Source organism: Natrix helvetica (assembly GCF_964273705.1).
Source record: "Natrix helvetica genome assembly, chromosome: 3".
Lineage (NCBI taxonomy): Eukaryota > Metazoa > Chordata > Lepidosauria > Squamata > Natricidae > Natrix > Natrix helvetica.
This window is the reverse complement of record NC_138549.1, coordinates 144251956-144310592: the sequence shown is the minus strand read 5'-3', so window position 1 is coordinate 144310592 and position 58637 is coordinate 144251956. Positions and strand designations below refer to the sequence as shown.

The window sequence follows — 58637 nt, the reverse complement described above, 5'->3', positions numbered from 1 at the left end:
TATTAAGACTATTTTTCTACTAGATCATGTAGTCTAAATTATTTAGTTTGCTCCTGAACCCAAACTGTCTTAGATCAACTAGTCAACTGAGCTTCCACTAAAGGTGCCTGTTGGTATAGCTGACAATACTTAGAAGGATAATTGTAGAGAGATTACATGTGAATGTTTCTAGTTCCTTTCTTAAAGATTGGAACTGCAATAGTTCTGGGATCTAGAGAGATTGGTCAAGGGAAATGAATCTAGAGTTGGTTAAAAAAAACTAACCATCAGTTAATTTTCAAAAACTCAGCCAGAGTTAAGTCTTCCTCTATCAACCATGCAGTTTTTCAGTTAAGGAAGGAGTGGATCTCAGTAGGGACCACAATTGGCAGCAGAAGACAATTTGAAAGAAATTGAATCACTTTCATAAAATAGCACATAATGATGTTCAGACTAATCTTCAAGAAGAGTGATGTAACTGGCCCATTAGAATCTCTTAGGAAAAAATGAGCTGTCAAATGCCCAAAAGTTAATGTGTTGTTATCAGAAGCATTGTCTCATGTCATTTTGATGTAGAAAATATAACTCTCAGGATGTATGCTTAAGATAAATGCTTTTTCTCCCTGCAAGTTATTCTCCCCAATACCGAGAAACAACTAATTTTATTATTTCATATTGTCTCCTCCAAATGTGGTTTCCCTCAAACATTAAATGAGACCTCCAAAAATCAAAATGATGCCCATCTCTTAACATCAGTTAACAAACACCATGAACTTTAGATCAATTACTAGGATTATAGTTTTTTAATTGTCATGTAGGTATTATTTGCCCAAATGTGTACAGTAATGTAGCCATATATTTAGTTTTGACACCTTTTGACATCTAATTATGTGATGATGCGCCTGAGTATTTTAGAACTCTCTCTAAAACTAGAGGATTTAATGAGCAATTTGCAAAATTATAAGCACATAGCAACTATTACTAATGGTTGCTAGATTTTACCAAGTTTCATTCAGTATTGAAAATTATAGGGAATAATGCTATAAAGAATTGCAATATCCAATATATGATTATCAATGTACAGACATTTGGGCTTCTATATGTCTATATACATTACTATGTTCCAACAAGGCAAATTCTATATGCTACCCCACTAAGGTTGGAAGTCAAAAGTGTTACAAGTCTATCTCTAAGAGTTCTTTCTGTTATCTGTAGCAAGGATTTCTTCAGTGAGTAAAAAGAAGATACACTGAATGAACATATTCATGTATTTATACTGAGAAAACAAGATAATGCATCCAAAATATACATGCCTTCCAAATTCTAATTTACCATGCAAGTGCAAAATATAACTGCAGAAATTGGAAGAAGTATTGTGGTAATAAATAGTGTAAGTAAATATTGCAAGCCATGCATGCATATTCATGACTTTTCCAGTAATAGTTGCCATTTGCAGAAAGAATTGTGTGCATGCCAGTCTATTAAGCACAGAGCTTCATGCAAATTGTTTTTCTGCACACCACTTAAATGCTAGATGCCCATTCTTTCGGCCTGTAACAAAATATATGCATATTTAAAAGAACTTTATTTTGCAAGAACAGCTGCAAATCAGCAAGGACTTATGGAAAATAATGATGACCCTATGTTGAGAAGGCTGGGAAAACTAAGAAAAAATAAGAAAGACCCCCTGTGAACTAGAGGCAACTCATTAGACAATATTCTAGCATTGATTGATCTTTATTCTTGGCATTTAATCAACCACAAACCAAAGATTCTTCAGGAAGGACTTCAAGTGCTAGCACTATTTTGTATGCAAAAGATACCAGGAAGATCATGACAACTTCACAGGTTAGATTGAGAAGAATGCCTGCCATAGGCATGACTAAGCCCGTCAGTCAGATAGAATGCAGATAAATGAGTCACTACTCTTAACCAGTCATAAAGCCTTTAAATACAGCTGTCAATGAGGTGAAATGAACTCAATGGAACAAATGAATCAATGTGCATAGGATGAAGTGTAAAAGATTAATTCAAAGTGAACACCAGATCAATTACTCTAAAGTAATCAAAAATATTTGGCAAGAATCACCATCATCAAACCGTCTTCAGTTGAATTCAGTGGAGCTTTTGCCCACTGAATATGGGCAATAAGTATGCCAAGCATTGCAGCATAATGTGGAATTTATGCCCTATCTTTCTGTTTATTTCCCCATTCATAGCACTTTTCCACAAATTAAAATATGTATAAAAATTAATACAATTAAACCAAAATTAAAACTGATCACTTAAATAATTAACCATTAAAATTTGGGAAATTTTTATTTTATTTTATGTTTTTATTAGAGTTGTACAGCTATTTTAAAAAGGTACTTTAAACAGGAGATAGATAATGTCTGTGTAGAGAGTAAGGCAGACGACCTCAGTGAAAATAGGCAAGATCAGTTATCCAAAGCTACGTGGAGAAAAACCACAAATCTTAAATCTTAAATCCACTACAAGTAGAAAATATGCAAAAGAGGTTGAGATACACAGACTTCTAATTCACGTAAGAAGGGGAGGAGGGACAGTTTAATATATAGGATGGGCAATATTGTTATAGCAAGTGTCAATAAAACTAGGATCTTGTGGCATTCCTCAGGATACTTCCTTACAAGTTGAAGTGGAGCCATTAATGGGCATTTTTCGGGTACAATCATTTGCCTAATCACGAATCCATCTAACAGTAATATATCATTTAGTCAAAGGTTTCAAACTCAAATAAAAATGGGAGCCATATTACATAAAATGTACCAACTGTAGTTTGCATTCATACACATACAAAAATGCAGCACACATTGAAGTTGAATTGAAACTGAAATGCTTATTTGGAAAATATTGGGTAATATTACTTAATGTACTGAAAATAATGAGTGGTTATTTCTGAATTTCTTCATTCTGACTACTTCATTGATAGTTCTATGCAGAAACCAGAATGTCAATACTGATCCTGAAGTATTGTGAAGTATCCTATCACAAAATTGCTTACAGATGTTCATCAGTGTGCCCTGGCCATAAAGCTGATTTGCCTACTTTGCCTACATAAGTAGTGCCAAACATTGCCATGATGCTAGCAGATGCAGAGATCAATCTCAGAAACCTTTCTATTGAAAGAAATTTGTAAAAATCCAGAATAACAATATTAAAATATTTCTATTTCAGGATAGTGTCACACTAAAGCTCCACTATTTCCACCTGGAATTCTTCTAAAACACTCCAACTCCCATAGCAAATGGCAAAGAGTTTAAATTGTGTTTCAAACACCTTAAGTATTTAAAATGTTGGTCAAACTGTTTACATGGGTTATTAATTATGTCTACACATTTCTTTTAAATAATATGGTTCAGTCATTCCTCACCTTGGGCTGAGAAATTAGCCAAGTTACCAATTGCTACAGGTTTTGCCCATAATGGGAGTTTAGGTTTGAATGACTTGACACTGTCATACATCTGGGTGATCAACAGCTTTCTTGTCTGAGCTTTAAGTTTAGTATATTCAGGTGCTAAGTGACACATCAGAAAAAATCAAAGTAGATATAATAGTCTGATCAGCAAGGAGTAGAATGTTTTTGTTTTTCATTGGCTTCCCTTGGAGCCCAGAATCTTTTAAGCACATTAGCCATCTACTTTCACTATACAGCAACTCTCCATATTGCTACCATGTTGGTTAGGAAAGAACTAAATTGCTTATGATTGAATCCTCTTGAACACAGAAAATTAATATCTTAATAAAATCTATTTATATACTTTTACCTTCATGGGTATGAAGGTACCTGACATACCAAGATTATTTAGTTTTGCTTTGAACCTTCTTTTCCTTCTGTGTCCAAATCTAACTTTAGATTGCAAAAATGAAGTCACCTTCTTGGCTTTGTTGTTGATCAAAAATAAGTCATTGTCAGAACATGTTTCTGGTAGCAACCAACATATCCGATGGGCCAGGCTCTGCATCTCTCTGCATTCACATAGGGTGTTGTTATCCATTCCACTTGAGCATAATGGTCTTAACACTCAGGTACTCCAACCCTCTGCCTATTCCTTCAAATAATATATGAGTCCTTCAAATAGTATAACAGAGGTCTGATCCTTCAGTCATATCATCCTTTAATGTTATTCCTTGCTCGATGGTCTTCTTCCTGCATCTTTTAATTATTTTACTCTTGCATGCTGTCAAGAATGTTTTTCTTGCCAACAAACATTTACTCGCAGTACTCTTGTAACCCAATATGTTTGAAAACACATTTCAGGTGGACCATCCATGGCCATTGACATGACGTATAACCCACTGCAGTTCTGCAGGGTTTTTGTTTTGTTTTTTGCATAGTTCCAATTCCTAATTATATTACCATTTGTTATTGTGCTTTTTATGGATAGTAAATGCAGTAATTCTTCAGTCACGGTTAAGTTTTGGGCAATCCCTCATACAAATATTACACAATAAGCAGGGGATCTTACCCTAGTAGACTAGTCAAGTACAATTGAAAATGTTTTGAGATTTATTATTGCACATTGTCAAGTCAGTAATCCAGTTGGGAAAAAAATATTTTCTCATTGAGACAAAGCATTTCACTTGCATTTAAAGCAATCTTTTGTAAACTGACCTTCAGTTAATGGTCCTTATGATTTTGTAATCATTTCATGATGAAACTTGCTCTTAACAGAATCTTTGCTTGATTTGTTGATATTTGTGAAAAAGTTTTGTTGTGTTGCAAGAACTGCCTTGAGTTGCTAAACTGTTTTATTTGCATTTTGCCCATTAGTGCTGCATATTTCTCTTGGTGCATAACCTTTAGAACTAAAAAACGTTGCAAACAAATGAGACACTGACTTTGATCTTTCATCTCTATAACCCAAATATAATTTCCCCACTCAACTTGACAATGGTTTTCGTCTGCAATCATTCTTTTTCGCAGTTATTTTTGTTAATGTTAGTGATCTGTTTGGATCATACAAAAAACAAAAATAAACCGAACACCAAACCTCAGACCAAAAGCAACCTGTGGGTTGTGTATTTGAGACCCCTAATTTAGTCTATATTTTACCCATTTATGGGTCAACCCATTTATGGAGGAGAATATCAAGAGGCACTCTGTCTTAAGACTTATCTGAGGTCCAGGAATCTATGGCATCCTTTTATTTACTATGATAGTAACTCTATGGAAGAAGATAAGATTAGTACAGTACAATCTGTCTGTGATAAACCTATGCTGGATCTTGCTAATTGTAGCATGCTTCATTAACATACTGCTTGACAATCCTTTCAAAGGCCTTTCCAAGTGTAGATGTCAAACTGATCTGTAGTTTTTTGAAGTCTCATTCTTATCTTTGTTAAAGATAGGGATAAAGTATGTTAGTTTCTGGTCCCTGGAGATACAACAATAGCACTTGGGCTTACATACTGCCCCAGAGCACATATAGTACTTTCTGGAAAGTTTACAATGTCATCATATTGCCTCCAACAATCTGAGTCCCCATATATCAGTATTCCTGGAGTTCTTAAAGATTAGTTTAAGGGTAGTTTTATTATCACTGCTAGTTCCTTTAGTACGTAGCCCATCTGGCCCCAGAAGTTTATTTAAATTAGCTAAGCTTGCTTACTCTTTCTTTTCTATCATAGATTGTAGTTCCTTCATTCTCTCAGTGATATATTGATAACCAGCTAGATTTCCATATTCCTTCTGAGAGAAAAAATGCAAAACAGGATCAGCATCAAACATTGCCAATTACCAATTTCTTTTTGTAACAGGCCTACACTCTCTTTGACAATCCTTTTAGTCATACTGTACTGTATTTCTATTAGATCCAAATGTCACTTTTTTGCTGTTTTGCTTTCTCTATACAAGCTAAATGTTTATACATTCTGAATATGAGCCTTTCTGACAGTTATAGTTTCTGGCACTTGTCATGCATTTTTCTTCAGATAAGAGTTCTCTCCTTCCATTTCCTGTACATGACACCTTTTGTTTTCATCATCTTAGTGAACTCTGCATAAATCCATATTGGCCCCTTTATATTTCTCTAATTTTTCCTTCTTGCAGGGTTGCCTGGTAATTGTGTTTTCAGTATGTAATGTTATACATTTTCTTATCATTTCTGGATATTGAAATTCCTTTCTTCCAAGTGTAAAGCCACTGGTGGTACTTTCTCTCAGAATTCATCAAAAACTACTCTTCTGAATCCAGCATACAGCATAGAGGTCTGATTCTTGCCAATTCTTTCCGGATAACAAAAATATAGATTATTACTAGCTAGCTTACTTTTTAATCAATTCCTCTCTGGTAGTGAACATTAGTTATAAGATAATAGACACTCTTCTTCTTTTGTCTACCTTTTGACAAATGAAATTGTCAACAAGAAAGAGCAAGAATTTTTGGACCTCTGACTTTTGAGTTTTTTAGATGTTAGGTTACTGAAAAAATCTCATTATCTCTATCTCATGTCTATATGCAGATTAGTCATTTAATACAGAAAGGACGATTTCTATATTTTCTTGTTGCCCAAGATATTATAATAAACTCTGACAATGGCATATCTTTCTTTTCATACTTCCTCTAATAATTTCAAAAGAATTTACATGCTTTGATTCTTAAATGTCTGCAAAAGTATGTGTGTGTGTGCGCGTGTGCATGCACACACACCGTATGTATGTATATGTATATTTTCTTTACCTATATGATGGTAAATGTGATTGCAGGAAAATGTGTTCATTCTGCTGGATCACTCAGGTACAATATTATCAGTATCATTACCCATAGCATGCATATGAACCACTGAAAGGAAAAGAGATTGCAACTACCCGCTAGATTTTGTATAGCCATAAACCCTGGTTTACTATAAAATCAGTACTTAATACATAATATAGAATCAAACAGACCACATTGTTGTTTACTGTATTAAATGAATAAAAATATGACAAATACTATTCTGTACAAGTATGCTTAACAGCTATTATTTAATTTCTACATTTTAATCTGTAAATAACTGATTTCAATTTGTGTTAGCACCTCTTAGAATAGCTTTAGTATCTAAATATTTTGTTCATGTAAGTTAATATATAATGGAATAAGGGAGATACACTGATGAAAATCATAGTATTATAGTAAGACTATTTAGACATGTACTTTTGGGTAGGTTTCTAATACAGTAATTATGCTGCCTATTTCAGAATGACCAATGTTATCTGCAGTCTAATAAAACTTGTTAGGCATTTGAGAATAAGTAAAATAATCACACGATGAGCACCAATGGAAAAAAAAACCTGAATGGATGGTATACTAAAAAGCATATGCATCACATTCAATAATGCAATCAATAAAGGCAAAGATGATCAGATCAGTCAAGGTTGTCTTACAGAATTCTCTTCTATAAATTAGGGCTCTGGGGTGTAACTCACTATATAAACTCATGGTTTATGCTTTAATACATCTATTATTTTCTAAGGGTTTTCTAAGTTTCTTTCTGTTTGTGTATGTTTTGCTAAAACAAATAACGTGACTACCCCTTTCTAGAAATGTATACCTAAATGTAGATGAGAACATTAATTTAAAATGTTCAATAGAGAAGAAGAAAGTAATAATAGAGTTGACTAGAATGTTGAACCCAAGACTCTATTATCATTATACCTCTAGACATATGATCCTTTGAACCAACAGGAGTAATCTTTTTATAATTAAGCAAATATTAAGTGAAAATGAATATTGTAGTACAGATATGGAGACTAACTAATCCTATAGCATTTTAAAGATTCACAAGCATAGTGTGACAAACATAAATGCAAGAGCTTTCACGATATACACATGACTTAAGTCTGGCATTGTTCTGTTTCAGTTAGTGATCAATTGAAAAAAATGTGTTATGGTATCTCATCTCTAAGGAACAAGGCAGAGGAGCTTCCAGGAAACCAATATACTATGAATCAAAATTCAATTGTTCTATTATTCTATTTTAACAGATTTTCTGTGGTTAGGTTAAAATGAAGAATCACTAAAATGCATAGGAAGATTACAAATGGGAGATAGTAAGCCCAAGTGTTACTCCAGAGTAGAACTCTCCATTTCCCAAAGAAAGGAAAAGTGCTTTCAGATGATGGGTTCCTAGTACTACGTACCATTCAAAAAATATTCAGCACAATGGTAGTTTTGTCTGGTTCTAAAAAGAGACTCCTTCAAATTGAAGTTGGTGACCAATATCCAACTTCCCCACTACTTTTTTTCTGGGATACTTCTTTAATTTCCCTGTCTAATCGCCATCCTAGGATTTCCTGATCTGGTGCTAACCAGGTGTGATCCTTCTTAGCTTTCTGAGATCAGCCAACTTAAGTGCTCCAATTCCAGAACAGATATATTGGGAAACAATTATGGAAGTCCAAAAAGGACAAACACAATTTGGCTTTCAAAGCATCATCTGGGAGCATTCCAATCCTCAAAAGTACAGTAACACTTGAATGCAAACTCATTGTTAACTAATTAATTAAATTTATTTATTTAGTTTGTCAAACATGTATGAGATAACAGGTATAAGTATAAACATGGACATGAACACAGGAAATTGGTACGAATACATGGGGAGAATAGGACAGGGATGGTAAATAGCATAAGCTGGTGCGCTTATGTATGCCCCCTTACAGACCTCTTAGGAAAGATGTGAGGTCCACGCTAGACAGTTTAAAGTTAAAGTTATGAGGGTTTAAGGATGTAACAACAGAGTTGGGTAGTACATTCCAGGCATAGACCACTCTGTTGCTGAAGTAATATTTTCTCCAATCGAGTTTGAAGTGGTTTACCTTGAGTTTGTATCTATTGTTTGCCCACGTATTATTGCATTTGAAGCTGAAGTAGTCACTGCCAGATAGGATGTTGTAGCAGACAACACTTAGGTCAGACCTTAGCTGGTGTAGTTCTAGGTTGTCCAAGCCCAAAATTTCAAGCCTGGTGGCTTGAATTTCTTTCTTAATGTTGTCCCTAGCATCATACTGCAATTTCCTGGTCTAGTAATGCCACTACAATATACGTAATGGTGGTTTTACCGAATAATAATGGCTGTGTAGAAACTTAAATGTAACTCCTTTCTAAGAATGGGGGGAAGGGGTCATTCATTCCTCGATTGGATAAAAGCCCACTGAATTTCAACAGGAGGGTTACGGGAAGCAAGCGAGGGAGGGAGGAATCGTAAGAGGGACCTCGGAGAACAATATCTGGCCATTTTGAGGAGACACGGACTTTCGCGGGCGGGAGTGAAATCCCTCTTCCATGTCCCAAGCGACGCTGCAGACAGTTGTGGCGTGATCGGCAGGGGGCCATCCTAACGGTCTCCGGCCGCCCAAGGCAAGCTGGCTTGAACGTGTGAACGCGGGAACTGTCTCAGTGCGGGACCAAGAGCGCTCTTTCGCCACGAGAGCGATCACTGCGGACTTCTGATCCGTTTCCACGAGGAAAAGAAAAGCGAGGGAAGGAAGATGAAAAGCTACCGCCACGGAAGCCCGGCCATGAACGCGCCGCCGCCGCCGCCGCCGCCGCTTCCCCAACCGGCGGCGCGCGCCCGGTCACAGGCGACGCGCGCAGACGGGCCTATCACGTGGCCTCTCCGAAGAGAAGGAGGAGGAGCCTGGGCCGGGCTTTGAGGGTCGGTGTCCTGGAGGTCCGGGTCCGCGCCGACCGCCTCCCCGCCCCGATCTCCACCGCTCTCCTCCTGGCCTTTCTCTCCTGGGCGCCCGGTGGCGGGGAGGGCTGTCCGCACAGGCGCTCTGCAGGCGCGTTGGACGGGAGCAGCAGCAGCGCCACCAGGTGAGCGCGCGGCTCTGGGCTCCGGGTGGTTGTGTTGTGCGAGGCGGGGCCGAACGGGTGGGCTGCGGAGGGGGGGGGGGAGCGAGCGCGAGCGGGGGCGCCTTGAGCTGCAGCCCCGCCGGGCGAGCGGCGAGCAGGCCGGCTGTGGGAGGGGTTGGTCTGACAGCCGTTGCAAGGGACGGGGCAAACGGGAACGCGGGCCTGGTCAGGGGCTCCCCGAGACCGGGGGAGAAGGCAGTCGGACGGATGGGCCTGCCAGGCTGCCTGGGGAGAAGGGCGAGGAGGCAGGGAGGAAGGGGAGCTGGATATCCTTCCTGGGGAGACCCCGCATCTGGAGTTGGGGGCGGACGGGCGACGGAGTCCGCCTGGGCCGGGTTAGAGAGAAGAGGGGAAGCTGCTCTATAGAAAGGAGAGGAAGGTTTAGGCCAGGCTGGGAGATCCTCGCATTGGGCCTGGCTGCCTCCCTCCCCCCCCTTTTGTTAGACACCCTGGATTGCAAGAGAAGGGAGGTCTTGGGATGAAACGGTGGCTCCAAAATAAAGTACAATGGCTGTCCTTTTCCCCTCCCAACGCCCAGTAGCTTAGGCAATCTAGATTTGATTGCTTGACTGCGCTGTGCAAAGGACTGTTGTTGCCTCATTTGATTTCCCTTGAGGGACGTGGTGGTAGTATCAAAATGAGCACGTGAGCTGTGTGGCTTGCACCGGGAGTCCAAAAGGGTGGACTTCCATTTCAGGGAAGCTAATCTACCTTGCTATGTTCCACCTTTGGCTGTTAAATCACACAGCAATAATTGGCCATCTATTTTGAAATCTGACGGTCTCTCCACACGATATCCAATTGAAACATGGAAAATGGCTTTATTACTGTTTTTCAAAATCTTGAGGGAACAGTAACCAAATAATTTATCTGTAATGCTTGACTTTTCCCCCATTAAGTAATTCACACAAATTCACTTGATATCAAATGCATAAAGGATTGCATTCTCAGGCAATAATTGGAGCGTTCATGCATATGGTCTTTGCATCAATTGCCTATTGTTTTGTCCGTTGATATTAGAAAATGACCCTTGATCTGACATCTAGATGGCTTAGGTGATTTTGCTGGTGTCATACTAGATATACCAGTGTAGTTTAGTTATTTCAAGATCTTTAGTTATTTCAATAATAAAGTCACCTGATCTTCTATTGTAGTGATTTATACTGATTTGGTGTTTGAATAACATTGTATCCCTCAACTTAATTCAGTTTCTGATTATGATATTTATACTGTGTTGTCATGCTTTCTGGAGAGATTTTGTTTGTTTGCTATGGAAATTTTGATGATGTTCTATTTGATTACCGTACTAGCCATGTCTAATCCTTCTTACATTTTTTAAAATCAAAATTGGTTAGATGACACAGCCTTTATTTTAAAACATGTTTTGAAATCCAATAGGACAAGCAATATAGGAATATGTGTGAAGTTTGATACAGCTTAAAATGTTTATATTGAAATAAGTTTACATAACCACATTTTTGTATCAATTTCAGGACATACACTGTCCTGAGATGACCCCTTAATCTATGATAGGGAAACTAAGACCCTAAGATCTCCAGTGCTTTTTTATTGTTTGTTTATTCCATATAGTTTAATAATGCATTTTAATGTCTTGTTTTCTTTTTTAAAAAACCAAATTCTTAACCACAATAGGTATTTTAAAGATATGGTTAAAGTGTAAAGCGATCTATATTCTTTTTAATTGCAAGTCATAACATTACTGTTTTATATTATGAGCTTTCAAATCTTAAATTTTCTCATTTCTTAATATCCAGCCAAATTCTGAAAATGATCTATTCCAAATTAGGATTTGGGAGGAATTGTATAAATATACTTCTGTCTTTACTAATGTAGTTTTAATTTTGATTTGCTTGCAGTAATTGCCTAGTTTCACATAAAAGAGATTGTTTTGAACTGGAGTGGGAGGCTATATTAAATCTAAATAATATATTAAATAATAAGGCCAAGTGTAATTGCTACTGAAGAGGAAGGTGCAAATACAATCCATTAAATAATTTGAGCTGATAGAGTGATTTAAAAAGCATTCAAAAGAAATGTTTCCCAAAGCTTCTTAGTATAAATGAAACACTTTTCTACAAAACATTGAAACATGTCTCTTTGAAGACTGTATCTGGCTGAGACCACATGCATGCAAAGAGATCCTAGCAGAACTATTGTTTGTTCATGAACACAACTTGGAACAGCTTTTGAAATAATACTGCAAGCCTTGCAAAGGATGGGATATTTGAACGCTAAGAAGAGAACGCTTTGTTCACCTTGTTCAAATGTTTTGCACAATCGTATGTTTGAGTATCTAAGCTCACTGAAAAAGAAATAGTATCAATAAATTTGTTGCCCTCTACAGAGTTTTTGTATAAATCACCATATATAATCTAAATATTGACTAATTTCCCTCAGAATTCCATCTTAGAGAACTTTTGTTTCACCTAATTATGCTTAGAATGTTTTGAATAATAGTTTATATATTTTTAAAGGTAGTAGTTCAGTCAATGCATGCTTTTTTCATCTCAAAAATTAGAGGTATGATCTAAAAGTTTCATGCTTATAGAAATTTCACTTGATGGAAGGCTCTTTACTTAGCGGCTCCTTCTTTGAGTAAAAGGGCAAGAAAAGCAGATTTAATAAACCATGACTCCTATATCATTCCATAATTTCTTCCGAAATATCTAGTACAAGAGAATAAAATTACCTTCTCCATCCTTTTTACATAAACAAGAGTCCACAGTTCTTCCTTCCTTTTTTTCGCCTGCCCTCCCTCCTTTATGTATTATCTTCATTTCCCCCCCTTACTCCAGAATTCCTTGAGTTGGCTGCCCTCCATATCAAGAATTTTTTGTTCATTTCTGTTCATACATCCAAAGGCTGCCTAGTTTTGCACAATTACCCATAATCAGAACATAATACAATATAGAAGAAGGCCCACCAATAGAATAGAATAATTAGTCTCTGTGTTAGTCTAAGCCTGCTAGTCTATGGTGGCAAAAAATCTAAAGTCTGGTAGCACCTGTCTTCTGAGACAGATTGCAAATGCCTATCAAATAACAATTGTAAAGTATTAAAAACCCATTGTGTTTGTTCAGGCTTATGAATGTGAGTTGAACAATTTCTTACTCAAAGTTGGTATTAAAGTCCTGCTTTTCCAAAATAGTCCAGTTTAAGTCTGTGACGTATCTTGACAGGTTGAAGTGTTCTGATATTAATTTGAATTTGTTTTGAGTCTTGAGGTCAAACTTGATATTCATTAATCATTTTGCACGAAGTTTATCCCACTTGTTTTTTTATAGAACCCAAGAAGGGCATTGTTGGCAGATTAGGGGTGCCTTTACACCCTCTTCCTACAATCTTGTGAGTACTTGTTGGACCCTTTGATAGTGCTGTTTTGTAGATGTGGAGGCAAAGTAGTCATATGTTTTTGTTGCATGGTTTGATTCCCATGCTGCTGTCCTTTTCTGTTCTTTCTTGTTCCTTGTGGAGAATATACTTCAAGTTGGGTGGTTGTTTGTAGCCAGATATGAACCTGAAAACTACAGTGCCATTTCTGTTATGGGCTGTAGCTTATTAATATCTTGAGCGATTTGAGCTCTATGTGGCAACCAGTGGCGCTCTGTTTCTGTGATTTGGTTTTTAATGTGTCCTTCCTGGGAATTGATCTGGCACTATTGCTTTGTCTATTGATCTCACTGAGTGGTAGTTATCTCCTGAATGTCTGGTTTAACTTTATGCATTTGATGAAATGAACTGCAGCTCATAGAAGCTTATGCCTTTTAAGAAAATGTGTTAGCTGGAAAAGGTAACATCAAACTCCTGATTTTTTCCCAAATTGAGAAGGCTAGATTAGAATAGCCTTCTCAATTTGGAAAAAAATCAGGAGTTTGACTGTACCTTTACCAACTAACATATTTTCTTCAATTTTTTTCCAACCAAAATTTTTTATCTTTAAAAAAAAAACAAGCAAAACAATGCTTAAGCTATTCACTAAGGGTTCCATTCACTTTCACAAATGTTTTATTTTCATTGTACATGTCTCATCACATTGAACAACTAGTTGTGATCCTATGTAGAGTTGAAGATCCAAGCAATGATAACTCATGCCCTTATTTCAGTTTAAGTCACTACAATGCACTTTATATGGGTATGTCTTTGAAGACTAAGGTACGTGGAAATTATAGTTAACACAGTGTGCAGCTATTCATGCTTGGCAGATAAAAGTCACTTAACACCCATATTGCAGTCTTTGTCTTCTTCTCAACAGGTTTCTGGGTACAATTCAGAATGCTATTTTTGACATTTAAAAGCCCTCATGAGTTAGTTTCCATGGTCTGTTCCTCCAGGGACCAACAGACCATTGCATTTATTCATTGGTAAGGCCACACTTGGAATACTGCATTCAGTTCTGGTCGCCACGATGTAAAAAAGATGTGGAGACTCTAGAAAGAGTGCAGAGAAGAGCAACAAAGATGATTAGGGGACTGGAGACTAAAACATATGAAGAACGGTTGCAGGAACTGGGTATGTTTAGCTTAAGAGAAAGAAGGACTAGGGGAGACATGATAGCATTATTCCAATATCTCAGAGGTTGCCACAAAGAAGAGGGAGTCAAACTATTCTCCAAAGCACCTGAGGGTAGAACAAGAAGCAATGGGTGGAAACTAATCAAGGAGAGAAGCAACTTAGAACTGAGGAGAAATTTCCTGACAGTGAGAACAATTAATCAGTGGAACAGCTTGCCTCCAGAAGTTGTGAATGCCCCAACACTGGAAGTCTTTAAGAAGATGTTGGATAGCTATTTGTCTGAAATGGTATAGGGTTTCCTGCCTAGGCAGGGGGTTGGACTGGAAGACCTCCAAGGTCCCTTCCAACTCTACTATTGTATTATTGTATTATTGTATTATTGTATTATTCCAATTGAGTACATTTGTTGCTCCCCATATAAAAGAGAAATGAATTGTGAAGTGTTTTTCTCTGGGGGTTACCACTTTAAGGAATAATTTTCCCCAAGAGGTCCCGTTGTCATCGATCCTTTCAGCATAACCATTGAGACAGAACTTTTTCTTGGGGTTTTAAAAAAATGATGTCATATTGATATGATTCACTATTTGGCACTTATAATAATTATTTCTTTACTTTCACTTTTTATTTTGTGCTTTATTGTTTTTTGGCACCTTTTGTTGTCTATGTAATACAATGAGTTGCTTCAACACTGGCAGTATACAAATTGAATAAATAATTTTCAGTGGTTCAATAAAAATAAATAAATAAAATTCTCGTCTGGACACCTTCTGCCTTAACATAAAGCCACATTCTAAATTTTTGCTCATATAGACCTCTTGTGTCTTTTCAATCAGGTTTTTACCAACTTCCTCATGGACATTTTAATAAACCAAACCCCACTTAATTTTTCATTCATTCTTGCTACCTGCCCTTCGCATAAAGAGATTTTAAGGGCATTCTTCTAATCAAGCAGAGATGTGACCTTCACACAGATTAAACAAGTCACATAGCAAATATATAAATATGTCACATGTATATGTGTGACCCTTTCTTTGGTGCTACCATTTTTAGCAATTATTTTAGTTTCTTTAATATCTTATGATTCCTACATAACTCTCTAAGATACATTCCCTCACTTCAGTTTCATCTTCATTTCATCGCATTTATTTATTTATAAATAATACCAATACATCAGAGATAATTATTTAGCTCTCTTCACTAACAAACTAATTCTATCAAAATAATTGCATTTTCTCTGCCTCTTTTAATATTTACGGTTTCTTTTTCTCTGGGGTCGGCATTTGCAACTATCTTTTTCAAGAACTGATCTTGGGAGAAAATGGATGTGGAAGAAAATAAAAGAAGTAAACAGAGTGAAAGTAAAACAATTGCAGGAAGAGAAAGTACAATTGGAAACTATGTTACAGTGCCATGATTTAGATGAATTTTTATACACATGTATTCCTGTGTTTTAAAAAGTATAAACATATCTCCAGTTTTCCAGATATAGTTTGCCCCTGGGCATAGTTTGTTTTTCCCCTTTTTTCATAATCTTTGCTGTTGAGGTTTCGGAGGATTTATCTTTTTTTCCCTCCATTTATGGCTCAATATTTGTGCAGCATCTTCAGAGTTTTAGGTTTTATTTTTTTAATTGTATTATTTTAGGGCATATGATATAGTTTTATCTGTTTCCCATTTCAACATGTGCGAATGCTGATTGAAGAAACCAGTTAACCTGTATCCTGTGAGACAGGAATTTTAATGCGGAGTACAGAACAAGAATTTGCTAGATCAAGATATAGAATTTAAAATAAGCATAAGAGTGAATGAATTAATAATTAATCATTCATTCTGCTCCTTCATAGGTTAGAGCAAGATATTAGAATAACTAAGCATGCCAAGTGCCATTTTGAAAGGCGGTTTCAGACAGAAGTCCTTAAAATCAGGACCTTTTGGAAGCAGCCCACATTTTCTTGTATCTCAGAAGGGTGCAATTTTGCAGACTACAGCTACTTTCAAATTTTCATTCCTATAATATCTGGGACTTGATGTTTAACAAATCATAAAACTAGGAAATATTAAAAACAATAGAGCAATAAAAGAAGAAACAAAAATAGCAATACTAGGGAAGAGAGGCAGTCCCTCAGGTAGCTGAGCTGTATGCCATGTAGGGTTTCATAGATAATGATCAGCACCTTGAATTGTACCCAGAAGTAAAACCGAACCAGTGGAACTTATGAAGCAGCCTACTGAAGCAGACCCAGCCACCGGATTCTGGACCAGTTGAAACGTTGAGGGGATTTTCATGATAGTTAGCTAATTGTTACCGGGTTTCCCTGAAAATACGACATGTCCTGAAACTAAGGGCATGCCACATTTTTCGGGTGGGCAAAAATATAACCCCCTCCAAAAATAAGCCCCCTGGACAATCCTCCACTCCGGCCAAGAAGAGCACCACTCGCCGAGCTAACGGTATCCTGAAGGCGCCAAGCCACGGGAATGAGGTGGGGGGCAAAGGTGCTTACGTTGCTTGGCGCCTTCGGGATATCGCTAGGTTGGTCAGCAGCACTGTGCCCAGCTCCAAAGGGGGGTTGCTGGGTGGCTGCTCTCTTGCGAGCGGCCTCCCGAAGAGCCGGGCACAGCCTCAGGGTCGAACGGCTGTCTTGCACTGTCGCAGCAGCAACACAACAGCCATGAGGTGACCACGCTCATGAGCAGCTTCCCGCCAACCCCCCTTTCTAGCTGGGCACAGTGCCATTCACTGACCTAGGGGTATTGCCAAGCCGCGGGAGTGCCTGTTCACCGCCCTCTGGCTCCCGTGACTCAGTGCCTTCAGAATGCCCCTAGGTCAGTGAATGGGGCTCTGCATGGCTGGAGAGGGGGGTTGCGCGAGAGGGCTTTTCCGCTCCCTGCTCGTGTGACTCCCAGGCTCACAATGCCCTTGCCTAACTCTCCCTTCAAAGCCAGGGCATCTCTGCTGCTGCTGCCACCTGCCACATGGCTTTTTCTGTGGCTTCCAAAGCATGGAGGCAGGATGCCGAGTCTTCCGGCAGTTTCCGCTCTGGGAGTACGCTCTATGGTTGTGGGCTGGCTGCCGGCAGAGTGTACTCCCAGAGCGTACAACCATAGACCGTACTCCCAGAGCTGCAACTGCCGGAAGACTTGGCATCCTACCTCTGTGTTTTGGAAGCCACAGAAAAAAATATGTGGTGGACGGCAACAGCAGCGGAAATGCCCTGGCTCTGAAGGGAGAGTTAGGCAAGGGCATTGCGAGCCTGGGAATCGCGTGAGCGGGGAGTGGAAAAGCCACTCGCGCAACCCCCTTCTCCAGCCATGCAGAGCTCCATTCATTGATCTAGGGGCATTCCAAAGAAGCTGAGCCACGGGAGCCGGAGGGCAGTGAACAGGCCCTCCCGCAGCTTGGCGATACCCCTAGGTCAGTGAATGGTGCTGTGCCCGGCTGGAAAGGGGGTTTGCCGGGTGGCTGCTCGTGAGCATGGTCACCTCATGGCTGCTGTGTTGCTGCTGCGACAGCACACTACAGCCGTTCAAACCTGAGGCTGTGCCCGGCACATCGGGAGCCTGCTTGCAAGAGAGCAGCCTCCCAGCAACCCAAAACAATAAGCCCTCCCCTGATAATAAGGCCCAAGCTATATTTTGTGGATCAAAAGAAAATAAGACCCTGTTTTATTTTCGGGGAAACACGATAGTGATGCACAATTTTGTTTATTTGTGGATTTGGCATTAAAAAAAACCCTGAAATATTTATTTACCATATTTTTCGGAGTATAAGACACATCTTTTTCCCTCAAAAAAGAGGCTGAAAATCTGGGTACATCTTATATACTAAAGGAAGCATTTTTTTGCCTCCCGAAACCCCACCCTTTCACCAAAATGGCCGTGCATAGCTTTTAGGAGGCTTTCAAAAAGCTCCTGTGGACTCAATTGTTCCACCCCCCAACCCCCAGGAGCACTCTATAAGCTTTGTAAAGGCTATCCATGCCCTTTTTTGACAACAAAAAGGGCCTGTTTTCATGAAAAACGGGCCATTCTTTGCTCCTTTTTGGCCATCCCCCCAGGAGCACTTTACAAGCCTCCTAAAGGCTGTTCATGCCCCTTCATTGAAAAAAAAATGGGCCCATTTTCGTGAAAAACAGGCCGTTTTTGGGAGGTTTGCAAAGTGCAAAAACTTTTTTTTAAAAATTTGCCTCTTCAAAAACCTTGGTGTGTCTTATATTCCAATGTGTCTTATACTCCAAAAAATACGGTACTTTATTTAGCATTATAGCCTGAAATAGAGAAATTGCAGGGAGTCATGTTTGTGTATCTGAAGGATTGACATTAGCAGGTAGTGTAAACTTATTCAGTATTGTTCTGTAAAAGAATAAAAAACAGTAAGCTTAAACTTACAAGGAAGCAGATTTCAACTAAACAGGAAGAATGTCCTATCCATTAAAAATGTTCAATAATGAAACAGATTGCCTGAGGTAGTGATAGATATTTCTTCCAGTCGAAGCATTTAGGTGGAGGTTGGATGTCTATCTGTGTTTCTGTGTGGAGGCCCTAATATTAGCTTTTTGATTTCCACAGTCTCTTTATATTACAGGTAGTCCTCATTTTGTGATTGCAATTGGGATTGGCAACTCAGTCATTATGCAAAGCAGTTGCTAAGTGAAAATCATATGAACATAATTGTGCTAATGATTTTAGTTCAACTTTCCTTGGTTTTAAAGTGTCAGAAGGACACAACTCCAAACAGCCACATGAGCCTAAATGGTGAGGAAGGTTTCTGGAACTCAACTCAAAAGGAAGCTGGGGTAAAAAGGCAAATCTTATCACCCTTATTCGCACTCCCCTGCCATTTGGAATGCTCACCCAATACTGAGATACACTATATTGCCAAGAGTATTTGCTCACCCATCCAAATAATCAGAATCAGTTGTGAGCGAATACTTTTGGCAATATAGTGTAATTAGCAAGAAGGGAATATTTGTATTTACAGACTTTGGAGAGGAAGGGATTTCAAGAGAATAAGCAGGAACACAAGGGGGAATACTCAACAAAAGTAATGCACTAGTGCTTGCTGTGTGCCTAGCACCTGTGAACCACTTAGAAAGGCAGGACAGCAGAGGACAGGGCGGTAAGGGAGATGGAGTACAGGTGGCTAAAAGGACCAAGATGAGTGGAGATGGATGGAGTGAGTTAAAGCGCAACCTGTGGTTGTAAATCTGGGTGGGCTTTTTTGAGTTGGTGGTGTTTGGTTTCCATCTCCAATTTAAAACTGTTTCCGGTATTTTTATTTCTGCTCTTGGAACTTGTGGCACCCAGAGGGTATAATGCTCGCTTAGATGACAAAATGTTATAACTCATAAAAAGTTACACTCCAAGAGAAAATTTTGTTTGAAAGCATAATACTTGGGGAAGAGAGATTGTAACACATATTGATCAATATTATTTTACAAATATGTATATGAAGTTTGAAAATCAATCCAAATAAAAAAGAGTAGGTGAACCACTAGGTAATTCATTTATTTCTGAGTCTTTTTATTCAGTTCTCTTTTCTAGTGACTATTATAATGGTATAGTATCTATGTTGGAGGTCTTTGTTCCAATAATATTAAAATCTATTACATGTTCAGCAAATCAGCATTGCTAATAGCATAGAATCATTTTTGCTTTGTTATCAAGTATGTACTAAGACGTACAGCTTGTGGATGCATTAGTAATAGCAGTAATTTCTAGGCTTCTGAATGCTGTTTATCATTCATTCATTGAGGGGAAGGGGATTATCTCATTATTCTCTTCTTAAAATATGTGGTACTTTGTATTATGTCAGGACGTTGGTTTGATGCCTTATAAAAAGGTAAGGGAATTTGAAATTACAGAAAGATTTAAATATTTTCTCCTTTTCTATTGTTTTATCTAATTAGGGTTTGCTTTCTTTAAAGAGCTTTAGGCATTTATTTGTTAGTATTATTTGTCAGAAATAATAGAAAGGAAATGGCTTGGAACATGAATTTATATTTCACAAGTTTTCTACAATTCTCTAGTTAGTCAACAATACTAATAGTCCTTGACTTACAACCATTGAATCAGTGACCATTCCAAGTTACGATGGTGCTGAACTAATGGTGATCGCAACCAGTCCTAGAATTCTAATCATCCCAGCACCCCTCTGTTGTCTCTGTGCTTGGCACCATTTGTAACCTTCCTTGCCAATTTCCCCAAATCTCAACGGGGAACTTGGCAGGGAAGATCACAACTCACTAGTGTAAGTCACTCCTACCCGCACCCTCCCCCGGCCTTTCTGCACTCACACTGTGCACCCTTGCACACCTTCCTCATACCTTCATTCCATGCCTCTCATGCACCTTTCCTTGCACATGCTGTCCCTCCCTTGTACTCTTGCAAACCTCTGATTCCCTGTCCCACCCTGCAGCAGCCATTTACCTTCCTGCAGGCCTGGGACTTGCAATTTGCCTCTCCTAACAATCGTGGGATTCCATATGACAACACTTTACCACCGCATTGCTTCACAATGGAAATTCTAAATTGCTGTTATAAGTCAAGGACTACCTGTAACTATAATATAACAACAGCCTAGAAATCATTTGGCTTACTATTTTTTTAAAAAATGGGTTTATGGAAAATTAATTGTTTCCTCTTTTTGGTAATAAAGGTCTGTTCTTATACAAGAAGAATAACAGGATCTCATCCAGAATCTAATCCAACTCTAAACTATGCTGAGTGGTTTTGTGGATAATGTGATGGCTACTCAATTTAAGATGATTGTGGATTTATGACTAACAGGTATCTAACCTCATGTAAAGAAAATTTGTTTATTTTATTTAAACAATATATATGGCTTTCCATATCCCAAGGATATGGAGGTCTGCAAGAGTTTTTAAAAAGCAACAATTTAACAAATATTAAAATTTAATAATATTAAACAATTAGCAAACCATTGGTATTTTTACAATGTGAGATTTTATTGTCTTATATACCAATATTCTTCATTAATGAAGTTATTGTAATGAAGCTGACATGTTAATATATAATATTTGGACTGCTTAACTTTGTACATTGCATTCATTAATTTCATTGGGACTTAAGCTCCTAGTGTTTTGGAAATTACAATTTAGGAGTGAGATTTGTGTATACCTAACTCACCTAGAATAAGTACCATAAATGTGAGTGAAACTTGCTCCTGAGCACTTTAGATAAGATTACATTTTAAGTTAGTCATTATTAATGTCAAGGTGGGAGACCTGAACTGTCATTGGCCTATAAATGTGATGAAATGTAGGATTTTTCTTACACAATAGAACAGAGCTTTAAGTTTATAAAACTTAAAATGCATTAATTAAAGCTTCGTGTAAAAGGGAAGTTTTTCAAATTAATAAAGCTTTGTCCCAAACCTCGGACTGAAATAGATTTTACCATCCTATCATATTAGAGAACTCTTATTATTCTATATAATAGGCATACAAATGTCTAATATGTTTTGGGAAGAAAAAAATATGTTTTATTATTATTAAACAATGTAAAGATAGAAACCCTTGTCAAACTATAAATCTCCTGAAGTATAACCCTAGGACTATAAATTTATTCTGCCACCCCAAAGGTTATAGTGTGAAATCTACTTATAAAAAATATGTATAATGGGTTTAGAGAATCTTCTTTGAATGGGAATTGGAAAATGTAGCTTTTATTATCAGGAAATGATTATGTTTAACTTTTTTTTTTAAAAAAAACACCCTTTTGTTTCTACCAAATCTTTAATGAAAATAGAGCTCATAAAAGCATGCGCCAAAATTATTTGAAAAGGTTTTTTTTAAAAAAAACCTTTCAAACAAAGAATAGGAATAACCGCTGCTTTATTCATGTAAATTAGAAGTGGGGATCCTGTGTCTTCTTGACATTGCTAAATTACAATCCAGTCCCTTTCAGTAGTAAAGCAAGCTGTGATGGATGCTGGAAATAATATCTAAAAAATCACAGATTACTTAATCCTATCCTGAATTGCTGGGATAATTAGTGATGCTGATATTGTCAACTTTGTAAAATCCAGTGTCAATCATTAAAATCTCTCTGCCTGAAGCCATTCAAATTCAACAGTGCACTGATGATTTTAGTTGGAAACTGAGCTACCTGCAAGCAAACAACCAAGCTCAGGGAGCACTTAGGGCCCCATAGCTCAACCGTGAGCTATGTGTATTCTCTTCTGTTACCCATTTAACAATTCTCAGGCCTTGATTTCTAATCAAGAAATCTTTGCTGGTTTAATCATCTTTGCCTCCTGGAATGTCATCCCCCTACCAAGAGAATTTTCTCTGAATTTGGAGATTCAAGGAATTGTCTACATATAGGATATCAATTAAATCTTAAAATTCAAATATAATTTAGGAACTGACACGTATGCTCCATCTAGAAACATGTCTTTAATTCCATATTTGGTTTAACAATGAAATGTTTTTTTTTTAAATGTGCATGTGTTATTTACTGGGAATTGCATTGATTCAGAATTCCGAAGATAATTTTAATGGGATACATTTATAGGTTTGCCTCCGGTAAAGAACAAAGAAGGTTGGATTCCGATAGTATGTTTAGCAAATCAGCAACCTCTATGCGGCTATGGCTCAAATGTTATGGACCTCTTTAAGTTGTCATCAAACTCCAGACGCAAGATCTCCTGGTAGGCTATTTTTTTCTAAATAACTTTTTTGGTATTATTATGAATAATATTCATCTCATGAATATTATTCATGAATAAAATAATTCCTTATAGTTAAACATGCAAAAATGAAATATAAACCAAAATAACATACATTTCTATATATGTTGAATAATATATTTCTTTTTTTTTCATAGATTCTCCTTAGTACCTGTTAAATTTCCAGCGCATGATATTTTATTACCATGGTTTGGGGTGACATACCCAATTTAAAAGATAATTACAGTTTATCGTGCTCCTCAGTCATGGAAGAATTGAAAGTGGATCTTGATTCTGTACAGAAAGAAGACGATATCAAATCTAACAGCCCTTCTGAGGATTCTACAATCTTTGTAGCTTTTAAGGGCAATATAGATGATGATGACTTCAAGCAGAAATTGGGAGTCATTTTGGACAATGTTCCTGGCCTTTTACTCATGGGTACTTCAATTTGTTATAATTTCAATTTTTATATTGGCTTTTTATATGTAAAAAATTAACATGTATATTTAGAGTTCAATTTGGTCTAGAAAATTAGACTTCACTGCAATATTTTTGGTAAAACAATACTATATAGTAACTACTGGGAAGATTAGTAATATAGCTACTATTCTCCATTAAAAAAATTATACTATGTGTTTACTAGCCTGTGTGTTTATGCTGTGATAAGCAAGTACACATTTTATTTGCTATGGGTGGCGTCAGTTATTTTTGAGATGTTTTCTTTTTTAGACCTGAAAACACATAATGCTTCATTAATTGATTTCCCTTATTTCATCCTCTGTCAGATGAAATAAGTTCTTGTAGCTGCTTTTTGTTATTGCACTTTTACTTGAAACAAACAATATATGTTATATTTGAAGTACACACAAAATCCATTTATATGTAGGAACTTAAGTAGACTAACGACCATGTTAAGCAGTCAGTATTTCTGCTTCCTAATAGATGCATTTCATAAAGAAAACTCAAGCTATTAATTCTTGTTTTGGAGAAAACACTGTGTGGCACATTCAAAAATTATTTATGAAATGAAATTATAATTTTACATAAACTTACATCTTTGTTGATACCAGATCTTCTTTTTAGAAGTTAAATGTAGTAAATATATGTGATATATATCACAGGCAAGCTGCTAATTAAATGTAATACTGGGATAAATATCTTATGCCAATTAAATCCAAATCATGGAGTCAAGCTTCCATAATTTTCGTGCTTCGAATAGAACAAGTTATTGTGACTGGTTCTACATACTTTTTTCTTTCTCATGATATGGGTAGGTTCTTATGAAGATAACAGCTGGCCTTAGTTTGAGAATTAACTACAGTAATTGTATGCTTAATTCAGTGGTGGGATTCAAATTTTTTTACTACTGGTTCTGTGGGCATGGCATGGTGGGCATGGCGTGACTTGGTGGGCGTGACGGAAGGGGAAAGTTACTGCAAAATCCCCATTTCCTCCCGAACAGCTGGGACTCAGGAGGCAGCGAATAGATGGGGGTGGGGCCAGTCAGAGGTGATATTTACCGGTTCTCCGAACTACTCAAGATTTCTGCTACCGGTTCTCCAGAACTGGTCAGAACCTGCTGAATACCACCTCTGGTTTAGTTGAATGGTTTCTTTTATAAACTAGCCTGGAGTTGCTAAGAGTTTCTCAGCTACTTGCTAATTGTTTTTAGAAAAAAAAATCTGCTTTGGTGACAAACAATAAATAAAAGCTTTCTAACTCCTAATCTCATGTATGTTGGGCTGCAAATCCTCTAATTTATTTTCTTTTTTATTCTGTAACAAGAATCTACCAAGTTAAAATTGAAGAAAGTGGAGCCCTGGAACAGTGTGCGTGTTACTTTTAATATTCCTCGTGAAGCAGCTGAGAGGCTACGAATGCTAGCTCAGAATAACAACCAACAACTTCGTGACTTGGGAATTCTGTCTGTTCAAATCGAAGGTAATTAATTGCGGCTACCTAGTGGCTGGGTTTGAACCATTTAAAGTAATGCAGCTAATTTTATTCTTAATGCATTTTGATTAGCTTTTTAATAATTTAATTAAAACAATAGGACTAAATAATCTTTGGGAATGAGTTACACTCTCCAAGTTCATCCCCCTCCCCCCATCTTTGTTAGCATAATTAATGTCAATGCTAGCTATGAAACAGGACAGAGTAGTCATTTTTGGGAGAAATCACTTAATAGATCCTGAGAACAGTAATAGGAAATGCAATGCTATAATAATCTTGCTTTCTATGGCAGCTTTCTCTCCCTACCCTATATATCCTTTCCCACCTCAATCATCATTTGATTACCGTGTTTTCCCGAAAATAAGACAGGGTCTTATTTTCTTTTGACCCCCAAAATATAGCTTGCGCCTTATTATCGGGAGAGGGCTTATTGTTTTGGGGTTACCAGGCGTCTGCTCTCCTGCAAGCGGGCTCCCAAAAAGCCGGGTACAGCCTCAGGGGCGAACGGCTGTGTTGCGCTTGCGCTTTTGCAGCAGTGCAACACAGGAGCCATGAGGTAACCATGCTCACAAGCAGTTGTCTGGCAAACCCCCTTTCCAGCCGGGCACAGCGCCATTCACTGACCTAGGGGTATCTCAAAGGCACCAAGCCAGTGAGTGAGTGCCTGTTCTCCACCCCCTGGCTCCCATGGCTTGGCGCCTTCGGAATACCCCTAGGTCAGGGAGAGAGCTGGAGATGGGGTGTGTGTGAGCGCTTGTTCCGCTCCCCGCGCAGCTCCCAGGCTCACCATGCCCTGGCCCAGCTCTCCCTGCAGGGCCAGGGCACCGCTGCCACTGCCATCCCAGCATGGCTTCTTCTCTGGCTTCCAAACTCCGGAGATTGGCTGCCGAGTCTTCTGGCAATGGCTGCTCTGGGAGTGTGCTCTATGGTTGTGAACGGTTGCCGGAAGACTCTGTCTACAATTTGCTCTGCTTGAGTGATACATGAATTATTGGGCAGACCCATTCATTACTGAAAGAAAGGAAAAGCGTTTTCTCTTCAATTAGTTGAATGGAGAAGCATCTCTAGAAAGTTTGCCTATGCAGCAGAATATCCACACATAACATGGAATTACAGACCCAAAGTGTATTTCTCCAATGGGGTATTTTTTTTTGGGGGGGGGGGTTTGCAAGAAACCAAGCTGCTTGTTTCATATTCATATTCTTTTAACCTATAAGATTTTTGAACTTCTAAAAAAGCTGCTTTTTTAACTTCCTGCCACTTGAAAGCCACATTTATATTCTCTGACTATTGCTCCTAGGTGAAGGTGCCATCAATTTATCATTAACTCAAAACAAGAGTCAAGATTTAAGGATTAATGGGCCTGTTGGACAAGGCAACACAGTACGGATGGAGACAGGATTTCCTATGCCAGGAAATCAAGGCAAGTTCAGTTTTTAAAATTTAGATAATCCAGGAAATTTTCAAATAACATAGCTTATTTTACAACTCCAGACTATTTCTGCTTGATAGTTCCTTTCAAATTCAAATTGGAAGCAGGGTCACATGGATTTGAGTAAGTCAGATATGGATGTGAATTATGAAGTAGACATTTGATATAAATAAACTGATGTAAGTTTATTTAATGTAGTAAAAATAAAGCACAGCTTGATTACAGAAAAAAATATAAGGAAGGAGTAAAAAAATCTGGATTTTAGCTTCTATAAAAGAAATACAGGAAAAGATCCCTTCATAAAAAAAATATAAGAGGCAGAGAGATGTTCTTTGAAATGTTTAAATCCTATAGGTCTTAAATTACATTAGGCAACATGGATCACCGGTAATTTTTAGGAACAGAAGCACATATATTGTTGATAATGTATTCTGTAATTCTGTTTGTAATAAATGAAGAATATTTATAGATCATGACATAGGTGAAGATAGTATTATTGCTGGTGAAAATCCACTTACTACATTGTGAATGAAAAAGATATGAGCTTTTTCTTTCTTTGTTGATATTCATCAGTTAAGTTGAAATATACTAAAAATAGGAACATCATACATTAATGGTAGAAAGTGGTATTTATGTTTGTGAGATACAGTATTTCTGAATGTAAGGTCTAACAAATACATATAATTGTGGAACTGCTTGGTTGTTCTTTTTCTATTTATGTTTATTTAAATGACATGTCCAACCCACGGACTGCATGTGGTCTTGGGCAGCCAGTAATACAACCAAACAAGATTAACTTTACGATGATGTGATTTGTATACATTAACTATATTATATATTTTATATGTGGGCCAAATCAATTCCTCTTCACTTGTGTGGCCCAGACAAGGTTGGACACCCATATTTAGATCCAATAAGAAATGACTCTGAACTATACTTCAGTACCTAAACATTTGAGTGCTGAGTTTAAAGATGTTTATAATTTAATATTTTAATATGATATACAATAAAAATGTGCTCACATTTCTAGGTTTAGTTCGAATAAATAATCCTGCATCTGTGATGATGCAACAGAGTGGGACTGTGGCATCTTCTTTGATGACAAATACAGCTAGCACAGAACTGCAGTCTAGAACACCTCATCCAGCAGCTCAGTCAGGTAATTAATTAACCCCTACAAATTCTAAATGTCACTCTTTTGCATGTTGGTGAATATCTCCTTGGAAAAAAATATGTGTTTAATCATTTTCCTGTTTGTATTAATTTAGAACTATTTTGCATGTACAGAGAAGCAATTTTGCTTGAGCAATAGAGCTCCAACAAATTTTTCAAATTGTGTTATCCCATTACAATAACCTCATGCTATTCAGGCTACTACATGATACTCAGAAATGCCATGGTAGATGTTTTAGTAGGCTGGGTGGACGAAAAGCCCATTTCCTGAGCAAAATTCCATTCTGAAACCAGGTTGCACTCTAAACTGATCTTTCACTAAGTTAAAAAAAAGTACGGAAGTGGCAAATCCATGATAAAAAGGCTCATAAACATTCTCTGCAAAAAAAGGGGTAGAATATCAGGGATGTAAAATCATGTATGCATGGAGAAAATAAACATTTCTTCCCATGTTAAAACATTGATCAGAGTTTAAAGAATGAATTGATTGGAATGGACAAAAGAAAGATTTCTACTACAGCATTCTTAGGATAGATTAATAGAAGGTATGTCTATGAAGATCATTAATTTTTAGATTCAGTATTAACTTCTGTGTTGAGAATGATATGTCTTCAACTATTAGTCGCAATGAGGTAAAAGTAAAAGAAATACGTCTCTCCCAGCTATTTGGGAACACTCCAGAACAGCGATGGCGAACCTTTTTTGGCTCGCGTGCCACAAGTGGGGGGAACGCAGGGGGGTCGTGTGCGGGCGTGCCGCACCCACAATGCAATGCACAACCCCCCCAGTGCGCATGCGCACACAACAGGCACGACCCCCCCCATTTTTACATGCTTTTTTCGCCCTCCCCAGGCTCCAGAGGCTTTATAGGAACCTGGGGAGGGCGAAAAGAGCCTCACACGCCCCCCCGGAGGCCCTCTGGAGGCTTCAGGGATTGTCCGGAGGCTTCCCTAAAGCCTTTGGAACGCTTAAAACAACCCTCCGAGCAAACCGGAAGTGACTTCCACTTTGCTCAGAGGATCGTTTTGAGTGCTCCGAAGGCTTCAGGGACCGTCCGGAGGCTTCCCTGAAGCCTTCGGAGCGCTCAAAACAACCCTCTAAGCAAACCGGAAGTCACTTCTGGATTGCTCGGAGGGTCGTTTTAAGCGTTCCAAAGGCTTCAGGGACCATCCAGAAGCTTCCCTGACACATTTGGAGTGCTTAAAACGACCCTCTGAGGAAACCGGAAGTCACTTTCAGTTTGCTCGGAGGGTCGTTTTAAGCATTCTGAAGGCGCCTCGTGTGCCCTGTCAAATGGCTCCGCGTGCCATAGGTTCGCCATCACTGCCCCAGAGTATCTAATTGGCTATTGAGAGAAACAAAATTTGGACTAAAATTGATCTTGGTTTAAGCAAGGCTGTTTTTATGTTCTTCCCAAATGCAGTGTTGTACATCTGCTGTCCTCCCTAAATTTACACAGCTAGAAATTATGGGTCCAAAATTTGGAAGAAACCAGATTGAGGAAGATATTTCCCAAGCTGTTGTCTACTTTTATGAGTAGAGTGAGCATCTGCTTCTGAATTTGCAAATATTTATATACATTTTATATCATTGCTAACCTCTAACCCCCTAAAATTTGAGTGAAAAATTACTGAAGAATGCTTCTGTAGAGGCAATTTATATAGAAGAAGATTGAATATGCTTGTTCCTCTGAGTGATCATATACATTTCTTCTGTTGCTACTTTTATGGAACTAGGTAAGAAACATTTTCTTTCTTTTCCCCTGTAGATACAGCTAATCCACTTTTATCAAGCCTCACTATCCAACAGCAGAATCATCCGTCTGGATCTATGGTGCCTCAGCTCCATTCTGTACAATCAGTTCCTGTTAATAGGCAAATGAATCCAGGTAACTTTCAGCAGATGCAAGCTCAGCAGCAGATTCAGCCACAGCAACAACTGCATCCACGCCCTCCTCCTCCTCAACAACAGCAGCAGCAGCAGCAACAACAGGGCATTCGACCTTCATTTACAACCCTAGCTCAAGTTCCAGTTCCTCCTCCTGGTTGGAACCAGGTACCTTCTGGAACATCTCAACTTCCTCCATCCCAAGGAACAATGGGTGCATTGACAGTGAACCAGGCTTGGAAAAAGACCCCTTTGCCTGGGCAAATGCAGCAGCAAATCCAAACCAGACCCTCATTAGCAACAGTACAAACACCTTCTCACCCTCCACCCCCATATCCCTTTGGAAGCCAACAAGCTTCTCAAGCACATACAAACTTTTCTCAGATGAGCAACTCTGCCCAATTTACTGCTCCTCAAATGAAGAGTCTTCAGGGAGGACCCTCACGGGTTCCTACTCCACTACAACAATCCCACCTGTCCAGCAAGTCTCCTGCATCCTCTCCATCATCTTTTCAGCAGGGTTCTCCTGCCTCTTCACCAACAGTTAATCAAGCACAGCAGCAGATGGGACCAAGGCTCCCCCAAGCTAATACTCTTCCCCAGGGATTCCAACAGTCTGTAAATTCTCCTGGTCGTAACCCTATGGTACAGCAGGGAAATGTACCTTCTAATTTCATGGTGATGCAGCAGCAAAACCAGGGTCCACAGGGTTTGCATCCTGGACTTGGTGGTAAGTTGTTCTATTTAGGAAAAATGCTTGTTTATTTTTATAGTAAATTGATACGTTGTAACTTCATCTGAATTTACTTCTATCATAAGGCATTATATATATGAATAAAATACCAGAAGTATACCTATGGAAGTTGCATTGCATCTGCACAACAGATAGATAATGGATTTCAAATGATCTTTACTTCAAACGAAAACATAAATTGTGGTTGAGCTATGCAGATGTTTAGTCTGGTGCTAAATATAAGGGTACTTTTGTTTTTAAACATGGTTTTATGGAGTGTTGTGAACCACCTAGAGTCATTATATGAAGCCATATAAATTCTGTAAAGAAACCCCTGAATATTATGTAATGTCTAATTTCCATGCCTTATCAACTTAGAGTTGCCAACTCCAGGTTAAAGCAATCCTGGACATTTTTCTCTCTGTCAACTAATGTGCACGTGTGGGATACAATCTCACCTATCCAGTGTTAGGCTAGTGTGCTAAAATTAAGAATGCTTTCAGAAATAGAAGTGTTAATAGTTTATCAGTTAACAAAATGGAACATAAATGAAAAGAAATCCTAATCAAATTAATATTGGGTGTAACCACTCTTTGCTTTCAAAACAGCATCAATTCTTACACTTGCACAAACTCAGGGATTTTGTACGATTAGAGGCAGGTAGTATGATTGACCAATTATATCAAGCAGGTGCTAATGATCATCAATTTCATATATAGGTTGCAACATACTCAATAACTAAAACAGAAACGGCTGTGTAGGAGGCTTAAAACTGGGTTAGGAACAACCAAACTCAGCTACTAAGGTGAAGTTGTGAAAGACAGTTTCATGTCGCAGTTCATAAACCATGGCAAAACAGCACATGGCTAAGACACAAGGTAGTTATATTGCACCAGTAAGGTCTCTCCTAGGCAAAGACTTCAAAGCAGACCGCAGTTTCAAGATATGCTTTCCAAGCTCTTTTGAAATAGCACAAGGAAACAAGCAATGTTGAGGACCATAGGTGCAGTACTCAGCCAAAGAAACTTAATGCAGCAGATTAAAGACACATCATGCTTACTTCCCTTTGACATCAGAAGATATCCTGCAGTGCCATCAGCATAGAGATGGCAGAAATCAGTGCGATCCAGGTACATCTAACTACTGTCCAGAGACGTCTGGCCAGAAGCCCTTTATTTATTTATCAGTACAAATACAACACACACACACACACACACACACACTATATATATATATATATATATATATATATATATATATATATATATATATATATATATATATATATATATATATATATATATATATATATATATATATATATATATATATATATATATATATAATTGTATACACACACACACACAGACACATCCAATTTGTCTCTCATTTGCATTTCGCAATGGATTTTATATGCATTTTTAGAGCCCTTTATTTTTGAAGAGAAAAGAGCATATGTTTGTGAATGTAGGGTTTTGTGAAGTAAATTATTTTGGGGTGAAAATTAGTCTTCCTTAACTTACTTCTTGATTGTATGCCATCAAGTTGGTGTCAACTTTTACAGGCCACGTAGCTAGATTTTTTTTCATAGCCATCTGTTGTGTATATTTCACAGCTTGACCTGATTGACACAAAAGCTTTTCTGTAATTAATGAATCATATACTGACTTCTTTTTTATATTCTTTGGCTTTTTCAATTATCCAGTGTGCATTAGTAATAGCATCAGATGTTCCTTGGGTTTTTTTTAAAGCCAGCTTGACCGCTGACATCTCCTTTTCCATTTAAGGCTCTGATCTGTTTTTGATTATTTTAGGCATTTTGCTGGCAAGTGAAATTTGGGATTTTGTATGATGATTTAGATATTGTTAAGTCTCCTCATTTTTTTGGAATTGGAATGTAGTTTGAACTCTTTCAATCTGTTGACCACCGTGTGCTGACATAATTTAATTAGACTGATTGTTTCATCAGTTCCTGTCACTTTCCAACCAGAGTGCTGGTTTAATTATCTTCTAGTATTAGAAGTTGTTGTAAGTAGGGAATATCTTTTACATGTGAGATTTGAATCCCCTTCTGTATTCAGAGATCTTTTAGAATAATTCCTTTATTTTCTATCATCTGATTTCATCTTCAGCCTCTTTACACATGTTGTGTAGTACTATGTATTGCTTTTTCCAGCATCTCCCTGGAACTCTTTTCTGCCTTACAGATAATATATAAATGTGTGTTATATTTTCTAATGGACTTGTGATAATTCACATTCTTTCTATATATCTTAATATGTTGAACCCGCTATCTAGTTCCTCTTTCAACACTAAAAGCAATTATTGTTACTTGTTAAATTTTTGTTTGACAGATATTGCTTTTCATAGCTTACCTTCCAGATGCCTTTTTCTTCTGTTTCTTCTGTTAGTGTTAGAATATATTGGTTAATATTAATAAAAATCTTCAACTGAACTTTTTTTTTCTGTCCAGGAATGCCCAAACGTCTTCCAACTGGCTTTACTACAGGGCAACCAAATCAAAATTTCATGCAAAATCAGGTGCCTTCTACAGCACCAGGCACATCTGCAAATGGTGGCACAACCCAACTGCAAGCAGGTCAAAGTGTGCAGCATACAGGTCTGTTACCTTTCTTTGGATTACTCCTTTGTTTTCTAGACAGTGGCAGCTACTACAGTAATGAAAATGTAGTTTTAGCTATGGTTGTCTGTGACTAAAAGCCATTTACAGTTGTAAACAATACAACATTTTGTAGTACATAATTATATCTGTCAACTTATAAAGTAAAGGAGATAAATGCAAAGAATTCATTGTTTCATTGCATTCTGTTATTTGGTTTTATATATGCATATTTTAGTTTTCCCCAGTTGATGAATCTCTTGCATTTTAAAGCTTCTTATTTTCATTTTGTGCTATTAGCACAAATATTAGTATTAAATAAATATTAGAAATATATTTTATTTCAATCCTCCTACTATATATTTCAGATCTTGCTACTTTAGCAGTATGATATTGAATAGATACTGTTTTTTATGTATTTGTATTAATTCAGTTTGATTTTGATTTTTAAGGTGGTCAAGGAAATGGTCCTCCCCAGAATCAATTACAAGTTCAGCATGGCCCATCAAATATGATGCCAACCAACTTAATTGGACTTCATGGGAATGTAAACAGTCAACAGACAAATGCCAATGGAGTGCCACAAGTTAATATAAGCAACATGCAGGGACAACCTCCACAAGGACCACAATCTCAGTTAATGGGCATGCATCAACAAATAATATCGTCTCAAGGACAGATGGTTAACATACAGCCTCAGGGGTCTCTAAATCCTCAAAATCAGATGATACTTTCTAGAGCTCAACTCATGCCACAAGGGCAGATGATGGTAGCTTCTCAAAATCAAAATCTTGGTCCATCACAGCAAAAGATGACTCCACCCAAACAAATGATTCCCCAACAAGGCCAACAAATGATGGGTGCTCATAATCAGATGATGGGACCTCAAGGCCAGGTGCTGCTGCAGCAAAATTCAATGATGGAGCAGATGATGACCAATCAAATGCAAGGAAATAAACAGCCCTTCAATGCTCAAAGCCAGTCTAATGTTATGACGGGGCCAGCTCAGATGATGAGAGGACCAACTCCCAATTTGCAGGGAAATATGGTGCAGTTCACAGGGCAGATGATGACTCAGCAGAGCTCTGTAAATAGTAATCCTTCTCAGGTAATGGGGATTCAGGGACAGGTTTTGAGGCCTACAGGACCTGGCCCTCATATGTCTCAACAGCTGGGTGATACCACCACTACATCCAACAGTGATGTGAACTTGACGCAAATGCTACCTGAAGTTTCTATGCAACAAGGAAACATAGTACCTCCACACTTGCAAGGGATGCAGGGAAACAGCAACACACCAGGAAGCCAATTTGCTGGACATGGGATGCCTTTCAATGCCCCTTTTAGTGGAACCCAAAATGGGAATCAGATTTCCTGTGCACAAAATCCAGGTTTTCCTGTCAATAAAGATGTCACATTGACAAGTCCATTGTTGGTAAACTTGCTACAGAGTGATATATCCGCAGGACATTTTGGTGTGAACAACAAACAAAACAATCAAAATGCCAATAAACCGAAGAAGAAAAAGCCTCCAAGAAAGAAGAAAAATAATCAGCAAGCAGAACAAATTAAGTAGGTTTAACATTTTTGTTTCCTACACAAAGTTTATTTGTCAGTTGAACATAGTATTCAGTTTGGGATGTTTTAATTATTTTTAAATATCAAAGCAATCACAGTTTTGTGATAAACATATTTAAGGATTGAATAAATAATTAAGAACAATTTGTACATTCATGTTACTTGTTAAACTCAATAATTTGTGTTATAAATGTTGCCTCATTACAGAGGCAAATTCCCTTTTATGATATAAGAGTGATTCAGAATCAATCACAGAAAGAAATGCTAAGGAAAATCTTAAGTTATCCAAAATTAATATATGTTTGTATTTCAAACATCTTCATTACTTGGGATTTCACTTTGATATTTCAGACAATGAGAGAAGATAATTGAACCTAATAATGGAGATACTTGCTTTGTATAGGATAAGTATAAACATTTAAATCAAAATGCACTCACCATTATTAGATCACACCTATCCAATATTCTTTTTTAATTTTCCCCCAAATATATCATTATTATTATCACCATCATTAAAATATTTAAAAATCAGAGTAGTTTACAAACTAAACTACAGAAAACAAAAGTAAAAATATTACGCAATTCTGCAAACAAATCAGCAGCAACTTCTGCAAGACTAGAATAGATATTTACATTGATAAATAATATGCAGCTTTCTTTTTGATCTGAAAAAAGCTGATAGGCCAAGTCAAGCTAACTAACTAAAAACAGCATTGTGGAATTAAGTTGGGCTAAATGTGTAATACATGTAGGAGTTTGATGGGACAAGTAATAGCTTGCTTGTTAGTGCTTTGGGATAAGAGTAACAGAAATATGTAGACATTTTAGTTTTACATTTTCTGCTATTTACATTGACTAGTAGATTTTCTCTTCCTTGATTAATAACTTACAAGGTTCATTTAAAATCTACCACACCAATAACAAAAATTGTTCTTATCCACATATATTCACTGTATCCAAAGTGTTAGTTTGGATGTTGGCTGACACAGCAGTTGTATTATATTGCATATAATTTCCTCATTTAGTACAACATAAATTTCCAATTTTATATGTACAAATGGAATTAGGTTTGAGGCAGAGTCTAGACAAATTGACTGATTTCCTACAAATTTAATTTTCTAACGAAGTTGGGGAAATGGGTATTAGGCAAATCATGGATATAGTCATACCTGTTAATAAGCTGACTACCTCCAATTTTATGTGTGCAAACCTGAAAGGCCATTTGCAGACTTTGTTACACCATTATCTACTGTATATGACAGTGATGATGAACCTATGGCACGCGTGCCACAGGTTGCACGTGGAGCCATTTGTCATGCGCGTGCTGGCCACCTGAGTTCACCCTTTTTTAAAGCCATTTTTCGTCGTCCCCAGGCTCCAGAGGCTTTATAGGAGCCCGGGGAGGACGAAAAGAGCCTCCCCCGGAGGCCCTCCGGAGGCTTCATGAGCTTCCGTGAAGCCTCCGGAGCACAAAAAAACTTCAGGAACAGACTTTCTGTTTGCTTGGAGGGTTTTGCCTGCTCCGGAGGCTTCAGGGAAGCCTCTTGAAGGCCCCTGAAGCCTTCGGAGCGCTTAAAACGACCCTTCAAGCAAACCAGAAGTGACTTCCGGTTTGCTCGAAGGGTCGTTTTAAGCACTCCGAAGGCTTCAGGGATGGTCGTTTTAAGCGCTCCAAAGACTTCAGGGACCTTCAAGAGGCTTCCCTGAAGCCTTCGGAGCGCTCAAAACGACCTTCCAAATCACTTCCGGTTTGCTCGGAGGGTCGTTTTGACTGCTTCGGAGGCTTCAGGGAAGCCTCCTGAAAGTCCCTGAAGCCTCCGGAGGGCTTCCGGGGTGGGGGAGGCTGTTTTCGCCCTCCCCATGCTCCTATAAAGCCTCTGGAGCCTGGGGAGGGTGAAAAAAGCATGCAAAAATTGGGGGGTCGTGCCTGTAGTGCGTGCATGCACACGGGGGTGTGTGTCATGCATTGCATTATTGGTGCGGCACGTCTGCACACAACCCCCCTGCGCTCCCCTTATGGGATGTGAGCCAAAAAAGGTTCGCCATCGCTGGTATATGAAATTGATGGGCCTGCTCATTGCTCTATTCTTTTTGAAGACTTAGTATGCCACACCATAATGATTCACTTCAAAAGTCTCTGCATGGAAAGATGTATCAACTATTATCGATTTAATCTGAATTAAAAATTGCAGAAAAAATGGGGAAATGTTTGTTGAAAGACGATGGAAAATAAAAATTGAAAATATAATTAGAAAAAAAGTTAGATTCTAACCATATTAGAAGTTTTTTTTTAACAGAATCATTGGAAAAATTGATTATGCTATTTTGATATGAAAGGCTGTGATCTTTTTAATGGTCAGAATTGTAAAAAGCCGTCATTAAAGGCAGCAATTCTTAATCTTTTTGTCCCATGGATGCGTTCGAGAATCTTATGAAACATACTGGATTCTTCTCAGAAAAAATGTTTAAATGCATAAAAGAAGCTACATAGATATAAATTGTATTAGAAAAGAAACCAGTTATTCTTTGATACAATCTTTTTCTTCATTCCCCATTCCCCCCAGTCAATTTATGAAATATGGAGATGGGTTGGGAAGTTAGGGACAACAGACTGAGACTGAACCCTGACAAAGCTGAGTGGCTTTAGGTGCATGGAACCTCAGGATTCAAGTGTTCGTCACCCTTAGTTTTGGATGGGTTTGCACTAATCTATTCTGACCCAATTCACAACCTAGGAGTTCTTCTGGTCTCATATCTTCTGCTCAAAGAACAGGTGACAGGTGTGACCAGGAGGGTTTTAGCACAGCTCCAGTTTGTGTACCAGTTCCTGCCTTTCCTGGATCATAACTCTCTGTGCTCAGTTACTCAAGCCATGTTCATCTCTCACCTGGACCACTGCAGTGCACTCTACATGGGGCTTATCCTTGAAGTCCATTTGGAAGCTTCATCTGCTGTAAAGTGCAACAGTGAGAGCAGTCTTTGAGCCCCATAGGATGATACTTATTTACACCTTTTCTCTGCAAATTTCACTGGCTACCAGGCTGCTTCGAAGTGGCTGCTAGATTGATAGCAGATTCCACCTCTCTTCCCCCCCACCCTTGCTCTCTGCCCTCCACCCATCCAACTTTTTGATTATTATATTGATCTATTTATTCCCATTGTGTTTCTTTCTCATTGTTTTTCTTATTGTTCTATTATTTTACATCTGTTCTATTTGCATTTGCATTTTCCTTCATTTTTATTGTAAGCACTTAGAGTAGTCCCATGGTGAGATAGGCAACAAGTAAATGTAACAAACAAATAAATACGCATTCATTCTTCTAATGAAAAAGCACCAGTAGATACAAGTAAATCCTCTGTCTGCATGGGCTAATTAAACACTCTGAAATACTGATTGTAGTAAGAACGAAACAATTCAAGTCACATTCTGATATACATTTATTCAAAAATTCCATTAAATTCAATTGGTTTACTACATGGAATAGTAGATTTTAATCTCAATGAGCTCTTTTAAATGAGAGTTTTAGTGACTGAATACTAAAATGATTCCAGCCAGGATTTAGCTGGTCACAGTTGTTAACTTGATGGTTTCATTTTGGAATAATTTAGGTTTTAGAACATGCTTCACAGATAGCCCCTCATATAATGCATTGCAGTCATCCATCCAATAACACAAAAAATGAATAACTACTGTTAAATGACCTCTGTTCAAAAAAGATCACAGTTAGTATATCAAATCTTCTACTCACTACTTACATCTCCAGAAATTTTCATGAAAGCAAAAGCATGCCCAGACTCCATACCTGATTTTTAAAGGGAAATTTAATGCCATATTAATCTAAATACTATTTCAGAGCATTTATCAACAAGAACATCTGATTTCGAGTAGCCTGGTAAGAAAGAAAGAAAATTAAAATCCCCTAATATGATGATGATCACATTATGTTCATAATATTATGATCAATCCATTTATTAGCTGCAGGTGAATTAATAAATGTAAGGCTGTATTAGTTCCACCATGAGATTATTAATTAGGAAATAATATTGCGATCTAAGATCTATCTTAGTTGTAGAATTTCAGCATATATTTATATATAGAAAATGCATAAGCTGTTCTATTTAGTCAGAATTGAGAAAATAAATCGAAATGCATACAAGAGAGTTTGGGTTGCTAGCATCTGGAAGGAAGGAATGGGTCATTGTCCTGAACTTTAAAGAAAAAGTTTGAAAAAAGGTTGAAGTGTTAATGGTTCCTATTGCATTGTAGTGATAGGATTCAAAACACATTATTTGTGGTCTTCAACTTACAATCAGTCACATAATGACTGTTCAAAAATATGACAGACCTCCCCAAAGATGTTGATGACCCGATTTTGAAGTTCTGATGGTTGTGCCCCCGTCCCACAGTCACATGATCACATTCTGGGCAAATGACAACCATCCTTCATTTACAACTGTCTTGCATGTTTCTGTCCTTAGTGCTTCAGAATCACGCCCAGTTGGCCTTGAAGAAGTGGAGCAGCCACCATTGTCAGGAGAGCAAGGTATAAATTTGGATAACAGCGGACATAAACTTTCGGACTTCACAAATAGGCCAACAGGTAATAAATGCATTTTTTAAAATGTTGTTTATATAAACCTAATATCTTGGCAACACATTATACTTCACACACACACACACACACACACACACACTCACTCATAGATTTTCACGGTTGTAGGTATGCTGGTCTTGTTGTATTAGGGTCTTTTCCCATGTAAGATTGAGATCGCCTTGGCAACGTTTCTTGGCAACGAAATAGAGAAACTCCCCCACAACATGAATAAACGTGACGATACCTCCCGCCTACCAGACATCTGGAAACCAGCCCTAGTCAACAAACGAACCCCACCCACTACCCAGGTCGTTACAACACAAAAGAACAACGGACACACAGGATGATCGAAACAGCCCACCAATCTACAAACATCAACTCCATCTACAAATCAGGATGTAACTACACAGCCAATCAACCCACTTACAGCAATAAAGCCAGCACTTCACACACACCTCCACCAAGATTTATATAAAGACAACAACTCTGACCACGCCTTACTCGCACAAGCACGAAGCTGAAAACACCAGCCTGAAGATGGCGAGTGGGACCTAGCTGAAACGTTGCCAAGACAATCTCAATCTTACATGGGAAAAGATCCGAATACAATAAGACCAGCATATATGTGTACACACACACACAGACACACATTTTGTTTCATATATCTTTTCTATCAGTTCCATATATAACAACCTTTATATACATTTAAGTCATCTTATGTCTCTTTTTTCCTAGTATTTTTGTCTACAGTCTATTTTGTATTTCCACCTCTTATTCATTCTCCGGTTTTGTATTTGTTTTGTAGTTTCTTGATCTTACTTCTCTTTATTGCTTTCCTACTTTTTTTCCTCTTTCCTGTAGCCAATTATACCATAAGTCCCATACTAAGTAATATTCTGCTTCCTCTTTATCTTTTAACTCTTTGAGCTATTTGCAGTGACTTTTAAAACTTTCCTTTTTAGCCACTAATAAATTGCATAAATTACCTCTTGGTCAATAGGTAAAGGTAAAGGTTCCCCTTGCACATATGTGCTAGTCGTTCCCGACTCTAGGGAGTGGTGCTCATCTCCGTTTGAAAGCCGAAGAGCCGGTGCTGTCTGAAGACATCTCCATGGTCATATGACCGGCATGACTAAATGCTGAAGGCGCACAGAACGCTGTTACCTTCCCACCAAAGTGACCCCTATTTTGCTACTTGCATTTTTACATGCTTTCGATCTGCTAGGTTTGCAGAAGTTGGGACAAGTAACAGGAGCTCACTCCGTTATGCAGCACTAGGGATTCAAACTGCCGATCTTTCTGGTTTTTACAAATGTTTTAAGGAAAAGGGGTAAATAGGTATAAAAAAATTTGACAGCTACATCATGCGGAAGGTGGTAATCCCCCCAAATCTCGCAACTTTTACAAAGAAAAAAAGGAAAACATCAAAATTTGAATAAACATTGGCAGCTTTTGGTTTTACATTAAATCATCAATATATTCAATCATTTTTTGTATCACTTTCAACAATTACATTATAACAACAATTGCAATAATGTTTCAGCTCATTTTTGTGACCTGAGTCTTCTCAGTGTTGCATCCTCCCCCCTGTCTGCTGGCAGAGCCTCGGCCCCTCCCTCCTTCATATCTTGTGTACTGTCCCCCGTTTCGTCTAGGAGGGCATTGTGTTTTTTAATGAAAGCCTCCGCCTCCACAACTGTATTAATTCTAATTCTGCTGCCCTCCCAGAAAATCAGCATACCTTCTGGCAATAACCATCTAAACCAGACTCCTTTATTATATAATTTCTTTGCTTAAAGAGGAATATTTCTTCCTCTTATCTCTTACTTTCTTCGGAATCTGTTTAAGAATGGTTATTTCTTTATCTTTATATTTTGTGGTTCCCCCCTTTGAGCTCCTAGGACCTCATCTCTTGGGGTCTTTCTAAGAAATTTAACATGGCCCTTGGAACATTGTGTGTTCTAGTGTATGCTGAATTGATCCTATAAATCAGATCAATATCCATAGCTGTTGTTTATCTCTTTTAATGTATTCTGCTAAAATTGTAGTCATAATCTCCTTAAGAAAACTGCCGACCTTTCTGATCAACAAGCTCACCGTCTTAGCCACTAAGCCACTGCATCCCCTTATTGGTCAATACATAATATGTAAAAAATGGTAAGATGGGATGTTGCCTTTACTTGCATTTCTTTACATTGATCCTCATGTATCACTACTTCATATAGAAAAAGTTTTCAGAAAACTTTTAGAGGTCTCTGCATTCATACATTTTTTTCCATCATAAATAAATGACAGGTTTGGTGAACGTAGGGGTTTTTCTTTCTGTTCAAATACTTTAAATAGCATCTGTCCTCATTCAATCCAGAGATCATGGGTTAGGGAGAAGGATCCACAGCTAGCTTCTCTCCACTCTTCATTTAAACCTAATGTTCTGTTTATTAATGATCTTTTCTGCCAGTTTAAATGCGAGAGATTGTAACTTCTTGTCTTCCTGCCTAACCCGTGGTTATTATTTTAAAATGTTATATGCTGCAACAAACAGGCTGATTTTGACAGCAGTTTGTATAGTTTGATCAATGATTGCTTTTTCATTTACAGGCTACCCATCTCAGTCAGTTGAACAACGATCACTTCAGCAAATACCTCCTCAGCTTTTGCAACATGGTCAACAGCAGCAGCAACAACAGCAGCAGCAGCCGCCACCACTCACATCTCAACAGACACAGTCGCAGCAACAGCAGCAGCAACAGATGATGATGATGCTCATGATGCAGCAAGACTCTAAATCAGTCAGACTTCCTGTTTCCCAAAGTGTCCATCAATCTAGGGGCTCTCTAAATGTAGAAACACAAAGAATGTCAATGCAGCAGGGAAGCAGCATGCCAGTTATGGTTAGTCTGCAAGGTCCTGGTATAGTGCCTCCATCTCCTGATAAGCAAAGAATCCCAATGTCAAACAATCCAACTCTAGTGAACAATACACGGAAGATGGTTTACACTGATAATTCACAGAACCCTACCAGCTCTCCACTGGGAGACATTTCATCAGTTTCATCTGTTCCTGAAGGAAATGGACCTGACGTCCCATCAGTTTCAGGTCCTCAAAACACTATAGCACCCCATTTGATAGTTTCACAAAACCAGATAATGATGGCAGGGCCAAAACCTGGACCTCCTCAGATGTCAACTCCCCAAGGAACAAGTCCTCAACAGCAGTCTAATTCTCTTCCAGGCCCACATTCACATCATTTTCAAAATATTGCTACCACATCACAAACGTCAAGACCTAAAACACCAAACAGGGCAAGTCCAAGACCATATTATCCTCAGACTCCCAATAATCGCCCACCAAGTACAGAACCATCAGAAATAAGTTTATCTCCAGAGAGGCTCAATGCTTCTATTGCTGGTCTTTTTCCTCCTCAGATTAATATCCCTTTGCCCCCCAGACCTAATCTTAACAGAGGATTTGATCAACAAGGTCTTAATCCAACCACTTTGAAGGCCATTGGCCAAGCACCCTCAAATCTCACAATGAACAGCCAATCCAGTTTTGTTTCCCCCCAGACCCACAAGTTGGATCCAATGGCTGTCAATCCAGGAAAACAAACAAATGTGAGTGGGGCAAAGCGAGCCAGTCCTAGTAACAGTAGAAGATCTAGTCCTGGATCCAGCAGGAAAACCACACCAAGTCCTGGAAGGCAAAATTCAAAAGCAGCTAAATTAGCTTTGACTTCTCAGCAGAATCCCACACTTATGCAGAACATGGACTTACAGAGAAATATTATGGTTGGCCCACCTTTGCAAACAGCTATGCCTGGAAGTTTTCAAAATAATGGTATGTTAGCTGCTCAGAGCCCTGCAATTCCTGTATCTGTTATGGCTGGTATTTCAGAAGATAACAAGGAAAGCTTCAATGTTCCTCAAGATGGTATATGCCAAAATATGCAGGTTATTCCAGTGAACAAAGATCAGCAGAACATTGAATTAAAAGTTCCCAATCAAGAAATCAAAATATTGATACGTGAAGAGCAACAGAAAAGAGAGGTGCCTCTCACAGAAACTCCTAAGCTTCCCAGTCTAGAAGAAAATAACACTATTTTATCTCCGGCTATGCGTGAAGCACCAACATCCTTAAGTCAACTTCTTGATAATTCTGGAGCCCCCAATGTTACTATCAAGCCTTCTGGACATCCTGGCCTTGAGGTGCCTCCCACAGTAACTTGTGCAGATGAATTTAAAAAGGTTTCTGGCATACCCCCTCCTCCACAAGATTCCTCTTCTAATAAAGAGCCCATTTGTTCTCTAAATGTACCTGCAAATACAGAATCTTGTTCAACTCCGGTAGAACAAGAGTTGGGAGACATAAATTCAAATGTTTCTCAAAATATGTCTCCAGCTGTACAGAGACCTATTAGTTCTACTTCTCTTTCTACATCAATCTCACCCAATCAGATAACAGTATTTGTAACTTCCAATCCCATTACTTCATCTTCTAACACTTCAGCATCATTGCCCTCTCATATGCAGCCCACGTTAATGTCTACTGTTGTCACCATGCCTAATGTTGGTAATAAAGTTTTAACATCTGAAGAACAGACAGCAGTTCAAGCTAATGCTCGACCTCAATTTATTACTCCAGTGTTTATAAATTCATCCTCAATCATTCAGGTTATGAAAGGTTCTCAAACAAATACACTTCCTGCAACCCCAATTACTTCTAATTCTAGTTTAATATCACAGCCTGTTACAGTTGTTGGTCCTTTACATTTATCCCAGAATATAAAGTTTTCATCTGGGCCTTCTACACCTAGCTCTTCAACTAATACTGCCATCACAAGTATGTCAACAAACCGACCATTGGTTATTAGTTCATTAACAACTACTACTCCGTTTCCTTCTCCTTCATCAACTATTCCTTCAAGCACTTCTTCACATCCTCCCGGTCACTTAAATAAAGATTTTAGTTTAGAAGAGATGAATTCTCAAACTTGTGCCTCTGCTGAGCCATCCACAGAAACGGCCTCGCAGTCCGCTGCTGGGGTTTCTCCATCTCATGCACATAGCCCTGGGTCTTCCAGCAATCGGCGAAGTCCGGTTTCAAATGCTAAAGGAAAGGGCAAAGTGGACAGAATTGGTCAGTTTTTGCTAACAAAAGCATGCCAAAAAGTCACAGATGTTTTTGATAACGGGGAAGAACAATATGCTATGGAGGGAGAAATAGAGTGCCAGGAACAAGATGCTTCAGTTCCTAGCAGCATGGAGGCAGAACAGTCTATAGAAGTAGAAGACAACGTTGTCGCAGCTCCGGCTTCCACTCTTTTGAAACACAGCACTTGTGGACCTAGTAATTCAAATGTTAGTAATACTGCTACTGTTCCTGCATCACTAAGTTTACCAGGTGGCACTCCTACTACTACTACTGTACTCTCAGTAGTAACCACTCCAGTGATGTCTGAAATCATATCTTCAATTCAGAGTACTAATGGTAACCCTGGTAGTATAGCAGATGAACAGGTTGGGATTGCATCCGAAGATGAGAAAGTGGAAGCCCACCATGAATTGCCACATAATATGGGTATGTATCCAATGTACTTTGGCAAGCCTTTCTTGCCAAAACAAACAAATAGAATGCATTTGCTTGATGTTCTTCATACAGGAGTTTTTAACTAGAAACATTTGACAGAGACTACAATATTTGCATATGTCATACCTGAAACTTTGGAAAAATTGGCAGGGGAGGATGTTTTATGAAAAATGTATACTTCAGATGAAATATTGTTTAAATCTCTGGTTTAAAAAACTTTAGGCATACTAATGCTCCAAAATGGAAAGTTCATAATATTAATGCTAGCCCTGCAATGATATTTGTCTGGATTATTAAACAAGCAGCACAATTACAGTGACTTTGAGAAAGATATTTTTTACATATCATATTTTGTTTCTTATCTTTGATATCAGGTGAAACCTACTAATAAATATTGAAAAATCCATACAAATGAAGAATAGTGTGAAAAAACTGAGAGAATTTTAGTTTGGGATTCAGTCAAATAACTGTTGGTGCCATGCACCAGTCCTTCAGCTGACAGAAAACTGAATTGATATAAAATTTGTTTTCTACTCTGGTGGTATTTGTATTCTGTAGTTGTGCTGTACTTATTTATAGTGTTAAAGGGTGTGTTAAAGACAAGGACTGGTTAATTCCCCAGTGAATTTATCTCCTTCCCAACTATTGTATGAAGGTTTGGATAGGAAACATCCAGGTATATATACGTAATTAAGGAGATCTTATTTGAAGCATTGGAAGCAGTTCTGAGGATTGCAGTTGAATGCTAGGAAAAGCCTCCTAACTGCAAGAGCAGCTTGACATAAAATTTGGGGGAACATGACAGTCTTCCTTTTACTAGTATGCCCAAACCAAAGATAAGCAGCCATCTGCCAGCAATGCTTTACTTTGGATTTTTGCACTAAACTGGAATTCAACTCGGTGGTCTACAAGTTCCCTTCCTATTTTGTAGTTCTGTAACTATATTTTGAAATGGGTCTTCTTAAATTTAGTTAGCTGATGCCAGGTTCATAAGCCCAGGCTGCAGCAATAATGGATAACACTCTTTGAGAATTAAGTTGTACTCTAAAGATTAATGAGATTGGCTTAGATTTTGAAATCTGTGGCAGTATTTCATAAAATGGACATTGTTGCTGGTAGAAGAAGAAAGGATACATTTTTCAGTTACCATATTTTTCAGAGTATAAGACGCTCTGAAGTATAAGACGCACCTAGCTTTTTTTGGGGGGGGGGGAATATCTGTCTCCCAGCAATTTGCCTCCTTGCAACAAACAGCAAACAGTACAGACAATACACACTTTGTAATGTTACATTTCAGACTATACTTGTACAGATGCTGTTAAAATTGATGTGCTTTCTGGAAGTATAGTTATTTTTTTCTATTTAAAAGGAGATACAATAGCACTGGGCCTCTTCCGATCAAGCATTTATTTTTAAAAGCTTATTCATTTTTTAAGCGGTCTAGAACAATAATAAAGCAGTCTTTAAAAAATAAGTCTAATAATTTGAACATTCTATAGGCATTTATAGTTATTAACTTACCTACTTGCAGCAAACAGCCTGATTAGCACAAGGGAAAAAAATCTGCCTCTGCCTCCCAGCAATTTGTCAGGTGGAGCAAACAGCAAGTTTCACTTTCAATTTCTCCCGATCATCAGCTGTTTCAGGCTGTAGGGATTACTATAGCTCAGCGATGGTGAACCTTTTTTGGCTCACGTGCCATAAATGGGGAGAACGCAGGGGGGTCGTGTGTAGGCATGCCACACTCATAATGCAATGCGCGACCCCAACAGTGTGCATGCGTGCACAACAGGCGCCACCCCCCCATTTTTGCATGCTTTTTTCACCCTCCCCAGGCTCCAGAGGCTTTATAGGGGCATGGGGAGGGCGAAAACCTCCTCCTCCCCGGAAGCCCTTCGGAGGCTTCAGGGACTTTCAGGAGACTTCCCTGAAACCTCGGGAGCAGTCAAAACGACCCTCTGAGCAAACCGGAAGTCACATCCGGTTTGCTCGGAGGGTCGTTTTAAGCGCTCCGAAGGCTTCAGGGACCTTCAGGAGGCTTCCCTGAAACCTTCAGAGCACTCAAAACGACCCTCCGAGGAAAACTGGAAGTGACTTCCGGTTTGCTCGGAGGGTTGTTTTGAGCGCTCCGAAGGCTTCAGGGACCTTCAGGAGGCTTCCTTGAAGCCTTGGGAACAGTCAAAATGACCCTCCGAGCAAACAGGAAGTCCGTTCCTGAACTTCCGGTTTGCCCGTAGGGCCAGCTTTTTGCGCTCCGGAGGCTTCAGGGGAGCTCATGAAGCCTCGAGGGCCTCGGAGGGGAGGCTCTTTTCACCCTCCCCAGGCTCCTATAAAGCCTCTGGAGCCTGGGGAGGGTGAAAAATGGCTTTTAAAAAGGGTGAACTCAGCTGGCCAGCGCGCGCATGCGCACTGGCCAGCTGACAGGGCAGCACCTCACGTACCCTGACAAATGGCTCCGCGTGCCACCTGTTGCACGCGTGCCATAGGTTCGCCATCACTGCTATAGCCTATTGCAGCCTCTGCAAGTCCCCGTTTGCTGCAAGGAGGTAAATTGCTGGGAGGCAGAGGCCAAAGGGTTGGGGCGGGGGCGGGGGGCTACATTCAGTGTATAAGATGCATGCAAATTTTCACCCTCTTTGGGGGGGGGGAAGGTACATCTTACTCCGAAAAATAGTCTTGTGTGATATGATCTTTCAAATAATTACAGAAAGTTAAGTGTACCTTAATGAAAAGCAAACAAAAGATAAAAGGGCTCATCAAAAGGGAAAATGAAACTATTTCTCTAAAATGTTCCCTAAAAATGTCTCTAAATAGTTTTCTTTTAAAAAAGAGCTTTTTTTGGCAGAGTAATGTTAACGCAGTGGCTCACTAGCTAAGACGCTGAGCTCAGAAAGGTCGGCAGTTCAGCGGTTCAAATCCCTAGTGCCGCGTAATGGAGTGAGCTCCCGTTACTTATCCCAGCTTCTGCCAACCTAGCCGTTTGAAAGCATGTAAAAATGCAAGTAGAAAATAGGGACCACTTTGACGGGAAGGTAGTGCCTTTGGCATTTAATCATGCTGGCCACATGCCCACAGAGACATCTCCAGACAGTGCGGGCTCTTCGGCGTTGAAACCGAGATGAGCACCGCCCCCTAGAGTCGGGAACAACTAGCACATATATGCAAGGGAACCTTTTCCTGATGTTGAATATATAAAAAGAACTTGGATGAGTACAATGTCACTGACACTGTTATCTTCTAACTATCAGTACATTGACTTGCTATTGCAATGCTATAGAATTTCAGAAGTAAATATTGGTTGAGAACTATTTTGGTGCAGCAATTAAGATATTAGACCAGAAACTGGGAGACCATGAAACTCTCTGAATCCTACAAAGAAGGCAAAGACAAACTACTTCTGAAAATGTTGCCAAGAAAACTGCAAGGACTAATCAAGGCAATTGCCAAGACTAAACACTAATTTTAAGACACAACAATAAAAGAACATTATAAATTAATTAAAGGGAGTCACTAGTAGTCAACACTGATTATGAGCCCCTCCCCCCAAAAAAAATTTCTGTGAAACAATATTTTTGATGATTTAATTCTTAATTTTCAGTTATCAGAAACTAAGGTATATCTAAGGATACAGTCATAAAAATACAGTTAAACATGAATAAAAAAACCCACACAAAAATAGAAATTTGCGGTAATATTTTTATAGATTTTAAATGTACAAGTATGGTAGATTTAACAAAATAACTTTTAGTGTATCAAAATTCAATTAATTCATATACTAGCCATCACTTCTATAATTAAGAGATTTTTACATTTAGCATATTATTTTTATAGAGTTTTCCTAGCTGGTTTATAGTATTCCCAAAACATTGTAGAACAGAATATTTGTTTCAGGGATTTCCATTCTTGGAACAGTATCTTGACACATAAAATAAATTTCTTTTTCCTTCCCTTGCATAGTCTAAATGAATTTTGTAGATAATGTTTCTTAAGATTGTAAGGTAGATTGATTTTAATTTTTTGCCCTTGCTTTAGCATCTTCATGTCAGGCTCTAAGTGCAACATCAGAGTGTGCTATTCAAAGAACAGGTATGTTTTTTTAGATAACTGATGTAGGGCTTCATGAGTGTGTGTGTGTGTAAGTAATTATAATTATAATTTGTATCTGTGTGTATAATTATAATATACAGGATGTATCAAAAGTCAGGCAGCGTAGGCTAGTCGTAATATCTTATGTTTATTTCCTGAATATATATTTATTTTCATAGATAATGTTACTGTTCTTGGGAATGCTGAAAGGTCAGGCATCAAATGAGAAAGGAAATGCTTAGAACAAAAAGACAATCATTTTGAACATTTAATTAATTTATATAATCAATGTTGGTGAATTTGACTTTTGTACACCCTACATAATTAATTATGTAGTATGTGCATTATGTAGATAAAATAGAATAACAGAGTTGGAAGGGACCTTGGAGGTCTTCTAGTCCAACCCCCTGCTTAAGCAGGAAACTCTATAATATTTCAGACAAATGGTTATCCAATCTCCTCTTAAAAACCTCCAGTGTTGGAGCATTTACAACTTCTGGAGGAAAGGCGTTCCACTCATTAATTGTTCTAATTGTCAGAAAACATCTTAGTTCTACGTTGTTTCTCTCCTTGATTAGTTTCCACCCATTATTTCTCGTCCTTCCCTCAGGTGCTTTGGCGAATAGCTTGATTCCCTCTTATTTGTGGCAGCCCCTGAGAGATCGGAACATTGGTATCATGTCTCCCCTAGTCCTTCTTTTCATGAAACTAGACAATATACTATAGAATGTTTAATATACTATACCCAATATACTAGCTCAATTAGAAGAATTGTATATAAATTACAGGAATTGGGCCTTATGCCCTCAGAAACAACATTGCCCCTGAGATTCATATGACATTCTCCTTTGACCTTATTTAAATATGGCTTCAAAACCTGGTTGTTTCCCCAGGCTTTAGGTCAGAGTAGCTGATGAATCCAGTGTCGGTTAGTATTTCATGTCCTGGCTCTTCCGTTTTATATTCGATACCTTTACATTTTCTATTATTTTTCTAAATTACCCAGAGTTGTGATACCTTAGGGCAGGGGTGTCCAAACTTGGGAACTTTAAGACTTGTGGACTTCAACTCCCAGAATTCCCCAGCTAGCATGGCTGGCTGGGGAATTCTGGGAGTTGAAGTCCACAAGTCTTAAAGTTCCCAAGTTTGGACACCCCTGCCTTAGGGGAACAGTCTATATACTTTAAAAATAAATAAAACAAAATCCCTTCTGTATTCAAAATTAATTTTTAACTATATTGAATCTTATATTGCATTTTATGCTCGACAGTTCCTCAAACAAAGGGATACTTTGAAAATAATTTATTTTGACTTTAGTTACAAGGTAAAATACTTTGATTATTGCAGATGGATGTGATTTGGGGGTTTCTGCACAAAGTATTAGCATTGTGCAAGGCATTTGAAAGAGGCCAATTGCAAAGTGTGCTCCCTGAGGCTAACCCCTCTTCTAAGCACAAAAGCAGCTGCGTGTTCAGGAAACCTCAGTGTCAGTTCTTTGAAAACACACTCTGACCAACCTTGTATGTCCACATGTGCATGGACTGTATCCACTGCTTTAATATTCTAATGAGGAATATATCATTAATGTAGTGTGCCCTCCCAAACACTGCCCTCAAATGTGGTGCACAGCCCTACAATTTATTTTAAAGCAAACAATAACCAAATGTTAGTGGAACTTTGTTCAAACACGGGCAAGAACTTATTTTTATGTTTGTTATGGAAGCAAAAGAAGGAAAAAAGAGTCTTGATTTGTCTTCTGTGTTGCATCCTTGAGCAATTGTCTGATTGATGGTGAAGCTAAGTGGTGAAGTTTTCTGGATTCAGAGTTCAAGAATTAAATTGGAATTCTTAAATGTGTCCTGTGACAGTTTTGCAGATTAGTGAGGATAAGCCTATTAGAATCCACATGGATATACTTACTGTAGATACTTCTGCTAGGGCATTTGTCAGTGGAGTTGTGTGATACATACACATCAGACTTTTTGCAATCAGTTTCAGGGTTTATGCCAAAGAAGTGGGCAAATTGTTTGACTCAGTCCCATCAAGTGTGGGTTCAGTCTTTTCCAACTTTAGCTGATAGACCCTCACAGACATTTAATGCCTTATTAAGTTAAACTATGATACCTGCTATTGTACCTTGAAGAGAATTGGTATGATGCGCTCTTCTAGACAGACTATCTGGGCAAGAATTATATGAGAATTAATATACTTTTATTGTGCTTCAAATATCAGTTTGATACATTCTGAAGGAACATAGCTCAAAAATATTCCGAGCTGGAAATATTTAACAAAATTTATCATTTTGTTACACACATCAGCATTGTGTACAGGCATTCTTGAACAAATTAGAGCATCATACACAAGCACAGCTTGAGAATGTGGGTTGGGAATGGGATTTAATTCATAAATATCTGGTATTCAAGGCGGAACAGACAGAAATGGGGAAAACATTCTAATAGATATACAATAAAATATCTTACCAAATTTTGATTACAGGTTTACAAGGTCACAGTTTAAATATCCAGTTAATTTATAGGTAATCAAGTAGAGGAGGATTCTGCAATCCAGTTAATTAACTATAGTTACTATAATTTGAAAAGGCCTCTATTTTTGGATCAGAATCCCTATTGTGCAGGGCCGTTCTGTTTTATATATATTTATGAATATTATAAATGTATTAGTATTGTGCCCATCACTTATTTCAAGAAGTAATCCCAGAAATTATTTTCATACTCATAAACACATATATATGTACTTCAAATTTAGATTGGAATTTTTTTTTTCTTTTCAGATCTGGAAGCAAATCCTGCTATTATCACTGGCCTTTCGTAAGTAGTTAGTAAGCAAAGAATACATCTTTTTGATGCAAGATTATGTGAATATGGTCTACTGTATATCTTTAAAAGCAGGATGCTTTGTTTTAGTTTTTGGCCATATTTAGTCTTGTTCCCCCTCCCTCCCAACCCCATATTAGACAGAAAGGTAATTCAAATTAAGATTTGGTTCTTACAAAGACTTGCATGTGAAATGGATTTTGCATTCCAAAGATATCCTGTTTACTGGCATAGACTATAATTCATGTAGAAAGTGGTAACCTCTAAGAACTGTTTATGAAAAAGCTTGATATAATTTGTCTTGCAATTAAATGTTGTAAACCAGATAGTCTTTCTCTGAATGAAATGAAAATGCTTTTTAAGCATAGCTCCAATTTCTGTGCTTTTTGTTTTATTTATTTTTATTTAAAAGAGTTACATGGCTGCCCATCTTATTATCACAAACATTAGATTTTATAACAATAATAGCATAAAAAACAATAAAACCTCCATCAAAAACTCTGAACATGATAGAAACAAAACTCGTCCATACATCAGCTCTTAGACCTACTGGGCTCCAGTAAGTACTTTAACCTAATGCTTGAGAAAGAAAGAACTCTTTAGGGTCATCCTTTTACGCATTATTTTTCTGTTCAGAAGGCAAGAGATATGTTTTGTCTCATTCTGCTGAAGTGAAATGGTTGCCAGATCTAACTTTCTGTCCCAAATGTAAACTATGTGCTTTAGTACCTTGGAAGATTAGCCTGGGATTTATAAAATATATGGAGTACTATCTTTGGATATCACCTATTAACATTTCTAGAAACATTTACAGATGAAAAGTTAATGCTGATACTGTCTTGCTTATAGATATCACATTTCTTTTGCCATGGATTGTTTATAAATACACAGCCGTTATCTCCCTTTTATCAGTAATGAGTCAAAGGAGAACTATGAAAAATCTAAAACTCCAAGCAGAAGAAATTCGAGGACAGAGGAACCTGCAGTAGTACAGGAGACAATGGAGAATTGTCAGCGCAAGAGGTCATCAAGACCAGCTTCAGCATCCAGCACTACAAAAGGTAGGGAAGGAAATCTTTGAGCAAAGAAGCAAAGATAGAAATAAAAAAAAGAAACGAGGTAACAATTGCACTTGGTACATTTTATTTTATACATGGCATTTGAATTTTAGAAATGGGGACAAAGGTGAATGAATATGATGTTTTAGCTTTCCTTTCTGTTGTTTAGTCTCTTCTACAGAATTAACTGCGGCACTTGCAGACAAAGCAAATGGCTTGATAAAGTTGCATGTACAAATGTAGGCATCCTGTTCAAATTATATTTTTCAAAGAATCCCTAATGAACAAAAAGTGGTACACCCCTGAGTTGATACAGATATTTTGTGTAATGTGGATTAATTTTAATTCTCAAGCTTTCATATAATCATTTGTATATATAATAGGCAGATCCTAAGCTGTATTACGATATTGAAATCAAACTATAAAATCCAACATAAGTCTATAGGTTCAGTTAAACAAGAGGTTCAATTCTAGACATTCAGATGTTAATCTGAGAGATGGACAGCTGTCAGCTGTTTCAGAAAATGAGATCCCCAAAGACAACTGTTCCTCTCCTCTTTCCACAAAATGAAGTATGTGGGTTTTTAAAAAAACATGATTTAAATGAATAGATATTACAATTCCCATATGGAAAATAAAATATGGCATTTGATATAAAATTACATTCTATTCTCCAATAAGAGATAACCAAGAAAATATTTTTCTAATGATCACTGCACAATACATTCCCCTTCCACTAATATTATGCCCATCATAATATAGAAATATTTCTTTAAACTATAAGAAACTTTTATTCAAAATTACATTTTCAGCAAGTTGGTATAACTATCTCATCTGAAAAATCGATAATGCTGTTTCTGTAACAGTACTATGCATGTCGTATTAGATCTATTTAAGCATAGCCTCAGTGGCGCAGTGGTTAGAGTGCAGTACTGCAGGCTACTTCTGTTGACTGCCGGCTGACTGCAATTCAGCAGTTCAAATCTCAACAGCTCAAGGTTGACTCAGCCTTCCATCTTTCCGAGGTGGGTAAAATGAGGACCCAGATTGTTGGGGCAATATGCCGACTCTGTAAACTGTTTATAGAGCACTGTAAAAGCAGTATATAAGCCTAAGTGCTATTGCTAATTGCTATAGTAAGCTACTGAATAAACAAACATAGGGTTTGGGTGTTCAGATTATGTTGATAATTTGTTCAGACATAATAGTTTGCTCCTCTTTTTTTTAATACTATGATGGACAACATTGTTTATGAAATTTCTAAGTTTCTAGCATTGACTTGTACTCAGTGAATTAAAAAAATTATCTAAAGAACATGGTGGACTCTTTACCCCAAGAAGAAAAAAATGATTCGCTGTATCTATTTTATTGAAATGTTTATACTTAAGTGATTCGTGAATAATTTTTTTTTCAAACTAATTCCCCCCCCCCCCCCCTGCAGAGACAAACGCTGGTGCTATGCAGTCAAAAAGAAGAAAATCCAAATGAATTACTGAATGGATATGCAAGCTGTATAAATGTGTGAATTTTGCTTAGCAATTCAGAGTTCTGATATCTTGCTAAATATAAAAAAAAATTACAATTCTGTACAGAAATTAATTTTATTATTATATGTTTCCAATAAATGCAAACTCTTTTCCTCGAAAGGTGTAATAATGGGAAGATATCAGTCTATTTGTTAAATTTTCTGGTTTTGTAAAGTCTTGCTTAGCACATCCGATCTAATGTGTTGTAAAAAAAAAAATCTCATAATTGTAAATTTATTTTTCTGTTTCACTTTTCATAGGACAAATAGAGTACAGGGTTGTCATTTTTTAAACATTAAAATATTGTATTGTGCTGTTTGTCAAGTACTGTATGTGAATAGCAATTGAAAGGGTTGTATATGACCCAGTCTTGGAAATGTAAATAGTTTTATTATATAGTAGGTTTGATGTATTTGTTGTAGAAAAGGACCAGTGAAACAAAATGAAATTGGAGGATTTGTTGAAATGTGGATTATCCTAGTGCTCTAAATAAATGTCATTGACTTATACTTCATTTTATAGATAAATTATTTTGCCTCTACATCCTTCTGCATGGGAAGAAAGTTATTCTGGAGTTTCAGAACAGCATGGAATATTTCATTTCTTTCAGTTTCTGATCTATAGTCGCTACTACTACTATAACATTGAAGAAAACATGGACAGAGCACTAAAAATTATTCTCATTTCTCCCATATGCTTTGCAAGGTGAAATACATCATCAAATAGTTGTGGGTTTTTTTGAGAAGAGGAAGCCTTGGTTCCCACAGTTAGTCCTTCCTCTATTTATAAAGAAACTTCTTTACCTCTGCATGAAGAAGACCAGATATTTACAATCAGGAAACTATGCAGTATGGCCAATGCATAGCAGCAATGGGGGACACCGCACTTAATAGAACGTTGGTCTGCTCTTGTTCAACTCAAAAGTTTTGGGTATCTTTACAATTACATCACAACATACTACAAAATAGTTTGAAGCAGTTGTGTCCTTTTACTGCCATTATATTGCAAAAACAAAACTAAGGCCATCTAAACATTGGGCAACCTCTTTTCATTGGCAATATTTGTAATGGAACCAATTGACCCCATGGATTAGAAGGCTGGTGGTCTCAAAGGATCTCTGGATCTTACCAACCCGATCCCACCTTCTGTTTTGGAATATTAGGCAAATTATTCTCACCGAGGCTATCTGTATTCTAGGTAGTGGTTTACCTGGCTACATACACCTCACCCTTGTGTATGGAAATGTTCTCCCAATTGCTGAGGTATCAAGAGTAGGTACTATTCTTGCATAGTGAGAGGTTTACAATGACAACATAAAGGGAAGTTTGTCTTGGCCACGATTTTTGAATTTTTTGCTGGTTAATACTTAAGGAATAAATTTTTTTTAAAAAAGGAGAATAGAGGTGGAAAAGACACACGAATTGATACAGCATGAGGAAATATTGTGCATTTTTGTGCTGCTTTATTCTTCCTTGGTTAGACCACCTAAAACAGTGATGGTGAACCATTTCGGCTTCAGAAACTTCAGAAAATGCTTAACTTGATGCTGCTTATGTGTCATTTCCCCCACCCCTCCGAACAAAAGAGAAACTATTCTATATCTCCCCTTCCTCCCTCATCTAGGTTACGCTTAAGAGCAGCACTCACCAGGAGCAGTGCTGAGGTTGGGCCTAAAGTTGAGGCCCAGGCCTTGACCTCAACCCTAGCATCATTGGTGCCACACAAAAAGGTTACACGGCTCCCCAAGAAGACCAGGCCTTGTGGAATGGTGTGATTGTTCCCACAGTCCCAGCACTCCCAGGTTCTGCCATGTGCCACTTACATTCAGGGGTTTTTTTTTTTGTTCATAGGTCCCTGTGGCTTACCCAGGGCTGCTCTGGGTCACACAAGGCCTTCATTCTTGAAGGGGATTCAGAGAAGGCTCTTCATAGCTTCTGCAGCTTCCAAAAACCACATGCCTCATTATTGTGTGAAAATTTCAGAGAGTTCTAAGGCTACACAAGAGCACATCCCATTCTCATGCAGCCTCCACAACTCCACAATTATGAGAGAATCGGAGCATGCTTTTGAGAATTGAAGGAGATGGGTGTGGTGAATCCCACCATGTCACCCAAAACCTTGTGGCATATCACCTTTGACATATGTCATAGATTGCCATGATTGATTGCAAATGTGTCAATTTCTGAGCATTATATTTGAAGAAAGAATACATTTAAATTGGATTGTGTCCAGAAAAGAGACGTGAAGAGACACGAAGGGAAAAAAATTATGAATATCAGCTAGAGATGCTAGATCAGGGTTGTCAAAACTCAATTTCATTGAGGGCTGCATCAGGGTTGTGTTTGACCTCGGGTGGGCTGGGGGGGGCATGGCCAGCTCAACAGCACTCCTGTCGGGGGTGCCTGTGGTGGCCCAAGCACTCTGCCAGCGAAAACAGGCTCCTGAACTCCGTTTTCGACTGCCACAGCCTCCTGCAACCCTCGGCCAGTAAAAATGTGCAGCCCTCCCAAACTCCGTTTTCGCTGACAGAGTGAATTATTATGCTGCTCAAATGTAATTAGCTAAATCTAGTAAGCATTAAGGTAAAACGTTTTGAATTTGAAATATTTTGAATTTGAAGCACTTAATAGCTGGGAATAGATCTGGGGCACTTGGGATCAGAAGAGTCTTTCATTTTATCTACACATTAAGCTCATGAGGTAGAGTGGACTAAGAGAGAGTGGCAAGTTCAGATTCATTCATTCCTCCAAGTACTGAGTTAGGATGCTGTGTGAGCCCATTTCAATGCATTGTATGTGAGTTATGGTGTGGCAGGCTTTTGTCCCTTTTATTTTAATACTTTGAACTCTGTTAGCCACATCGAGTCACTTGGCGACTAGGCAGCCAAAAATCGAAGTGTTTGGCTTCTATGATATTCATATAGACCAGGCCTGTCAAACCGGCAGCCTATAGCCCGGATGCATCATGCGCAGGCCACAGCCACCCTAGCTTTGCAAACGCAAAAAACATCATAATACATCATGATATGTCAGGTGTCGCAATCGAGTTTTGACACCCATGGTCTTAAACCACCCCACTTTTCATTCATTTATATGCTGAGCCTTCCTTCAAAATTCTAGAGGGTCATATAGGTCGATTGTTTATTAGCAAACACATCAGTGATGTTCTTCCTGAACCACAGCTCCTGCCTTCTCCCTGGATACTCTCATGAATCTCATGTTATCAAAGTGCATTTTTGATACAGCCAAGGTGAGAGAGACCATCAGGTCTACTTGGATCTTCTGGCTGTGATCAAGTGTCAATAGACCGCAGGTTCCTGGATATTGTTTTGGGTTCTTTGTGATTTTCCACAATGTTCTTCAACTGATTTTGATAGGCCAGCAATTTTAGAAAAGATGTTATTGTCCCAATTTTTTCCATTTCAGTCTCTGACTGTGAAGCCATGAGCTTCAGAGCTTTAGAAAATGTTTTGTGGGCCTTTTCCAGGTCGATAAACATCAATTACTTCAAAAGGAAATACAAATGTTTTTCAGCAATGTATGATGGCCTTCCAGAATCCATACGGTGAGAAACTTATTGTAATAGTGTGGAGCGGGGAGAGGGATTTGGGAGTCTTATATAGGGTAGGCAGGCCCAAATCACCCAGATTATTTAATAAAGTATTCATACAATTGACCCTTCTTATCCTAATAGCAATAGCAGTAGCACTTAGACTTAGATTTGGTGTAATCTCACTCAGACTTTCTCTGTAAATAGGAGCCACATGAAGCTCCGATAACCTACAGTGGCAAAGATGTGTAAAATTTATAAAATTCAAAGAGATTAAGAATTTTTTCATAGAACTGTCTTATGTCTACACCTATATATTTTACTATTTCTAAATTGGTAATGTTTCTTTAAGAAATAAAGATTAATAACAGACACAGACATCTAGAAAATTTTCCATCCAAATCAAACATTTTTGAAACATGTATTTTAAAGATAACAACAGTTTGTTTTGTCCCTGAGTCCATGCTATAGATTTTCTAGATACAAAAGAAAAAGACAAAAAAGCTAGAACTCAGCCAGTCTTTCAAGTCTGTCATTACAATAGTCTCCTACTGATTCAAAATCATTGCATAGCTAACCACAGCTTTAAATGTTGACTATTAATAATGCTCTTACATGTATTTATATAGACATGCACAATAAGATGTTTGTTGTTGTTTATAAGCACCTTTCTGCTGACTTAACATTACAGACTCAACTTCTTAAAGACTTCCAGTGTTAGGGCATTCACAACTTCCGGAGGCAAGCTGTTCCATTGATTAATTGTTCTGTCAGGAAGTTTCTCCTCAGTTCTAAGTTGCTTGTCTCCTTGATCAAATCAGATTTTGTAAGAGGGCCAATTTTTGAATTGCAGCCATAGTGAAATGATGCAGGCATTTTACAAATGTGTTGGATGATAGTTTGCACAACAATTGAAAGTCTTGGAAGTTGCTTGCAATTGTAAATATTTGTGTTCATACAGTAA

At 38.0% G+C, this 58637-nt stretch overlaps 1 protein-coding gene across 4 annotated transcripts; it reads left to right on the top strand.

The window, feature by feature from the left end:
- The first annotated feature begins 9575 nt into the window (after nt 1–9575).
- On the top strand, nt 9576–54633 carry NCOA6 (nuclear receptor coactivator 6). 4 transcript variants are annotated; one of them, XM_081946525.1, is made up of 16 exons: nt 9576–9796; nt 22907–23042; nt 23219–23501; nt 24849–25004; nt 26317–26439; nt 27479–27607; nt 29390–30238; nt 32715–32861; nt 33314–34433; nt 38919–39040; nt 41633–44611; nt 48653–48706; nt 49317–49379; nt 51498–51534; nt 52453–52601; nt 54040–54633. In XM_081946525.1, the coding sequence occupies exons 3-16, from the start codon at nt 23267–23269 to the stop codon at nt 54084–54086; spliced, it is 6210 nt and encodes a 2069-aa protein (XP_081802651.1). In that variant the 5' UTR covers nt 9576–9796; nt 22907–23042; nt 23219–23266; the 3' UTR covers nt 54087–54633. The 4 variants fall into 4 exon arrangements, with proteins under 4 accessions (XP_081802651.1, XP_081802650.1, XP_081802652.1 ...); XM_081946524.1 differs by lacking the exon at nt 9576–9796 and adding an exon at nt 21058–21157; XM_081946526.1 differs by lacking the exons at nt 9576–9796; nt 49317–49379 and adding an exon at nt 21058–21157.
- Nucleotides 54634–58637: the final 4004 nt, after the last annotated feature.

Excerpts from the sequence above, each read along its gene's own strand:
- NCOA6 (XM_081946525.1), top strand. The coding sequence starts at position 23,267 with ATGGTTTGGGGTGACATACCCAATTTAAAAGATAATTACAGTTTATCG. Across the intron at positions 25,005-26,316 it reads TCTGTCTGTTCAAATCGAAG|GTGAAGGTGCCATCAATTTA; the intron begins GTAATTAATTGC and ends TATTGCTCCTAG. Across the intron at positions 48,707-49,316 it reads GTGTGCTATTCAAAGAACAG|GTGCTTTGGCGAATAGCTTG; the intron begins GTATGTTTTTTT and ends TCCTTCCCTCAG.